The 72,089-nt window shown below is 44.1% G+C and overlaps 1 long non-coding RNA gene across 1 annotated transcript; it reads left to right on the top strand.

Annotated features, from left to right (window-relative positions):
- Positions 1-34,608: 34,608 nt before the first annotated feature.
- LOC115635293 lies at positions 34,609-54,935 on the top strand. Its single transcript, XR_003996556.1, has 3 exons — positions 34,609-34,784; positions 50,016-50,164; positions 54,301-54,935. It is a non-coding gene; the product is annotated as an uncharacterized LOC115635293 (long non-coding RNA).
- The last annotated feature ends 17,154 nt before the right edge of the window (positions 54,936-72,089 follow it).

Here is a 72,089-nt window from a genome sequence, read left to right as displayed (position 1 = left end):
TATTATTTTTACTTGCAGTACATTATTTAGCAACGAGATGTCTCTTTGTGCTGTAGAGTTCCAAGTAAAGTGTGCTCCCTAGTAAATAAGGGAGACACAGTTGGGACTTATGTCATGTGAAAACCTGTGCCTGTAGTTATCACTGTTTTCTTTAATAAATGCCTCCTCTTTAAGACAGAGTGTAATTTTGTTAGCATTGTTTTTGTTTTTTTTATTGACTGAAATAATTCAGTGAAAACACCAATTCTCAACATTTTTCAAAATCATCGAGTCTGAACTTTACACTAAAAAAAAGTGTCCTTGAAACATTTCCCCATGCTCTATCCAAGAATGCTAATTCTGTGTGCATGTGTTTGTGTGTGCGTGGGTATAGAAGGCTGACTCTTGGCATGCGTGTGTGTGGAATTATTTCCATGTTCTGGATTCCAGCCCACAGTTTGCAAGGAAGATCACCTTCCTGGCTCCTCACCCAATTGCTCTCAGAGCTGGGACAATGGATGGCTCATTCTGCCACACTGCCAATTAAGGCCAGCAAGCTTTCAACAGCCAAGTGCTGCTTTCCCTGGTCAGATCTGATTACACTCAGAGCTGGTCTACACTACGAGGGGAAATCGATCTTAGATACGCAACTTCAGCTACGTGAATAACAGCTGAAGTCGAATATCTAAGATTGGATTACTCACCCGTCCTCACGGGGCGGGATCGATGTCCGCGGCTCCCCCTGTCGATTCCGCAACTCTGTTGGGGTTGGTGGAGTTCCGGAATCGATATAAGAGCACTCAGGGATCGATATATCGCGTCTAGATGAGACGCGATATATCGATCCCCGAGCAATCGATTTTATCCCGCCGATACGGTGGGTAGTCTAGACATAGCCTCAGTGAAGCTCCTGTCTATGATTCTCTAATGGAATTCTGAAAGTAATTGTACAAAACCCAGATGGGCTTTTCACTGCAGTTTTAACACTCTCCCACTTCTAGATGACAGTGACATTAGCTGTGAAGATTTCAGCCTAATATGACTATATTACAGTGTTCTGAACCCTTCTTTGTCATTGTATAGATCTTTCTCAGGAGAAGAGGAAAGGAAAACGACGAAGGTGGAGGGACCTCATGATCTGGTCTCAGTGGAACTCTGTATTATGAACCTTTGGCCTTGGATATAGTGAGGCACCACTTAAATCTCACATAAGTCCTATTTTAAGGCTTAGATGTGGAACAGGTCTTAAGCCATCCTTCTACACAATGGTGAATTTTACCCAGAAATACCTATAACTTTAACAATAAAAAGGAGCTGACAATGCATGTCAGGAGAGAATATACTGTAACAGGTTTCTGGGTTTGAAGCAGCACATATACAAATTACATATAAAAAAATGTATAAAGAACACTTAGGGTTGCAAATCCAAGCATTTTAAAGTTAGAAAATACCTACATTAAGGATGTCAGTGCAATCTTAACTCTGCCCCTTTATGTAACTTCATTATGACACACGCTTTAAGGATATGATCACATCCTATTCCCCCTCCCCCCAAAAAGTGATATAGGAATACAGGTAACACAAACAAAGAAGATATGAGCTCATCCTTTACTTGGTTTTCTCTTCCTTGAGAGCATATTTATAACACGAGAACTATAAGATGACTGGGGTGGTAGTATAACATGATCTCATGAGCAGATCCCTTCAGAGGGATGTTTCAATGTCCATTGCCATGAAGACGCCAATAGTGGTGGGAAGATAAAAAGATAATATGAATTTCAGGTTATTTAAAATGTTTTACCACAGAGTTTGTCTTGATTTTCAGAATACATGAGCAAAGATTCAACTGCTGTTGTTCGCTTGGGAAATTCAGCTGTGGGGCATTTGTTAAAAGTAACGTGAATTCTAACCTTTTTATATTAATATAGCAGTGAGTGTGTGTGTGTGTGTGTGTTATGGGGGAAATGAGGTCACTTCTCTTTGAATGAGTCCCCAACTCTTATTCTCTAGATAACTCAAAAGAATGTATAAATTCTATGAAAGGGCCTTGAAAGACAGACGAGGTTATATTAATTCAGCCACCTTGCTTGCACAATGGACTCTTTGTCCAAACTCCAGCTTTGAACACGTTCAGTGTTACTTCCTTTCCCATTCCTTCATCTCAAGCCCAGGGCTACAACAACCTCAGCTCTGTTGAAGGACACAAAGAAGCTATACAGCATCTTCCTCCAGATGTGAGGTTGCCCAAAGCTCTCCTCCTTCTTTCTCTATCTCTGTCCCGCCTCCTCCCCCAGCCCTGTTTTGCTGTTGTCATTTCAATCACAGAAACGATTTTCTTCGGTCTGGTGATTCCTGTACTCAGATTTGTTAATTTCTTCACAGCATCACAAGATCTTCAGCATCCAGACGTATCAGTTTGAAGGCTTTCCCACCTCTGGGAAGGAACAAAGACCTGTTAATAATGCATAAAGAAGTTTCTGAAAAGTTGGCTGTGCTTGATCAGAGAGTAGCGTACAAACTCTCATATATTTATTATAATTTACAGTCGATTAACCAATTCAGTAGAAATGTTTAAATAAAAAATACAATAAAAATAGGAGAGAGGAATGATCAGGACTGAGGTGAGTGAGTGCAAAGTGAGAATTCACCAAAGTGAGCCAGCCACACCTCACTGGTGTTTGGAACACAAGAGATGGTACTCTAAGAACAACTACAAGTTTATCAAGGACATCTTTAATAACATTCTTTTTTAAAATGTTCTGCTTCTGTTGTGACATCCCTGGAGGCTTTGTCTGCAAGGATTGGGATGCTCTGGATCTAAAATCGGAAGACTCTATTGGTGCTGTTAAAGGGCCAGGTCCCAGCGCACAGTTCAGGATTCTACCTGCTTCTTCAGATTCACAAATAGAGAATTTGAGTTTGACAGAGTCAGCATCAACTGGGTGTACATTCTGTCCTGACTGCTCAGAGCCCAAACCGTTTGTGGCCATGGCCTAGTACTCTTCACAACACACCTTTCTCCACACACTTTCAGTCATGATCCAAAGACACAGATTGGACTGGATACCTCCTATTAAACCAATGGACTGTGAAGCAGAATGCAGGAACATGAGAACAGATAGGCATCAGTTGCTGTAACACAGTCAAAGTGAGTTTGATGGGGTTGAGATTAGAACAAGCAGCAGCTGCCTGCTAAAAACAGCTAAGTATGAAATTGAATTTTAAAAATGACCTGCCCAAGAGCTAACAAACTGCATCTTTGAGTGCAACTCAGCATCCTCTCACAGAGTTACAGGTTGGTAGGACTTAGTATGCAGTGGGAATTTCACACCATGGCAAAGATCAGCCAGCTTTCTAAATTATGACATTGAAAGTTCCCTCCAAAAAGGCCCATTTACCTCAATCTGGTTATGAGCCAGTTAGCCAATGGAGTCTCAGACAGTTATTCTTTGTTGGCAGCATTCTGTACCTGCTCCTCCTCCTCCTCCCTTGGCTCAAGACCTGTTTTTCTCTTTTCTTAGTGGTGCTCTTGTATTTTTCATACTGCAGCATTTTACATTCACTTTTCAAACAGGCACACTGGAGTAATGTACTTCCTATTGACTTTGGCCATTAAAGATAACCCAGTGTATATGTGATTGTGTGTTCAATTCATGTTAACACAAGCTCATAAACTTTATAAAATATGTTCAGGGGCAAAGGCTCTCTATGATTAGGGTATTTTTATATTGTATAATAATGTATAATGTGAAATTCTATTGATCTCCCCCAGCAGTTTATTTAACACATAAAGATCTCCCTCCCACACAACAGAAAAAGGAGAATATATATATATATACAGATTATATATCTATATATATATAGATATATAGATATACACAGAGAGAGAGAGAGAGATGAACAGAAATAGGAAGTAATGTTCACTGAGTTTCACAAAAAATGTCCTTTTTTGTTGAAATTCAATTTTTAATGCCAAAAATGTGAATAAATTGAATTGTTAATACTTTTTAGCAGGATCTATGTTGATCAAAAAGGGGATGAGATTTTTGTGAATTTGTTGTTATTATTGAAACGTACTATTTTTCATCAAAATTTGAAATTTTGCCAAAAAGTTTGTTGAAAATTTGAAGTTCTAAACATTTTGTCCAGCTGTAATATGAAAGTTACATCTTGATTTGAAAACAGTTATTTTGGCTGATGAAACTAATAATGGTAAATTGGCCAGTCATCTTGCAAAACTGAAAATATACTGATTGTATCAGTGATGTAAAGGCAAAAGAGTTTAGAAGCATGTCTTGTATGTCACAATACTTTGGTGGTTTTCCATGTTTATTAAGGGCTGTTTTTCTTTTTTCATTGTAATAATCCCATTCTGTGTTTTGTATTAAGATTGTGTTTTCTTTACCAATTTAACTGAGAGTTAAAGGTTTTAGGTGGGAGTGGAAGGCAGAAGGAAATCTTGACTCCATTGTGATCAATGGCAAAACCCTCATTAAATTGAAGAGGGCCAGGATTTCACCCACAACTATAAGTGTGTGTGTGTTTGGGTTTGTCCTACAACAGCAGTCTCTGGTGGACAACAAAATGATAGCAGCCTCCTAAACTAAAATAAGAGAGACTTTCTTAACATGAGGATCTGATTCTGTTTTCACTTAAACCAGAGAAAATTAGGAGTAAAGTTACTCTGGTGTAAAAGTGGTGGATAAAATATGCCCCCCCTACGCTTTTCTGCTACTCATTTTTTTTCCATTGCTGAATTTTGAAATTAACAAAAATATTGAAATGAAGTAAAACAAAATGATTCAGAAGCAATGACTAACTCTTCAAGAATCTTCTGCAAAAGCTAAGAAAATAGCTGTAATGAGTTAACACATGCAAGAAAATAACATTCAGGCGAAGAACAAGCTGCCTAAGAAACGTGCTGTCTTCTCTGGAGCTTTGTCCACACTACAAAGTCAGACTCCTTGCTGACACCAGGTGCAGCCAGACTGGCACTGAATGTGGTTTAGGCCCATGTGTAGCCAAGGACAAACTGTGTTCAGTGCTCAGCATTGTTTCAGTAAGGTTCTGATCAAGGTTACTTAAAGTTTGTCCTGCTTTATGCTTGCAGCTGACCCTTGCTCAGCATGGTTCGTGTGCCCCTGTTGGTGTCTGTTCTAGAGTAGACCCTGGCTTCAGAGTCTTTCTGCCAAAGACTTAGGGCCAGATCCTTAAAAGGGCTCTCCCTGTATTGGGTGCTGATCTCTTGGCAATCTTGGCCATAAGGAGTCACAAGAGGAGCTGCAGGGCGAGTACTCTTGAAAGCCTGACCCTCACTTCAGTGCCTGAATAGGAAGTTGAGCTCTTTTGATAGTGACCTCAATTGTGGATGCTAAGTGCATGAAGATCTGGACCAAAACTCTTTGAACATCAAGCCCACGCCCCCCAATGTGCTTAACTTGAAACACGTGCTGAAATCCTGTTGGAGTCAGGGATGGACTTAAGGAGATGTTTAAGTGATTTCCTGAGTGAGGGTCTACAGTTCAGCCCTAGAGTGCTCAGCGGGCAAAACTCCCTTCAAAGTTGACAGGAGATTTCCTCCTTCATAACAACTTGCTTGATCAGCTCTTCAGTGCAAAAAGCCTTCAGGAAAACGAATTAGGACTGAAATACATGAACGCGACTTAAATATTTAACCAGAATTTCAATTGGCCTTGATCCCTTGAACCACAGTAACCGCATACCATGAAGCTGAACATTTCCTTACCCCTGTGTGTGGGTAAGTGGTAATTTTCCATTCTCGACAAGGCTGAACCACAGCATTTGAAGCAAGTAATTATTTAAATCCTGCTGCATCTGGAAAGCTTAAAGCCAGAAGTTTGCTTCTGTAACTAAATGCTGCAAATCACGAAATGAAAGGCTGATCCATGCATGGCCATGTAAATATCTTCCACCACTTGACAATTCAATTATATTGGTGTTCCAAGTGCTGTTGATCTCTTCATGAACATATGTGCAAGAAAAGTAGACAAACCGTGGCCACTGGGAGCTGTGGGGGGAGGGGGACTGTGCCTGTGGACAGTCAACATAAACAAACTGTCTCCTGGCCCACCAGCTGATTACCCTGATGGGCTATGTGCCAAAGGTTGCCAACCCCTGTGATAGCCAATAGAAACAAAATAAAATCAGCCAGTGGAATGTTAGCTAATTAGATGATATAAACCATGAGGTAGCTTTGTTTCTGAACAAAGGTTACTAATTTTTTCTACTGTAATACTCCTGGGGGAATTCTGTGTCACTGCACACGCTCAGAATATATATCCCCCGCAGATTTCTTTGCTTCTCTGCAGAAAAAATGACTTTCTGATGGAGAAGCAAATGGAAGCCACAAGAGTGGTCACGCAACCCTCTCCTACAGTATGTTTTGGGTGCCCAGAACAGCCAGTAGAGGGGTAAATCACTGTGGGGCAGAGGGCCGGAATGGGGAAGACCTGGCTGGTGGCTTCTACCCTGTGCTGGGCTCAGCTGCTAGTCCCACCTGGACTGGAGGACCGGACTTCCTCTTCCCCTGCATGGCATCCGGGACCGTGTCAGATACCCCTCCAGATTTCTTCCCTAGCTGTAGGAAGCACTGAAAACTCGCCCCCCGCCTCTGGTCCCACATTTCCTGTACCCATTGCTCCTCAGCTGCAAGGGGAGGGATCCCTGTACAGTGAGCTGTTCCCCAATCCACGCAACCTCTGTGCATCCAGAACCTCTCATACTCAGACCCTCCCACCAAGTCTCCCTCCTCTGCATCCCACCCCAGCCAGCAGCAGCTGGATCCCCACTCCACTGAGCTCCACTCCTTCAACATCTGGACCTCCCACTGAGGCCCCCACACCCAGATCCCACTTCTGAGCTCTAACCCACTCAGACCCCTCTCTGCTGAGCCCCAACCACCTTCACCTGGATCCCCCTGCATAGTCCCTTTACCATTGTAATCAGAACCCTCCAACAAGCCCCTGTGCATCTAGATCCCCCCACCTAGATCCCCCACTGAGCCACCTGCACCTAGATTATCCAACACAGAACCCTCTTAACCCACACTTGCTTCCCTCCACACCTGGATCCTGCCTTGCTGAACTTGCCTGCCCATACCAGGTGCACCTGGCATGAAAGAAAAGGGCCCTGGGGTGTTCCTGGGCCAGGCATAGTCCTTTTACAGTGTCAGGGTTGGGTGCAGCCTCACCGCTGAGTCCATGATCTGCCACCTCTGTGCAGCCAGTGGCCTGTGCTCCCCAGTGCCAGGCTGGAGTCTCCACATTTATTTGACAAATAAAATTTGCAGAATTTTAAAGTACTGTGGGCAGAATTTTTAATTTTCTGGCACAGAATACCCTCAGGAGTAACAGTAAGGATAAGGCTAACTGGAGGCAGACCTAAAACCAACCTCCCAGATTCACACTGCTCCAAATTAGTTTGGATCCAGATCGAAAGAGGGCTGCTTCAGCCCATCTCCACTGCTATCAAAAGATAGCAGCCCTCTTGTACAGCAAAAGAGCCCTGAGCAGGGACTGAACAGCAGAGTTTTTTGCATGTTCATATCAAGGTGCCACATGGTGGCAGAGTTGTTCTGTGAAAACATTACTTCCCGAATGCAAGGAAAGCAGTGGCACTCAAAACTGAGGGTCTCCGACTGGCTTCCTGGATGTTAACCAAACACAATTTGCTGCGTCTACAGGCCAAGAGCGCATTGCACACACTAGGGGCTCCTCGCATCCCCCCATTCCTCGACACAAGCTCTCTAAGTTCCATGCCCCCTTCCCCCCGCTATTTCAGGGACTCCCTGCACCACCTCCCTCATGCCAGGGGCTCTGTGTTCTCCCCACTCCCCCTCATAATCTCATTCCACATCATTACAGGTGCAGTGTCCTCCTCCTTGTCCCCTCAATCACATGCCAGGGGGTCTGTGTGTTCCCCTATGATCCCCTCTCTCCAAAGGATTTTCCTCCACCCCTGCCATGGAGGGGCTCTATGCCCCCCATTCCTCCCCCCAACCCTCCCATTTCTTTTCTCTTTGTCTGGGAGAGATGTCATTCAGGGTGTAAACATTTTTAAACTGCATTGGACCAATGGGTAGAGCCAAGCCAGTATCATACTGGAAGCTGTTCATGGCTGCCATCAACCGGTTCTTTGATCTGTAGACAAATGAAGACATGGTTGAAGCTGCTAGGTCTGCTACCAAGAGGCCAGAGGCTCTGTGTGTCCACCAGGACAAAGACAGACTGAGAAATGCTGTTGAGTTCAGTGTAGACCCTCACTTTGCTCAACTAATCAATGCGCAACTGATTATAAAAAAAGTCATGACCTGAACTCAAAGTGTAACTTAATCAACTGCAATGGAGCTGGTGAGCAGAGGTGCTGAGCACCCACCATTCTAAAGGAAGGCGATGGGAGCTGCAGGTGCTTAGGATGTTGGTAAATCAAGATCCATGTAGGTAGGATGGTAGAGATGAGAGCGCCTCCCCTTGGCTCCTCCCAGCTCTGCCTCCTCCTTCGCTGGTGCAATGACAGCTCCCTTGGCTGCTTCAGTCTGCTTTGAGCCTTGCACAGTCAGGCTCTAATGGCCAAAGGAAAACAGAAGGGAGAGGTGGGGAAGAAAGGCCTAGCTGACCGACATTTGGTGCAGGACCAGAGGACTTTATGCCTCCTACAGTCCTGGAGCTGGCTGATAGTTTGGCCTCTTGAAAAAATTATTTATTTGTCTGTATCTGGATTTATAAAATGATAAATTGCTAGACAAAGACCCATCCCTGGTGCCCAGCCATTACGTACACACAGCCAGGCTTATCAACCTTAGACAACCTCATCTTCTAAAACAAGCCCAGCCATGCTAGCCCAATGGAGGCACCTCCAGCACACCTCTTCTGCCCAGGAGAAGGGAGTCTCAGCCGTTAGCGCCATCCTGGGATTTCCTGTCCCCAAGGGAATCCGTAGGTAGCCAGCCAGGAGCAGAGCCAGATTCTAGCCCCAAAACTCTACAATCTGAGACATACCCCTAGATTGGCAACCAGAACATCAGGTTACTTCCAAGAGGTTGCACTAGGGTTAGGAATGCAGGCCTGTGCAAATGCTGTGCGTGAAATCCAGACCCCAATGCAGGTAATGACAAAACCCAAGTCCTGAGAGGAGCCAGAATTTCAGCTTTCCTCATTGATTTGCCATTGTGAACATAAAGCAAAAGCCCTGATGCACCGAGATGAGACTACAACCCTCTGCCTGGAAAGCCTTTATTTTTCAAGTAGTCACCTCATCTCCTTGTCAAGGATCCCCCTCCAGCACCATCACCTGGTCTCCAGAAGCTCTCTGCTATGTCTGCCATAATTCACCTCCATGAGGATCAGACAAGATACTCTTTGGAGCTCAACTCCATAACAGGGCTGAGAGGTTGTGATTGTAAACAGGACTCTCCTTCTCCTCTCCAGGTTGTTCAGTCCCTCCCAGTCCTCACTACTCAGGCCAAACTTCTCTTTAGGTCCTACTCATTGGGAGGTTTGCCAGACCAAGGCCTAATGACTAGGCCTCAATGGCAAAGAGCTTCCAGCAGCTCTGCCAGGCCTGTGCCACATGCAGCCATTTCTCTACTGGGATGCTATTGAGAAAAATCACCCATCTGGTGCAAATTAATTAGTCACGAGTGTGATGTGATGTTTAGACAGTGCCAGGAAGAAGCCAGAGAAGAAAGGAAAGCGATGAAGCGTGAAGCCTCCCCCATTCTCTGAGCTCAGCTCCTCTGACACGTTCTTGGCCAAAGCAAAAACAAAACCATGCAAGAGGACAGACAAAAGGAGCATGCTGAAGAATAGCGCAGGAAACTGGAAAGAAATCGAGCGATAATTGAGATTCCCTTGCAGAGATATGGCAAGACACAGAAGCTTAGCCACAGCAAGAAAGCCTAAAGATTGGTCCAAGTAAATGATCTGACAAAGAAAAGCTGTCTGGTGCAGCAGCTTAATAGAGCTGGTGAAAGATTTCAGATTTAGAAGTCTAATAACCAGGCACCTCAAATCAGGGTTAGCACCTGAGTAACAACAGCCTGATTTTCAGGGGTTCTGAACATCCATTTCCTTCGGTAACTTATGTGGATGTTCAGCAGAACCTCTAAAAATCAGGCTGCATGTGCACAGGTGCCCAGCTATAAAGTAGATGCTTATAACCAGTTATCCATGTTTGCAAAATCTTGCCCTCACCCTTTTAATTCTACATGCTGGAAATTGAAGATAATACAAAACAAATATCTAGCTTTCACCTGGCAACTTTCATCAGTAGATCTCAAAGTTCTTTAAAGAGGTGGTCAGTAGCATTATTCCTACTTTAGTTGATGGGGAAATTAGACGCAGAGAGGATCGGGCATCTTAAATCTCACAAACTCTTGTTTGTTCGGTCAGTTTTTTATCTAGATGAATTTTTTCTTAATCCAACATTTCAAAATTTGAAGAAAAATGGAAAAAAAAGAAAAATGTGAATCTTCCTGTTTTTCAGCTAGATCTACTTTTTCTTTTTAGTTGCAGATGAATAAATATTTCCCTCTTCGCTGACTTACGTTACCCATCAGATACCCTCTTGGAATATTCTTATAACCTGTGAGCCCCTTCCCCTGACTCATATCAGCACAGATAAAAATAAGCATAACCCCCATAACCTATTACAAAGAAATTTGAAGTAACATTTTAAAAAACAAATTCCAGTCCCCGTTCATACTTAACATGCAATGTAGAGCTTGATTTTTTTAAAGTCACAGAGCCCAATAATTTCAAGGAAATGACATTGGGCTAGTATTTGTCACCCCTTATCATCCCTTCCTGAACTTTGTAAGTCCTTCATGGGAACAAGGAAGCATTATTTCCATCATACAGCAAATGATTCTTCCAGATACAGTACCCCGACCGACTCAGATCTGATCAAGTGGTTGAAATTTCTGAACAAGCAAGTGGAGTGTCTGTAAATCTTGCTATTGGCAGCAATGAAGAGAACTGACCACACGGTGGCAGGGCTCTATCACACATTGTCTGCTGGTTGTCAGCTGCAGGAGGCCACAATTCCATCCAGGAATGTTCATGGTTAAACCTTTCCTGAAAATTGCAAGGGCTTAAGTGCTCTCTAATTCACCTGAGTAACGAATTGCTGCAGGATCCTGTTGAAGCAAATGGCTTAGTAACTTTGCTGGTGATGCTGCTGGTAAGATACCTCAGTGAGTGAAATCTGTCCTTCCCAGGATAGGGCTTGGGTAATCAAGGTTCGTGCAATCAACACAGACACATTATCAAAAGTTGTCCTTGATTCTGGATCTCTGTGTTTTAGGGTGCTCACCCAAGAAATCTGGGGTCCAGTTTTCAGAGGTGCTGAACACTCCCATCTCCCACTGGCTTCGGTGAATTGCCGCCTGTCAGATCTGCCATCATTGGATTTACTTTCTCTCTCTCCTCAATTCATTTTGGCCGGCAAGCTCCCTAAAAGTAGCAATAGAAAATTTAAATATCCCGTTGTCTGGAGGACACCCCCACTTGGTCTGATTCACGCTGGTGAGTTTTGGGCTAGTTCTAAAGACAGTTGGAAGGACAAGGGATATCACAGAGGACATCCACATGTTCTAGAGAAGAAGGATGCAATTTTCCCCATCGCTCCTAGCGATGACACAGCATGCTGTCACGTCTGTTACCTAAAACTATATGCAAGAGAACATAGCTCATGTTAGTCTCTCTGCTGTGTAGTAGAGGGAGGGCATATAGATTAGCTGCAATATACCTGCTTTTGTGGAAAAGCCATGGAAATTTGGCCCCATTTATTTTCAGTGTTTGGGTGATTTGAAATTGTTATAAAAATTAAGATAGATGGATTTTATCTATATCGTCATTTTCTGTCACTGAGAGCTGCTTACCCTTCAGACAAAACTTAGAAAAAGAGCATTCAGTGTGAAAATGCTTCTTGCTTATCAGACATTTGCTGAATTTCTCCTTCTTTTTTATTGCAAAGGGCATTTGTTTGAAAATATGATTGTTTTAGGCAAATAGGGCCATATTTGCAGAGGAATTTGGGCTCCTAAAGATGTTAATAGATGCCTACTGGCATTTGCAAAAGAACCTAAGCAGATTAGGCAGATAGCTCCCACTGAAATCAACCTGGCCCCTACTGCTGTCATTTATTTCTCACATGATATCCTGACACATCACACCACAATAACACGCTATTAGGATGCAATATTTTCGATTGTGTTTTGTGTAGGTTCTTATACTGAGCTCATCACCATAGTATCTGAGGTCCATCAGGAGTGCATTAAGCAAAATGACTACACATCAGGCATGTGTTGTTTGTTCTCTCTCTTTTCCCTGGGGGGTGAAACGTGTGCATTGAAGTGTCTTGTTTTGATACAGTTTGGGATGTGTTTTTTTAATATACATGTTGCTGTGTATTTATGCTAGGGAAGGCAAAATCAAAGACATGCCATTTGCACTTGGAGTGGAAGGTGATGAAGTTTGTGATAGTCCTTAGTTCCTGGAGGGGTTCATTTCACAGTCGTGACTGGCCTCTGAAAGTTGCAAAATTAATTCTGACTCTGGCGTGGAAGAAGCAGTTGGTGTTGATGGTCACTTAAGGAAATAGAAATGATCTCAACTCAGCCCTGAGCAAAGCAAGTGCATCTTCTATTGAGATCTGTGGGGCTGGGTATTGGGGCTACGAGTCTGAATTGAGCTTCAGTGTTTATGTAAAACTGCAGAGTAATAAATAACGAGGCAATAGCAAAACACAAGAAGACTGATCTGTATCTTAGTAGAGGATCTTCACTTTTCTATGGGAAAATTTTAATGAAAAATTCATCATTTTTTCTCAATTAATATTTCAAATTTTTAAATGTACTGACTAGCTCTATAGATAATTGCAAAACAGGATGACTTGTCCATAAACATTTGTGAGTGAAAAATATATTCCATTTGTTTTTGATGAAATTGCCACAAAAACTTTTATTAGAAAATCAAAATTTGGGAAAATTTGTACCAACTCCATTTTTTACTTTGATGCAACATCAGCCTTTTAAACTGACAAGAAGATTAGACGTCAGGTGGACATGAACAGTCAAAATGAATGAGAACAGCACTTTAGCACTTAAGGTGAACTTTCATTCCTCAAAGCACTTTACAAACAAGTCTCTTAAGTCCCCTGTGTGGTAGGTCAGAATCATTAACCGTACTTAACAGAGGGCACCAGATGTTAATTGACTGTCACACAGTGGCAAGTTAGAACTCATAATGTCCAGATTCCCTATCCCACATTTAAAAGGCCATGTTTCTTCTCACTTAGTTTAGATCGGGGTCATCAATTATTTTTTGTCAAGTTCCAAATTTCTTGTTCAAGGTATAGTCAAGATCCCAACTTCAGAAAAAATAATAATAATTAAAAAACCCTGACCCAACAACAATAATGCTAATATTAAGTTATTAAAAATATTTTGGGGTCTGTTCAAAAGCATCTGACAGTTGTGATTTGGCATGCAGTCTGCTATTGACTACCCCTGCTCTAGGTCACGGCTTTATATGAAAACTGGCAGTTCAGAGTGGTGCAAAGGGGAAGTGTTAGAGACGTTTGCCCTGCAAAGGAAAACAAAGTGGTTATGAATAGTACTAGGAAGAGGTGTGTGTATAATGCACACTTCTATCAAGTCAGGGTCTCTGGGGAACCATTTGGAGGAAGGACTCTTTGCTTCCTCCTTCCACCAAAGGTAGCCAAGTTTCTCTTCTTCCCACCCATCACATCAGGATCTGTGAAGGCTTGTGTGGGGAACAGGTCTCAGTTCCTCCAAGAAGGTGACACATCCGTGAGACTGAAGCTGTGAGCCCCGATGGGACTGAGGCCTCAAGTTCTGGCATTCCCCACGGTCCACTGAAAAGCCTCTGGTGGTCCGGATTTGAACCACGGGGAACCTATTGACTACCCCAGTTAGATCTTTGTCTCTCAACCTTCTGTTGAACATCATCAGATGGATGCTCAATAGAGACGATGAGAAGATGAAGAGAGAGAAAATCCCACAGGGAATTACTTGTGGCTGCTACAAGACTATATAGAGCTTTGAATCATGCAGAATGCCATTCATTGAGGGGTGTGGGGGTGGGCATGTGGGTGAGTAAGATTGACAAGATAAATGATGGGTTTTCATATTTCTTCTTGAGATAGCATATTAGTAGCACTTTATGGGAAACGGATAATTTCCTCTTTCTCTATCTGGTAGACTGTGCACTACATTCAGGCAAAGATATAAACAATATTCCCATCACAAAATAATGGAATTGTAGGATTGGAAGGGACCTTGAGAGGTCACCTAGTGCAGTCTTCTACACTCATGGCAAGGCTAAGTATTATCTAGACCATTTCTGACAGGTGTTTGTCTAACCTGCTCTTAAAAATCTCCAATGATGAAGATTCCACAACATTCCTAGGCAATTTATTCCAGTGTTTAACCACCCTGACAATTAGGAATTTTTTGTAATCTCCAATTTAAACCACCCTTGCTGCAATTTAAGCCCATTGCTTCTTGTCCTATCCTCAGAGGTTAATGAGAACAATTTATCTCCCTCCTCCTTGTAACATTCTTTTATGTAATTGAAAACCGTTATCATGTCCCCTCTCAGTCCTCTCTTCTGCATCACTAAACAAACCCATTTTTTTCAATTTTCCCTCACAGGTCATGTTTTCTAGACCTTTAATTATTTTTGTTGCTCTTCTCTGGACTTCCTCCAATTTGTCCACATCTTTCCTGAAATGTGGCACCCAGAACTGGACACAATACTCCAGCTGAGCCGTAATCAGCGTGAAGCAGAGTGAAAGAATTATAGTACTTCTTGTGTCTTGCTTACAACACTCCTGCTAATACATCCTAGACTGTCTGCTTTTGTTTGTTTGTTTGTTTGTTTTTTTGCAACAGTGTTACACTGTTGACTCATATGTAACTTGTGATCCACTATGACTCTCAGATCCCTTTCTGTAGTACTCCATCCTAGGCAGTCATTTCCCATTTTGTACGGATGCATCTGATTGTTCCTTCCTAAGTGGAGTACTTTGTATTTGTCCCTATTGAATTTCATCCTATTTATTTCAGACCATTTCTCCAGTTTGTCCAGATCATTTTGAATTTTAATCCTATTCTCCGAAGTACTTGCAATGCCTTTAGATAAATCATTGATGAAGATATTGAACAGAACTGGAACCAGAACTGATCTGGCCGGACTCCACTTGATATGCCCTTCCAGCATGACTGTGAACCACTGATAACTACTCTCTGGGAACAGCTTTCCAACTATTTATGCACCTACCTTATAGTAGTTCCATCTAGGTTGCATTTCCCTAGTTTGTTTATGAGAAGGTCATGCAAGACAGTATCAAAAGCTTTACTAAAGTGAAGATATACCACATCTACTGCCTTTTCCCATCTACAAGCCTTGTTATCCCATCAAAGAAAGCTATCAGGTTGGTTTGACATGATTTGTTCTTGACAAATCCATGCTGACTGTTACTTATCACTGTATTATTTTCTAGGTGTTTGCAAATTGATTGCTTAATTATTTGCTCCATTATGTTTCCGGGTACACAAGTTAAGCAGTCTGGTCTGTAATTCCGTGGGTTGTCCTTATTTCCCTTTTTATAGATGGGCACTAGATTTGCCCTTTTCCAGTCCTCCGGAATGTCTCCTGTCTTCCATGACTTTTTGAAGATAATCGCTAATGGCTCAGATATCTCCTCAGTCAGCTCCTTGAGTATTCTAGGATGCATTTCATCAGGTCCTGGTGACTTGCAGCCATCTAACTTGTCTAAGTCATTTTTAATTTGTTCTTTCCCTATATTAGCCTCTGATGCTACTTCATTTTCACTGACAGTCACTGTATTAGACGGCCAATCACTACTATCCTTTTGGTAAAAATGGAAACAAAAGAGTCATTTAGTACGTCTGCCATTTCCACATTTTATGTTATCATCCCCCCCCCCATTTCCCTTCTGTCCTCAGTCTTCCTCTTGTGTCTAATGTATTTGTAGAATGTTTTCTTGTCACCCTTCATGTCTCTAGCTAGTTTAATCCCATTTTGTGCCTTGGCCTTTATAATTTTGTGCCTACATACCTGTGGGGTTTTTTATATCCCTCCTTTGTCATTTGACTTAGTTTCCACTTTTTGTAGTATTCTTTTTTGAGTTTTAGGTCACTGAGACCAGGATGGTCTCTTTCCATACTTCCTACCTTTCCTATGCAGTGGGATAGTTTGCTCTTGTGCCCTTAATAATGTCTCTATGAAAAACTGCCAACTCTCTTGAACTGTTTCTCCCTTAGACTTGCTTCCCATGGGATCTTATCTACCAATTCTTGGAGTTTGCTAAAGTCTGCCATCTTGAAATCCATTATTTTTATTGTGCTGTTTTCCCTCCTACCATTTCTTAGAATCATGAACTCGACCATTTCATGGTCACTTTCACCTAAGCTGCCTTCCACTTTCAAATTCTCAACCACTTCTTCCCTATTTATCAAAATCAAATCTAGACCCACCTCTCCCCTTGTAGATTTCTCCACCTTCTGAAATAAAATTCTAGAGCTGGTGCAGAAATGAATTTCAGATGGGATTTTGCTGGAGTGGCATATTTCTCTGGGCCTGACTTTCCAATGACATCAGTGGACTTTGGATCAGGCCATAAATTGCTGACTGGGTTATCACATTTTGCGAAATGTGCAGCCTTTTACATTGCTGGGGACATATTTCTGTGCTGATTGTAATTTTAAATAATTGTTGGGTCACCAAGACCTGAGGACAAGCGTTAAAAAAAAATGAAAATGCAAATCAATAAATACACAAAGGCTCAGCATTCTGAATGGAATTCAAGCTGTGAGGTGTGTGATCCTTGTCTGAGGATGTTCTCAGAGGTGATGGAAAAATACAGCATGAATTTTCCATTGGTGGAAATGGCATTTTAAGGAGTGAACTAATTATCTGATGCAAAACAAAACCTTCTCTCACTTAGGAACACTGAAGCTGATAAACTGTTGCCTTAGCAACATGAGGAAAGAAAATCACAGAAAACCCATTTCCGTCCTGTCTGATGGAGGAATCAATTCGTAATTATTCCAGTGTATGCTGGAAAGTTTTGCCACTTAAAACTAGCCACCTTGGCATCAGTTAATTCAGTCCCAGTGCAAAGACTTCAGGGAGCAGGGCAGAAATGCCAAACCCACGAGAAAAATGAAGAAATTGAGTGTGGCTTTGGCTTAATTGCCTGATGGCTAAGTTTTTAGAGAGTCAGGGGTGCACAGCGGGCCCACCACAGTCCCAGAATGCACGCCAGGGGGATCTAGTTATAGAGAGTATTGGGGTTCTTAGGGATTGGCTTGTTTTGGCCTTGTTTTGAAATGGGATTAGCTTGATTTTTGGCTTATTGTGAAAGTTGGAGAGCTTATTTACCGCATGAAAGTTGGCAACTGTGGAGCAGGGATTGGTATGGTTCATAATGGATAGGAGCCCATATCATAAGTCGATGAAGCATCGTACATAGTTAAGAACCCTCTGATAGGGAAAACCGTCTATGGTAACTGATTGGATTTGTTATTACAAATCATTTCCATTTCATCAGCTCTCATGATGTTGGGAAATCAGGGTTGTGAAGAGGTTAGTTTACATTTCTTTCTAGTGGGAGGAGAAGCACTAGGGAATGCAGGAGTGCTACTGCCATAAGAAGAGAAAGAAAAGAAAATTAGTTTAGTAACTGTAGTATGATTTCATAGGGCAGGTCTACACTATGGGATTAAGTTGACCTAAGTTACAGAACATACCATAGGTTGACTTATTGCGGTGTCTACACCCTGCTGGGTCGACAAGAGTAACTCTCCTGTCAACTTACCTTATGCTTCTGATTCTGGTGGAGTACCAGAGTTGACAGGAGAGTGATTGGCGGCAAATTTAGTGGGTCTTCACTAGACCTGCTAAATCGACCACCAGTGGATTGATTGCCACAGCATTGATCCACGGTAAGTGTAGACAAGCCCTAATAAATTAATGTATGCCTTGAGGTGCAGGGGTGCTTTAAGGGTACCCTCTTTCAGGCAGGACTAGTGTTTAAGTAATATTATTGAGGAAGCTGGGAGTCTCCTGTTTTAGTCAGATGTATTTATTTAACCGCTATATTCATCGCTCATTGAAACACCTGGTGCATCTCTGGAGACACCACAGTGCATCATGGGAGATATAGCCAAGCCATGAAGCCCAGCCCACAGAGAGAAATGAGAACAGGAGACACCTAAACTACAACTCCCATGAGGCACTGCAGCATCTCAGGGAAACAAAGCTGAACCAAACTGAAACTTTTCAACACTTCCGAATAGTAATTTTTCTGACCTTAGTGTTCAGTGAAAAATTTGGATACTGTTAGGAGTTGAGTGGAACTTGGTTATGGGTTCAGTTAAGGAGTGTGTGAACCTTCCTGGGAGCTTTTGACTGAGTACTGGTTTGGATAGGTGTGTTGAGGGGGTAGGGAATGTGTCATGAGGGGGCTGGGAAGGCAGAACTGAAATAGTTGAAAGGCAGAAAGAGAAAGAGAGAGAGACTAAAGGAGCATGTGAAATCTGACCCTGGAATTAACCTGAGGAGAGGCTTTTTTGGTCAGAGGTGTAGGCTGAAAAGGATGCTGTTGGTGCTGTGACCAAAAGGAGCTGTTTCCTCCTATTTGATTACATCTGTGTTCAGAAACACAGGACTTTGTACATTCTTTATAAACAAAAACCAGACTCCATCAAGTCCTATTTCCAGCTGGAACATCCAAAGGGCCCTGAAACTTTAACTAGCCACTCAGGTCAAAAAGGGGCAACAATATTTCCACTTTTCCTGATTTGGGATGAAAACAAATGTTAAAACATCAGAACTTCCCATGAGATGGAAATTCCAATTTTTGACCAACTCTCACTATTATTCACTTTTATAAGAAGTGGGAGAACAGTAGCAGAAGGTATTTAGCAGGATTCAAAACCTGTAGGCTGACAGGGACTGCCACATGATGGCTCCTTAAAACCGCCTGCTCCGATATTACAGGATGCCTTAAGCCTACTCACATCAACAGCTTGTACATCCTCATGGGTATTGCTCTTCCAGATACACCTCTACCCTGATATAACGCTGTCCTCGGGAGCCAAAAATTCTTACCGCATTATAGGTCAGACCACGTTATATCAAACTTGCTTTGAACCACTGGAGTGCACAGCCTCGCCCCCCCGGAGTGCTGCTTTACCGTGTTCTATCTGAATTCGTGTTATATCGGGTCGCGTTATAGTGGGGTAGAGGTATATATACCAGGAAGTTGTTAGTAGAGACCATATGGCAATACATAGACCAACGACATCTGTTATGTGATACAACACTGATGCGGAGCTGACCGAAGTCACAGCAAAGTTTTCTTGCCACCATTTAACCCCTAACAGACGAGGGTTCATGGTCTGGCAAGCAAGAGAAGAGAACAGCCTTGTAGCCTGTGCGTTCTGGCTCCCACCAGTTGAGCACCTACCACGCGGTGCACATCAGTCCTGGGTTATGTGGTGTTGCCTTAGGTGACTCTGCACTGGAGTTGGTCAGTCTAGAAAAACAATGCTCTAGTGGGGCCACATCACCAGCCCCAATATGTGTGACTACAACAGAGAGCCTCAAAATATGCAGCATTTGCCCAAGCTGCCACTTGCTTGAGTGTGACTGTTCCTCCCGTGACCTGGCAGAGAGCAATGATTTGGCATTCGCATGTGCTTGGATGTTGCAGGAAGTATGAGGACACGACCAGAAGAAAAATGAATATTTATCAGGGCTGACGAGATGGGTGAGGAAACTGGAACAAATTACCTGGGCCCGGCGGTCCAGAAGGGGGCCCAGGGCCCAGCTTCCCCAGCCTTGTTTGGCCAGTCCACTCTTGCTGGGGGGCCCAAAAAAATTTTTTTACTGGGGCCCGAACCCGCTCTCAGCAGCCCTGATATTTATACAGACTGTTTGTGAGCTTGTGTCCAATGGAACCTGTTATAATTCCACACAGAACATACTAGATCCCGGAGTTACATCCCAATTACTTTTCTGGGCAGTTGGGGAACTTTTCCAATTCATGTTGCAGCCCTGGGAAAGGCCCTTGCTAACAGCACTGTTGGTAAAAGATGGGCCAGATTCCCAGCTGCTGTAAAATAGCGCAACTCCACTGAAGTTAATGGCGCTACTCCAATTTAGGTCAGCTGAGGATCTGACCCACAAAATCGAATGCAGATAGCGTAGCTCAATGCAACAAAGAAGGCATGGTGGCCTAGTTTAGCAGGGGGATATGTACACTGTTTCTCCAAACCAAGGGCCAGCAAATGCTAGCTAAGGACAGGTACCTACCATATAAGGTATAACAGGGCAGAAAAAAATCACAGAAAGAAGTTTAAAAAATTCTCTCTTTTACATCCCTTGAGTGTTGTCCAAAGTTGAATACAATGTAGAACCTTAAAGGAGGAGCCTCCTTGTTCCAACAGGTGCCACTTTGATAGGGTGACCAGATGTCCCATTTTTAATGGGACAGTCCCGTTTTTTGGGACTTTTTCTTATATAGGTGCCTATTACTCCCCCTCCCCTTTTTTCAGAGTTGCTATCTGGTCACCCTACACTTTGAGAGATGTGCATCAGACCTCCATGGAAAGTGTTAATCCAACGAATTCTAAAGCAGACCTGCCCCCCACCCCCGTCCTTGATGTATCAGAGTTCCCTCTTTGTACAATAATCCTGTGGGCATTAAAGTCCATGATACCATCGCTTATTAGCAACCCTAGTATACACCGTTCCTTCTTCTCATGTCCTACAAAGCGGAAGAAACTACAAAGCTATGGCTGAACCTATTAAAGTAAGAATCTGCATGTGTGGATTTTCTCTGCCAGGCACCCACGCTTACTTAACATACGGGGGGAAAAAAACAGTCAAACAGAAACCTTACAAGACAGTATTAAGCCAGCCATGTGACATTGCCGACCCAAAAGCTTGCATCTAATCCCTGTCAAACTGAGTGACAAAAATCTTAATGTTACACCTAATTGGTAAATGGCGTTATTTTCTCCTGAGAGATTAAAGTGGTTGGTTTTTTTAAATTGAGACTGCTGTAAGAGTTGAATTAGCACAAGAGGGTTCTTCAGGTTTCTTGTCCCCATAAATTGGCCACAACTTTGAGCCTAATAAAATCAGCTTTCTTTGGTTATTGATGCTAAAGTTCCTCAGTAGTTCTGCAAATGGTGGAGTTCTGCCAGCCTTAGGAGTCAGCAGCAATCGACTCACATATACTAAGCCTTGCAAGAAGCAGAACTCTTAAGAGTGTCAACAAAATACGTCTTCGGCACAGCTGTCTGAGATCTGAGTCTATTCTGTTCTGGGAAGCCTCTCCTGGATAAATGAGAACTCAAGACTTCAATTCCTTCTCTCCTCAGTGCAGTCCAGGATTCTCCTGGCATTAAGAGGACCAAAACAGAAGAAACCTATGCCCTTTGCCTGAACAATTTGCAAGCAGGAAAAGGGACTAAATGCATCAGAGGAATATGAAGAAATTGCTTTGAAGCTGCAGGGGAGATGAGAGGATAAGCAGAATTAGAGAGTTTGCTCAGATTCAGTTGGAGTGGATCTCAGCAATGTCACAAGAGAGATCATCTCTAAAGACAGCAGCAGGGAAGTTGATAAACTCCAGTCAGAATTACCATTGGGATTAAGGGAGTATGACATTTTTCAGAATGATGATCTAGCTTGCTAATTCCACCAGTCCAAATTGGGCATAAATAATGAATACACAAGAAAGGAAACCATTGCTATTCTCTTTGTACTGCTAAAAAGGAGACAGTATTAAGAGATAATGGTATTCATAAATTTCACACAGATGCCATCAGGTTTTCCAAACACTGAAGTAGGTTGACGGTTGTAGGAGCAAGTGACCTCCTGGTCTCTTCTCTTTTTGAGAACAAGCTATTAGTATGAATGTGTAGATCCATTTAATTAGCTCTGACAAAGCTAGTGTGATAGCAATTAATTGCATTGAAGAGCCTCAGATGAAAGGGCTTCTCTGCTGAAATCCTCGCATAGCAGTGGTGAGCTATAAAAAGACAAAAAAATCTGGGTAGGCTGAAATGGAAGGATCTGTAGACCCAGCTGTCCCATGCAGTGGCTTGTTGTAAAGACCACATCCCATTCTGTCTGCTCTGCATTGTACTGGCTCATGCCTTTCCACTGGGAACCCTTGAAGCAGGGACTCTTAGCTGGTTGCCGTGTTTTACAATGTCATGCACACCTGTGCCACTGTTTTCATAAATGGATCATTGGAGGCGCCATGAATCTGTGGTTCCAAGTCCCACATGTTTCCAGGGTTCACTGTTTGACTTGGCTGGGGTCTCTTAAACCCACACCTACTTTTTTTTCTTTTTACTTCTTTAACTCAGCTTATTAAAAACTCCTGTCCAAACCACAGGCAACTAGTAAAAGCACAATGAAAGGAAATAGATCCTTTGCAAAGGTTTGCTCCACCAGAGCTATTTGCTAACTTAAAATATATAAAATGTAATAAACTTTTATCAAACCACCCCAGTCTCAGACAAGTCTGATAATACCAAGAAGGTCAATAAATCTGGCCATTTTCAGTCCAAATTGGTGAGTTCCAATTTTGCAGACCCTTTATGGAAAAAGCCATGCATGAGTCCCCCTCTCACTTTCCTTCCACTAGGCGGGCGTAGGGCAATGTTGAAGCAAATGTAGTATGTATATGAATTTAGTACTGATTTAGGATTAATACTCGGTTCAGCAGATGCAGCACCCAGCGGCAGTGCAAGCTTCACAATAATTCTTCGCCTATATACCTTAGTCTTCCTCAGGCCTGGGGAAGGTGTTTTAGTCTGCATGGCCATTCAGTCCCTAGGCTGTCTGCTGAAACTAGCTTCTAAACAGGAATGTTGGTGGCCATTGAGCATGTGGAAACATATCCACTAGGAACTGGACTTCAACAGCAAATTCATTTAACCGAGGCCACTGGAACAGTCAGTTTGTTACAAATCTTGGTGACTACTGGTCTGGGCGAGGTTTGGGTCTAGAAAAGACGGTTACTCACCTTTGTAACTGTTGTTCTTCGAGATGTGTTGCTCATATCCATTCCAGTTAGGTGTGCGCGCCGCACGTGCACGTTTGCCGGAAACTTTTTACCCTAGCAACTCCAGTGGGCCGGCAGGTCGCCCCCTAGAGTGGCGCCACTATGGCACTCGATATATACCCCTGCCGGCCCGCCCGCTCCTCAGTTCCTTCTTGCCGGCTACTCCGACAGTGGGGAAGGAGGGCGGGTGTGGAATGGATATGAGCAACACATCTCAAAGAACAACAGTTACAAAGGTGAGTAACCGTCTTTTCTTCTTCGAGTGATTGCTCATATCCATTCCAGTTAGGTGAATCCCAAGCCTTACCTAGGCGGTGGGGTCGGAGTGAGAAGTTGTGGCATGGAGCACTACAGAGCCAAAGGCCGTGTCATCTCTGGAGTGCTGGACCAGGGCGTAATGGGAAGCGAATGTGTGGACCGATGACCAGGTCGCCGCCCTACAAATGTCTTGGATCGGCATGCGGGCAAGGAAAGCCAGGGATGACGCCTGTGCCCTGGTAAAGTGTGCAGTCACACGGCCCGCAGGAATGTGGGCCAAGTCATAACAGGTTCTGATACAGGAGGTTACCCAGGAAGATATCCTCTGCGAGGAAATCGGTAGTCCCTTGACCCGGTCCACTACTGCCACGAAGAGCTGGGGGGACTTGCGGAACGGTTTGGTCCTGTCCTAGCGCCTGACGGACATCTACCGAGTGGAGTTGTTGCTCCCTGCGGGACGAATGGGGCTTTGGGAAAAAGACGGGGAGGAAGATCTCCTGGTTAATGTGAAAAGCTGAGACCACCTTGGGTAGAAAGGCAGGGTGTGGCCTCAGCTGCACCTTGTCTTTATGGAAGACCATATACGGGGGATCTACCGTGGGGGCCTGGAGTTCCGAAACCCATCTAGCTGAGGTGATGGCCACTAGGAAGGCGGTCTTCCAGGAGAGGTAGAGCAGGGAGCAAGTTGCTAGCGGCTCAAATGGAGGGCTCATGAGCCGAGTTAGAACCAGGTTGAGATCCCATGAAGGGGCAGAAGGGCGGATCTGTGGATAGAGACGTTCCAGCCCCTTCAGGAATCTCACCACCATAGGGTGGGAGAAGACAGAACGGCTTTCCCCTCCAGGATGAAACATGGAGATAGCCGCTAGGTGAACGCGAAGGGACGATATCGTCAGACCCTGGGCCTTGAGGGACCAGATGTAGTCCAGAATAGTGGCGATGGGAACCTCCATAGGGAGAAAACCCTTCTCCGAACACCAACAGGAGAAACGTTTCCACTTAGCTGAGTAAGTAGCCCTGGTGGAAGGCTTCCTACTGCCCAGGAGAACCTCCCGAACCGGGGTAGAGCAGCGTAACTCGGAGCCGGTCAACCATGCAGGAGCCATGCCGTAAGGTGCAGAGACTGAAGGTCCGGGTGACAGAGCCTGCCGTGGTCCTGTGTGATCAGGTCCAAATGAAGGGGCAGGGCAACTGGGTTGGCTATTGAGAGGTCCAGCAACATGGGGTACCAATGTTGCCTGGCCCACGCTGGAGCTATCAGAATCACGTGAGCTCCGTCCCTGCGCACCTTGAGGAGGACCTTGTGTACCAGCGGAAAGGGAGGGAACGCATAAAACAGATGGGTCGCCCATGGGATAAGGAAGGCATCCGCTATTGACCCGGGCTCCCGACCCTGAAAGGAGCAGAATGTCTGGCATTTCCTGTTCTCCCTGGACACGAAGAGGTCCATCCGGGGATGACCCTACCTCTGGAAGAGTGAGAGGGTGACATCCGGGCAGAGAGACCACTCGTATGAGCAGAAGGATCTGCTCAGTCGATCCGCTAGAGTATTTCGTACTCCCGGGAGATAGGAGGCCTAAAGGTGAATGGCATGGGCTATACAAAATTCCCAGAGCCGCATCGCCTCGTGACATAGGGGAGAGGACCTGGTGCCGCCCTGCTTGTTGATATAGAACATGGTCGTCGTGTTGTCGGTGAACATCGCGACACAACGACCTTGAAGGTGATGGACGAACGCTTGACAAGCAAGACGGACCGCTCTCAACTCCTGAATGTTGATGTGGAGGTCCAGCTCCCGAGGGGACCACAGGCCCTGAGTCCTCAGAGCCCCGCTGTGCGCCCCCCAGCCCAGATCTGAGGTGTCCGTCGTCAGGGATGCCGAGGGTTGGGGCGGATGGAACGGGAGCCCTGCACAGACTACGGACTGGTCCAGCCACCACCGGAGGGAGTCCAGTACCCCTTGGGGGATGGTGACAACTGTGTCCAACGAATGTCTGGCCGGCCGGTACTGCACGATGAGCCAAGATTGAAAAAGCCTCATGCGGAGTCGAGCATACGCTGTCACGAACGTACAGGCCGCCATATGGCCCAGGAGGGCCAGACATGTTCTTACAGAAGTCAGCGGGGCCGCCTGCAAGTGCAGAATGATGGCCGATAGCGACTGGAACCTGCGCAAGGGTAGCAAGGCCCTGGCCAGGGTAGAGTCCAGAACGGCCCCGATGAACTCTATCCTCTGCGTGGGGAGCAGAGTAGACTTGTCCATGTTGACCATGAGGCCTAGGGCAACAAAGAGGCTGCTGATCCTGCGGATGTGGTCGCGGACCTGCAGCTCCGATGTGCCCCGGACCAGCTAGTCATCGAGGTAGGGGAACACGTGAATGCGGCTGCGCTGAAGATATGCGACGATGACTGCCATGCATTTCGTGAACACCCTCGGGGCTGTAGAGAGGCCAAACGGGAGGGCCGCAAATTGATAATGTTGGTGGTCGACCACAAAGCGAAGGAAACGCCTGTGCTGTGGAAACATGGCGATATGGAAGTAAGTGTCCTGCATGTCGAGGGCGGCGTACCAGTCTCCAGGATCCAGCGATGGGATGATGGTCCCAAGGGATACCATGCGGAACTTCAACTTCACCATATACTTGTTGAGTTCTCGCAGGTCGAGGATAGGCCTGAAGCCCCCCTTGGACTTGGGGATCAGAAAGTAGCGGGAATAAAACCCCTTGCCCTTCTCGCTCTCTGGAACCTCCTCTATGGCTCCCTTGTCGAGGAGCGTCTGTACCTCTTGACGGAGGAATTGCTCGTGAGAGGGGTCCCTGAAGAGGGACGAGGTGGGGGTGGGGGGGCGATGAAAACTGCAGGCGGTAACCGGCCTCTACAGTGCGCAAGACCCAACGGTCCGATGTTATTTGGGTCCACGCCTGGAGGAAAAACGAAAGATGGTTGGAAAATTGCGGGGAAGGATCCGAAGGGGAAACTGGTACTGCGCCTTCGGGCGCACCTTCAAAATGAAGGCTTGGGTCCGGGTGGGGCCTTGGAGGAGCCCTGGTTTTGCCCCGCTTGGCCACCCGACTATCTGCGCCTACTGTTCCTGCCGCGGCACCTATTAAGGTCCTGCCGCGGAACTGAGGATACGGCCGACGTTGCTGCTGCTGGTTCTGCTGCCGGAAGGGCCTGCGCTGCGTTGCAGGCGTATGCATCCCCAAAGACCGTATGATGACTCGATTGTCTTTAAGGTTTTTTAGTCTGGGGTCTGTCTTATCAGAAAACAGGCCCTGGCCTTCGAAGGGGAGGTCCTGGATGGTATGCTGGAGCTCTGGCGGAAGGCCAGAGACCTGGAGCCAGGAAATGCGGCACATCGTAACCCCTGAGGCAAGCGTCCGAGCAGCCGAGTCCGCAGCATCTAAGGAGGCTTGCAGTGAGGTCCTTGCGACCTTTTTGCCCTCGTCAAGAATGGTGGTAAATTCCTGACGTGCATCCTGCAGTAACAGCTCTTTAAATTTGCCCGCCACTGCCCAGGAGTTAAAGGAGTAGCGGCTAAGGAGGGCCTGCTGGTTTGAGACCCTGAGCTGTAGTGCTCCCGCTGAATAGACCTTATGGCCTAGGAGGTCCATCCACCTCGCCTCCTTAGACTTGGGCGCTGGGGCCTCTTGACCATGGCGCTCCCTATCGTTCACCGACTGGACCACAAGGGAGCACGGTGTCGGGTGAACGTGCAAGTACTCATAGCCCTTGGCGGGGGCCATGTACTTTCTTTCCACGCCTCGAGCGGTTGGAGGGATGGAGGCCGGTGACTGCCAGATAGTGGTGGCATTGGTCTGAATAGTCCTGATGAAGGGTAGGGCCACTCTGGTGGGAGCGTCGGCGGAGAGAATGCTCACCACCGGGTCCTCGACCTCAGAGACCTCCTCTGCTTGTATGTCCAGGTTTTGCGCCACGCGCCTGAGGAGGTCCTGATGTGCCCTAAGGTCTAGAGGGGGAGGGCTGGAGAACGAGGTACCCGCCACCGCCTCATCAGGGGAAGACGACGAGGAGACCCCTGGCAGCAGAGCGTCCACGGGGGTTTCTGTCTGGGGCTGCACCTCTGGCTCTGTAGGGAGCTCTGAGTCCTGGTGGCTGGACCTGTCCTCGGCTTCCGGGGAGGGAGGGGGGCGAGACACCGTTGCCTCTGGTGGCCTGCGTTCCACCGCAGGGTGGGGAGTAATATGTTGTGGACCCTGGGTTTGGCGGTACGCCCAGGGGGTCCAAAACCCCCACTGCTGAGGCCCTCAGTCTTGAGGCGGAGGGTCCTGAAACAGGGCCGCATCTGTCCTGCCCCAGCGTATAGGCACTGTCCGCCTGAGAGGACACGGATGGCTCCCTCGAAGGCCATGGAGGCGCCAAGCTAGGCTGATAGACCTCTCTATGTGCCGACGCCGACGGTCTTCTTGATGCTGAGGATCGGTACCGTGAGTCGCACCGGTGCCGGGATCGGGACCGGGATTGGTGTGGTAGTCGGTGCCGGCATCCGGATCGGGATCTGCCTCGAGGTCGGTGCCGAGAGTGGGACCGCGATCTGCGTCCAGTGCGGTGCCGGGATGGCACTGGGGACCAGGACCTGCCACCGGCTCGGTGCCGGGAGGTCGACCGGGGAGCTGAGCGCCGAGGCGAACAGCTCCTAGAGTCTTGGTGCAGGTGGTAAGAGGAGCCAGACCGGGACCATGCAGATGTTGACCGGCGCCGTGAGTGCGACCGGTACCGCCGAGAACGGTGCCGGGACTGTGAGCGGCGCCAAGAGCGCGAGCGTTCACGTCTCCGGGGCGATCGGTGCCTGGACTCCGGAGACGGCGCTCTCAGCATTGGCTTGCCTCTGGAGGTCACCCGCACCGGGGGTACCTGGGTTTGAGGCTGGGATGGCTCAGTGAGCGCTATCAAGTCCCGTGCCGAGGCGAAGGTCTCCGGCGTAGATGGGACTAACAGCTCAACCTCCGATCTCAAGGGGGAGCTAGGAGGGGCCGGACTCGACGGACCTTCCGGGCCCAGAGTCGACAGCAGCCCTGCAGGCGGTGCCGCGGCCAAGGTAGGTGCCGGGCGCTCCCTTCGAGCCTGACGAGATGGTGTTGCAGACGTTGAGGGTCTTGGATCGGGTCCCGGTGCCGGGGATGGACGGTGCCGGGGAGTCTTGCCAGTGCCGGCGCGGTCCGGTGACAGAGTAGAGGTGGCTGGTTGCGCTGCCGGTACCGGAGTCAGTGCCGCTTCCATTAGGAGAGCGCGGAGTCTTTGATCTCTCTCCTTCTTTGTGCGAGGCTTAAAGGCCTTGCAGATACGACACTTCTCGGTGATGTGCGATTCCTCCAGGCACTTCAGGCACGCGTCATGGGGATCGCTAGTTGGCATCCGCTTCTTGCATGCCGAGCACTGCTTGAAGCCCAGCGAACCAGGCATGAGCCCGGTGCAGGGCGCCGGGAGGGGCAACGGCCCAACCCACGAATAAGTTCTGTAACTATATACAATAGACAACTAACTACTATACTACTTTAAACTGTTTTTGAAACTATTTACAACTACTAACAGTATACAAAGGAGAGCTAGGGATGTGGAGGACAACAAGCCGCACTCCACAGTTCCAGCAACCGACACGGCAGTAAGAAGGAACTGAGGAGCGGGCGGGCTGGCAGGGGTATACATCGAGTGCCATAGTGGTGCCACTCTAGGTCGCGACCTGCTGGCCCACTGGAGTTGCTAGGGTAAAAAGTTTCCGGCAAACACGCCTAACTGGAATGGATATGAGCAATCACTCAAAGAAGAAATGAAAGATACTCCAGATGCATTAACACCCCCTGAGCTATCCAGTACCTTGAGTAGATACTGAATTCCAAGCAGGAGTGGCACGCAGTTGGAAATACCTAGGAGTGCATAATTATGGCTCTTCATTTTCAGTGTGTATTGATTTCAGTTTTGAAAATGCTACTATTCATTTTTTATTGATTTTGACCCAAATTTTGGACAACTGAAATACATGAACATACTCATTATGTTAAGAAAATCCAGCATATTACATTAGGTAGATGTGTTTATATTAATAACAAATTAGTCTAAGTGTAAATGCAAGGATGTCTGTTAAAGTAAGGCAATGTAGTGGGAGATACACGACATGTGTACTGGTAACGTATAGTTCATTAAATAAACCATAGTATTAAACTACTTTGACTGTCAATATATTTACTTTTCTCTATTTGTTACTTTGTTTCTGTCCTGCCATCCCAATATTAAAGCTGAGATTTATCCAGAAAACACTGATTTTCATCTGTTTTTAATTTTTTATACTAAACATTGATAAATTCCTGGGAAATTTTAACAAAATAAAAACTGAAACTGAAGGGCCTTGTGCTCAACTAATAACCAGTCTTTATCTTGAACTTCAATGCAGCAATAATGGCAGCAACTGAAAATAAGAAATAAAGAGGTGTCTCTTTGACTGGACATGCACATTTGGCTACAAAGCCCAGAGACCAGTTAAGTTCTGTTCTACTACACCTTCCCTCTGTAAATTATTTGAATCTGTCACATTAAACAATTTTCCCTATAACAGCTTAAGAATGGAGAACATATTCAGGAGTCCAGTAAGTTTTATACTCCGAAAGATTAATCTGTTTTGTTTGTACCTGCAGTATAAAAACTTTCCCTTTTACTTTTGTGTTTATCAAATGGCTGCAAAGAAATAAATTGTTTTGAGAACCTGGATCTAGTAAATAAACCTCACATCTCACTCCCTATGTACTGAAACAATCTCTTAAATAGCACTTCACTTCCACAATTACATCCCTTGAATTGTTCAACATTTTCTTTATGCATCTCCTTTAATCAAACAGCTATTACCCCCAATGGAGTCCTTCCTTTTCTGAGAATCTGCTTGGAAAGGACATTAGAAAATCCTTATGATTATATAATCATGTCACATTTATTATCCTTGACAAAGACTAGGCTGAGATACCGCATTTGGTAAACACCGGCAGAAAGCTAACCTCTATAATGGTCCACATACTTGGGATTGCTACATTACAGTGTGCATCACAAATGCTTGTTTTAAGAAGGTCAATGAAGTTCTTATTAAAAAAAGAATTGTTTTCATAGAGCAAATATATCTGCCAGTTGTTCTGATTGCTTACTTCTTTCTGGTCCCTGTACTCATTCTAGAAATGCAATTGTTCTGCGGGACCAATGGGAATAGAGTAATTATAGTGTTTGTTTTCTGAGAGTTGTCAATGTCTATTTTGCCAACTGGCACAAATCCATATCCTTTCCATATGGAGCTGAACAATGTGATCCAACTAGCAAAACAGTATTCATTTCAGGCCGCCACAGAAATCCTACTTCCAGACTTACCAGTGATAGTGGCAAATGAAAAGTTTAGGTTGATAACATCTGTTCTGTGGTCAAATTATTAGAGATTCCTCTGGTCAGTTTCATAATAACTTCAATATAGTTTATATGTTGTAGAACTCATTTAACCTATAGCACTATATGCATTACATGAACTCCATAATACCTTCTGTCCATGAATAAGAATTTATTATCCCTGATCCTTGGGTCTGGTCAAACTGAGGTTGGTATAGGGCCAAATGGGTCTTCACAAAGGTAACAATATGCCAAATTTGTAGAGTTGGGGAAAAAAATTCTATGGAAGAATTTTTTTTGGTGAAAAATGCAGATTCAGAGACACCAAAACGTTTTACAAATTTGCGCTAATTTTAACAAATTGTTTTGGGGAGAAAATTCAGAAAAATGATTTCAGTTTGACATATTTTAAATTAAACTTTTGTTTTTTTCTATTTTAACTGACTCTGCATTTCAAAATTTCCTTTAATTTTATTTTTAAAAGGAAAGCAGTTTTAAAAAACTCTGAAACTGAAATAATTTTTTTTAATTTTTGATTTGCTGAAAATTTAGAAAGAAATTGTTTTAAGTTCAACCCAAAACTATTTCTGACACCCCACCAACTTTTTGGAATTGCTAGTGAACAAAAATACCTGTTCTTTTCCCAGCTCTACAAATTTGTGCTTCTATAATGCCTGGGCCTGCTGGTGGCCAGTTTGGCGTCTGGTGTAAGTTAGAGCAGCCTTATGGTTGCTTTAACATAGAGTGGCTGTTAACAGAGTCCAAAGGTCTAACTGGAGATTGTCAGAGAAGAGCAGCAATCCAGCCACACATGCTGCCTGTTCTGAAGCATACCATGCTGGGTGATGTCCCCATTTGGGATAGCTTTACAGTTTCCTTGCACTGAAGGAGCAGTGCAAAAGGGACTGAGTGGGAGACAGGATTTGATTTCTAATTTTTCTCTATGGAATATGCAGTCCTGTTCTTGATTTGTAGGGTTTATGTGGAAAGCGGGATGGGAGATGGGCAAGTTCTTGGTTCTCTTTAATTTAGCTGTCAAGCATTGTTCACTGTATGAAAAGTGGCTCATTCCTCCAAAGTGCTTGATGAATCAAGTTGCTGCAAGCTGCCATTTTATTGGAAATCTGACACCACAAAGGTATTCAAAGAAACATTTTTTTTTCTTGAGGATCTTAAGGTCAACAGTGCTATCAGCTGCTTCATTTTGTAAGTTGTCCGTCAATAATTCAGCTGGAGAGAATCCACTACTTACCAGGCAGCCTCTGAAACTAATTTCTGTGTCTGTAAGTGAGCAGGGGAGGGGTAGGATAGGTTAAGGAAAGGTGGAAAGTAGAGCTTCACCTCTTCCCCATCCCCCACTTATGCTCCTACACTGATCCACCAAACAAAACTCCTTTCAAAGATATTTTTTTCAACCTCTGATTTCAGCCCATTCACAAAATGACATCATAGAACAACAATGAACCACTGATAAAGATGACAGGTGGAACCAACACTATGAATATCTTGGGATATAAATGGGAATGGACAAATAAATACATTGATTCTTGTTGTCAGACGCCACCGTTGCGTTCTATTCAATGTTGATAACAGTCTACTGCATGCCTGTGTTCCTCCTGTGCGCTGCCCTGGCTCTGCGTAGGTTGCTGACACAGCAGACCCCAAGAAAACCCCCAATGACCACAAACTCCGTTAAGGTACGAAGGCACCCAGCCAGGTGTATTGCCAAATGAAACACAGTCTCTAGCTCCCTGGATCAGAAGTCTGCATCTCTGCTAGTACATATGTGCTCCTTGACGATGGACGGAGCTCAGTCAGTGGCAGACACTCCACTGCCCCCTGGGCTGGACAAAGACACCGCCCCGGGGATGCATTCTTATACACAGGTACAAACTAGTTACACATCACTCCTGCTGTATTGATGTACAACCCCCCTATGTAGCAAGGTGCCACCTCTCACCTTGTACATATTGGTTCAAACAAAACAACTCTATCCATCATATTACCCTTTTGCCCCTGTCTTTAGGATGGGTCAGCTTGTTCCTTGTTATGTGTGTGGAATGTGCAATTATAGGAGTGTTCTGATATCTCGAGTGGCCAGTACCTTTTAGGTATGTGTAGTTTTGCAACATCAGCCCTTTCTTTGCCAGCTTCTGTGAGCAGGGCCTGCCTCTGGCTCACAGCTTAACTTTGCTTTATGTTAACAAAGTCTTGACCTTTACTTTAGTTCAGGCCTTAGGCCTCATACTGGGCCTCTGATAAGAGTTTATGTTTCAGGGCCTCATATTACTACAATTCTTGTTCACATCCTTCTCTCTCTTCTGAGGGTGCCTGTCATTATAGCACAGGAGTGCCAACTGCATTAATTAAATGACACAGCACAGCTATGTGATTAGTTTCTCTGCTCCACCTTTGGTTAATGAGTGTGTATCTATATAACTGTGCAGGAAGAAACTACCTTGGAAAAGGAAGGCGTCATCAGGTCTTATTGCACATAAACTGGGCTGAACAGATCGTGGTCAGGAAGGAATTTCCCCCCGGCATCTTATGTTTTTTTGTTTCATTTGTCTCGGGGATACTCTGATAGGTTCAAGTGAGTAATCATCTTTGGGCTTCTCTTTCCTCTCATCATCTTCACTCTTTTCTTGTCAGTTGTCATTTTTCTGAAGTTCCTGAACTACCTTGAGTGTGATGGTGATGAATATGCCCTGGGGAACAACTATTTTATAAAGGGTTTGGGTTAACATGGAACCAAAAAGATCTGGCTTCTTCCCTATACACTGCCTTCTCCACTCTACAGAGATAACCCCAGCCTTAAAATGTGCAGAAACCAGGCAGGTTAAACCAAGACCAAAGGAGCGTAGCTGGCAGTCATAGGTATGTGAGGACAGGAGGAATTTTATTATATTTCTAGTTAATGAGATCACAATATTCAGAAAGCATGATTGTCATTGAACCTGTTGCAGCACTTAAGAAAAGATCCAGGAAAGCCTGTGCTTAGATAAGAGAACTAAATAATAAATGAAATAAGACGCCTTTTCTTTGCTTTCGTCAGCTATCAGTCCCCAGTAACATGAATCGGTTTATAAAGGGCTGACAGGGATTAGTTTTTAAACTGTGTAAGGTTTATTCTGAGCAAGGACATGAAGAAATGACCAAAGCTTAAATTAACAGTAGCCTTGCAAATATGTAATTAGTAGAGACGTATGCAATGTTCAGCAGAAGGCATGTGTGGTTCGTGAACAGCTCATGATGTGTGTACAGATCGGTTATCACAAGACAGATATAATAAATCAGTCACAGAGTGTGTGACATGATGCAGAATAGAAGGTGCATGCAGCAGTCTGTTTTAAAATGTGTATGTAAGCTGATTCATAATTTTGTGCTTTGGATGTGTGGTTACCCTGTACCCACCCCACTACATGTGAGTCTGATCAGCTCTATGTAGTTCTACTACTATATGCAGGGCCGGAAGTACCATTTAGGCGACCTAGGCAATGACCTAGGGTGCCAGAATTTTTGGGGGGGGGCTATTTTGTCGGGGGAGCGGCATGTGGGTCCAGTGGACCTACGGCAGTCATGCCGGCGGACGGTCCGCTGCTGGAAAGGCTCCGGTGGAGCTGCTGCAGTCATTTTGGGGGACAGTGCGCTGGTCTAAAGGCTCCGGCGGACCTACCACAGTCATGCCTGCGGTAGGTCCACCGGAGCCTTTAGACCAGCGGACCGCCCGCCGGCAATACTGCGGCAGCTCCACCGGAGCCTATCCAGCAGCGGACTGTCCGCCGGCATGACTGCGGTAGGTCCACTGGACCCGCGGGGGGCGGCGAAATGGCCGTCCGCCTAGGGCGTCAGAAACCCTGGCGCCGCTCCTGACTATATGCCAATACAGAAACCCAAGAGATAGGTTTGGAATTGAGCTGAGTTCTTTGGAACCAAGAGGTTAAGGTCTCAGAGGGATCCCAACAAGCTGAAAGTCAAGGTTCTGCTAAGGTCAGGAAACTGACAAGTGGCTGGTAAGTGTCTTTCCAGTCTATGTATTAGATATCCTGAACTGTGGGCCCTCAGTGACACTTTCCCACCTGCCAATGCTAATACAAATCTAGCAGCTGTCTCATGATATACATTGAACATGTGGTTTTCTGGCTTCCCAGCTCACAAATCATCATTATCTTGTGTATCCATTTGATAGTTTCCATAGTAAATGCAGCAGAATAGGTTGAAGAAAGTTGTGGGGTTCATTAATGATTGCGTGGCAACTTCCAGTTCAGGCAATTGAATTCTGTTTAATGTAAATGGCCTCTGCAGTTTTCTTTGCCTATAGCTTTTTGCCCGAATTTGCTGTCCTGCCACTTCTATGTAGCATTACCATGCAGTTAGATGTCGCTTTGCACCCCAAGAGTTGGCAGCATTTCACTGATGTATGAAGTCATCCTTATATATCTCCCTTACTTATCTCATAAAAGTATTGCAAGACTTAAACAATGGTAAGGCTCTCTGAGATTCACAGTGCAGCATCTTGGAAGGGCTGATGAAATCAGAGTCCCTTTAAAACAAAACAAATGTAAAAGCATAGAGAAAAACTCATTATTTGTCATTTATATTATGCATTTTGAGTCTGATTGTTCTATATAAATTTATAGTCAGTGACAGTCTGTTCCCAAAAAGTTGCCTCTGCCTGTATCTGCATCCTTATTGCATCCTCACGGTCTGATTTCTTTATTTAATCAGCAGAAAAAGTGTAGTTTATGCTATAAAAATAAATTAATGGAGATATCCTATCTCCTAGAACTGGAAGGGAACCTGAAAGGTCATGGAGTCCAGCCCTCTGCCTTCACTAGCAGTACCATGTACTAATTTTGCCCCAAATCCCAAGCTGGCCCCCTCAAGGATTGAACTCACAACATTGGGTTTAGTAGACTAATGCCCAAACCACTGAGCTACCCCCAGTACTACATTACTGCCAGTAATGCAGAAAAATTATACCTGCAGAAGAGAAAACAGCACCCAGTTTTACCATATCTACTGTCCCCTGATTATCAGTAAAATTCTGGCTCCAGAATCCTTTTTCCCTTTGCAAGTTTGGCTGGCATTGATGTCATGTCAGGCTGAGCTTATGGTGCTGAGAAGTTTTCAGTATCATTTAGCATGGGAGGCATTACCGGAAAACGAATAAGCAGGATTCAAGATGTTTTTCTGATCCCTGCCACAATTTAAGATGCCAGTGAAGAGACGGCATCATCCCCAGAGGAGAATGGAATTAACAAAGCTATCCAAAGGAAGAGAGAAATGTGCCAAATGGCAGATAATGAAGCCAATATAAAGAAATTTGTTTGAATAAAAAAGCAGTAAAAAATGCACTTAATTAGCTAATGCACTGAATTCTGATGCACATGTTTTCTGTGTCCCTTTATTCAAGCTTAAAATGAGGAAAATACTGGGAGTTTCTCAGGCAGAGTAAATTGGTGACTGCAGAGAAATGAAATCTAACATTAGACATATGGGGGACTGCAAAAATATCCTCTGGAATGGATTTTTCAAATTCAAGGCCAAATGGGAGTTTGGACTGAGTGAGAGCCGCAGGATGTGACCTTCTCATTTATTATGATTTATATGACAGCAGCCTCTAGAAGCAATAACTAAGAAGAGGGTCCCATTGTCCTCAGCACTGTATAAACACAGTGAGACAGTCCGCACCCCAAAGCATTTACAATCTACATAGACAAGACAGATAAAGAGAAAACACAGCAGGACCAGGAGTAGAATGCAGGTGTCCTGGCTCCCACACCACCATCCTATTCGCTAGACTGTGCAGCCTCTTAACTAGTCTGGGAATTTGGAAACTGTCATTGCTCTAGGTAGGCTGTTAAGAAGATGAGGCTGGGAGGCTAGCAATTTCCTTACAGCTGTGAGCTCATTAAATTGGAACATTTAATATCACTGACAGCAGTGAGTCAGGGCAGACTGGTCAGCTGCAAAGAATTAGAATCGCAAAGGTGTGATAATTTGCAGCATTAGAATGATTAAACCAACATGCTAACAGCATTATATGTCACCTGTGATGTACACTCCCGGGGGAGCTTCATGGAGCAGCATTGTAATTTATTAGCCTGTTGTTTTGGAACACCTGAGGTCACTCACACTTGAATTCTATCTGTGTCAGGTAGGTACTTATATTGTCCCCGTCACCATAGTACCTGAGTGCTTCTCATTCTCACCTGTGCAAGGTAGGGCAGTGCTATTAGTCCAGTTTTACAGAGGGGGAGCTGAGGCACAGGGAGAGACCAAAGGTCACGCAGGGAGTCTGCAGTAAAACAGGGAATTGAACTCAGGTCTTCCAACTCTTTGGGTAGTGCTCTAACCACTGGACAATCCTTCCTCTCTTGAAGACACTTGTCCTACTTCCAGATTATGGACCCCTTGAGAGCCATCCCTTGCTACTCAGAAGCAGCCCAAGTCTGGAAGCGATTGTGTGTACAGAGACAAATGGGCTGGAAATATCTCATAAGTTGAGATCGCTGGTTTCATTCATGAACATAATTTTAAAATGACATGTTATTAACTTGTCATTGCACTCTGCATCCCAAGTAACGAGTATGTCACACATGCCCAGATGGGCACCTCAGTCACTGATGCATCACTTCTTCACTTTGGGAGTGATTTTCATTTACACTTAGGCCACTTTACATGACTCTGGTGATTAGAATGTGAATATGAGGCCCTCAGCAGTCCATCCTATTTTAAAACTAGGTCAAACAGCTAGCTCATAATAAGCAAATACTTTGATCAGAAGAACATTGCATTCCCTTTTCAGGTTGAATTTGGGAAGCTGCAGTTTACAGAAATAGCTATAAGTCCATAATAGCTGGCTTGGCTCTGGGCACCGCTTTTATGTTGGTGCAATCCTCCTAAAGCATCTTACTGTTATTGATAATCACAGCTTATTGCTTGCATATTTGAAGGGACTTTGATTCTTTAAAGATTCTGAGCTTCACATAGATCATGTGATGAGTGTAAAAAAATGCAGGTTTCCAATGCCCACGTAAATCTGAGTTTAAGATGAAGACTCCTGCTGGCCAAGTTTATCACCCTGAGCTTGAACTGAACACAAGCCAAATATGTCTGAGGTCTTAAGGAAAAATATGAACATTAGAGGTATGAAAAATTATCAGTGTTCATATAAAAGTTTTCATGGTTTCATTTTGGACACATTCACGTCTCTGTATTGTGTTTTAATGCAAAAACATAAGAAGTGCCGGACATTCCATTTTCAAAGCCACTTATTATTTAAGATGAGTCTGTTTTCTCTCAATAATAGCCTTATTTTTGCAGAGAGACCTACCTCCTGGGTTTGACTGGAAATTGATGAAAAGCCTTCAAATAGCAAAGGCAAGATCATTTCTGCAGTATCAAGACAGTTTTTTTTTTTGTTTTTTTTTTTTTACTACTCCCTCCCAAAAGGAGGAAAGTTCATAGTTTCCAGACCAAAAGAGATTTGGATAAACAATCAGATTTTTGGACCTTCTATGTCCTAGCCTGTACCTCAAACCTATAAAGGGCCTCCCATTATTAGTGGAAGAATCAGAAAAAAAAAAAAAAAAGAACTTCCTGGAAAGTTATATGTATTTCTGCTTTGAATACCATGCAATGCACCTTTTATCATTTTTTACAATGATGTAACAGGACACTGATCAGAGGAAGAAGAGCCCTCCTCCTCTCCAATATGCTCCCCCAGTTCAGGCACTTTTGTGTTAGTTTAAATATGAAAAAAGAAAAAGTAATGTAAAGGATTCTTCCCCTTCTAAACCAAATGCAAGTACAATTAGGCTTCCTTCAGCCAAAGTCCAGGCATGAGGCATGGCAGCCTTCAGCTAAAACCAAAGAAAATGTTGGAAATATGGCTCATTTCACCCAAGCTCCAGAGTCAGTAAGACTTCCACTCCCCTCTCTGCCCAACCCACCTTCCTAAAGAACTTCTTCCTAATTTTCACTTCTAGAGTCAATTCTAGCATCTCACTCCTCAACTTTCTTATAGAGTGTGAGAGGTAAGGGGGATGGTAAATTAATTCATTCCTTACAGCTGGTCCAACCCTGTTATTTCCCCACACCCTGCATTCAGGGGAGGCATCTGTGGTCCATGCTCCATACAGAGGGAGGAGGTTTACCTTTTCCCTGCCAATCTTAGCCCCTCCCTCCCCCCCGGGGTACACTGTCTGACCTGAGTGAAGAAGGGAAAAGTTGATTTTAGCAATAAAATTGCTTTTTCCAGTTACTGAAATTTAGGTGGTTAGGGTTTTTTTTTCTCCATTTCACATATATATGCTGTAATATTTCACGTTCAGTATGTATGTGTGCTATAATCCCTTATTGATAGCTTCCTAGGTACGTACACACACGCACACATATATATATAAAAGCTGCTTTACTGTGCAGAAACTGCTCAGTGTAGACAAGCCCTAATACAGATTCTATCCGAGTTGAAGTTGATCAGAGGAGTAAAGAGAAAGAAACTTGATAGGGCTAAAAGCAGCCTGTATCACAGACAGTCTGGCAGACCTGGTTGGAACAATTTTTCATCAAAATGAAATTTCTGTGAGTTCTGCTGTTTGGAAGCCAACAGGCTTCATGGAGACATGTCATTTTCCACACAACTTTCAATTGGAAGGTTTTTGGGTCAAGGGCACAAAGAGAAATTCGATTGCCATGTGGGAGACCCAAGTTCAAGCCACTGATTTGGAGTGAACTGGTCTGAAAAACACAGCTCTAAATCAGGCAGAGGAGGGACTTGAACCTGGATCCCCGTCTCCTAGGCCAGGGCCTTAACTGTACATATTAAAGTTTAGAGAGGCTCCCTCATTAGGGACATACTATTATGAAAACAGGAATTTTTAGATGTGCCTTAGAAGCAGAGGGGGTTGAGAACAGAGGAAATCTATGGACAACAGTTCACCATGGAGGCTGTCTAGATTTTTTTAATGGAAATTTTATTCCTTCCTCATTCACTGGTTTGTTGTTTAATGAACTCCAAAATCAACTAGCAGGCTACAGAGTGGGATATGCACCCCTCTGTCTCTGCCATAATTCCATTTTTGGTCTAGTTTTCATCCAATGCCACACAAAAACCACATTTTGAACCTCAAAAGTTGCTGCAAAACAGACTTGTTGCCCTCTGCTGAGCTGTAGCGGCAAGCCCCAAGTGGTTGCACATAGTTTACTTCATTGCATATTTCAATGGAGAAGTGAAATTTTCTAGAGCAGAATGTTTCACTTTTTATCAATTTGAAATGTTTTTGCCACTTACATTTCTCTGTAAATTATTCCCGCATGATTAAATAACAATGCTTTGTTAATTCATGCTGATTTTTGCATTGGAATCCTTAACGGCTTGCCAACTACAGAACCAGTTTCTCCTCTCTTGGTTTTCACACCTCAACTGCTAGAACAGGACCTCATCCTCCCTGATTGAACTGACCTCGTTATCTCTATCTTGCTTGCTAGCATATATATACCTGCCCCTGGAAATTTCCACTACATGCATCTGAAGAAGTGGGTATTCACCCATGAAAGCTCATGCTCCAAAACGTCTGTTAGTCTATAAGGTGCCACAGGATTCTTTGCTGCTATCCACATGGTTCCCCAAATGTGTCTTTATATTTCAATGAAATGAACCACCAAGAAGGCAAAAGAAATGAAGACAAGTGAGATTGCTCTTAATATTTTCTTGGACTGTCTTTGAATTTTAATCTCCACTAACTGAGCATTGGTGGCTGAAAACATTTACAACAGTGCTTTGATTTAAAAGAAGGGTGTCATGTATTTGAACATCAGAATAAATAACTCACCAGTTTGCAAGAGGAAAATTAAAGAAAACAGTAACTCTTATTTCTGCAGAAAAGAAAACAAAGCTACAAAAAAGTGCTCTGTTTTCCTGGCACTTCATTTGCAGTCAACTAAATCATATTGGGCAGACCCTTAGCTAGTGTAAATTGCCACAGCTATGTTGATTTCAATACAGCAATGGCAGTTTGCCCAGTAAGGTCCAGAGTACTACATAGTCACGCTGATGCTATTGATGATGTAGTTGTACAAACAAAAGCCCTGATCCTGAACACATTTAAACACATACGTGTACTCCTGCTGGTAGTAAATATTGATTACCCATTGAAATCAATGAGACTGCTCATGTGAGTAAAATTACACATGAGCTTCACTGTTTGCAGGATTGGGACCAAGGAAGTTAAGAAGAATCATGTTCCCTAAAGGGGAAAATAGAGGGAAACCAGAAAGTTTCACTGATAGAACATGGCATAATTGGGCATAATTTCAAGACAATTGGGTCGCAGTTGACACATAATTAACAATTCTGCTGGTGTTGCACAACCCAGAAAAGACTCCAGTTTGGTCTCTCACAGTGCTGCTGTTCCTATGAGATTGACAAGAATAAAATATTATTTCTGTGGCTAATCTACGCAGATGCAACTCTAAATGCACAAAGAGAGCAGATCTTCTGAAAAGATGGCTTCAGAGGTGAATATCAGAGTACATTCATCACTTCTAGTGACTAGCTAAGAATAGTTACATTATATTTTATTTATCTGTTACTAGGCCTGCTGGAAAATTTTCCCTTGAGACTTCCCACCTTGTTGAGACAATTGTAAGCTGCTCACAGATAATTCACAAACAGAAACAGAGGCCAAATTCATTGAATAAAATCATTCACTGTATATTATTCGCTCTGCTCTAAAAGCAGGTTGGAAGCAGCTCTGAATATGTAGGATCCCTGTAATTAATACCATGGTAGCGCCTGGAGGCCTCCATCATGATCAGGACCTCATTGTGCTTGGAGCTGTACAAAACATATCGAGATCGCGCTTTGAGCAGGGACTTACATTCTAAATGGACATGACAGACAAAGGGCCAGTGGCAAAGCCAGGTCCAGACTGGTCCATAACAACCACAAGACACCAACCTAGTCCAGGATTAACTTAGCCTGGGGGCATCCCAACTAACACTGACATTCCCATTTTCCACACTATGCCAGCAACTAGGATGGTGTACAATGCCCAAGGTCCAAGTCCCTGTACTGATTGCACTTCACTCTGGGATCACCCATTCTCTAACATGATCTTCCCTGGGCTACATATTCAGATTTTTGCAGACAAGCCATGTCAGTGGCACAGCACAAGATGCCCTACTCTGAGGATTTGGCCCTGAATTTGTCAAGAATGCACAACTGGCTGGGTCTCCAATACTTCGTTAAAAATTTCAGTTAAATATATTGACTAGGGATGTCATGCCATCAAAGGTGGGATCATGATACATTAACAGGACCTGAGGGGAAAGGATTCAGGCGGATTTGCAGCAGTCTCTCAGTACACTTCTCAGTGCAAGGGCAGCCAATTGCAGAAAGTTCCTGCTTCCACCAGACTATAAACTGAAATTGAATTAAATCAGCAGAGTACAGACTTTCTGCAGTACCTTAATTTACTTCCTTAGTGAGTACAAGAGACATGTGATTAGTCAGTTTCTTTTGTATCTATGGCTGCCTTAATTTTGATGTAAGAAGAAAAAGCAGCCACTGCTGTTGATAGAATGTGTTTACTTGTAGCACAGTGATGTTTCCTGTCCCTTCCTTTTAATAGTTGCCACACAATTATTCTCCTTCTTTTCCCAAAGTAATTCTCCCAGAATAGATAAACATCTTTCCTTTGTTGCAACGAGCCACTTTTGTTATTTGCAGAGGGCTGATTGAAACTCCATTTCCTGATGACACCAGTCTGAACTCCACTAGTAACAAATTTACAATGGAAATGGGCTTGATTGAGCTTCTTCGTGGTGAAAAATAGAACATGGCTGATGATGATAGTAATTACTGAAGCTGAGTCCTGGACTGATGTTTTCTCAGTTAGAACAATTTTGCTTGAGTAAAAGATTGACATTTATCAATGTGAAGTGCACTTGATAAAGTTGGTCATTTTCATTTGCATCTCTAGTGACATATTTTATACAAACTACTTGAAACATTTAATTGAAGAGATGACATACTTCCTTTCCTCACTGGGCCTCTGCCTTATTCAGTGCGCAAGATGGATGTGCTCTAGGGAGTGTTCATGGCTGTACAGTGAAGGAGGCTGTTGTCGGTAAGACCCCTGCCTCAGGTTATTGCAGAAGGTGTTAGAACCTGCTCACAGGAAGGTTCATTTGGTTTCCATAGGCCACTGTGGAACATCAGAGGACACAAGCCTTTGTTGATTGCCTCCCCCTCCTTCCCAGTCGCTCCACTGGCTCCCCCCACAAAGAGGAGACATGGACTCGTCCCATCAGCTTGAATTCTGGGGGAAGGGAATAAAAATCCTAGACAAAAACCCCCAAACCTATCTTTATGCTGCTTGGACTCTGAGGGCTAAGGCTTACTAAGCATATATCCCCAGTGCTTGGCCTGGGTGAGCCCTTAAGGACAGCTGCAGTTTGCTTATTATAGACGTGTCTACCACAGAGACTGGCAACCCTTGGAATGCGGCCCAACAGGGAAATTTGCTGGGTGGCCGGGCCAGTTTGTTTACCTGCAGCATCCGCAGGTTCGGCAGACTGCAGCTCCCACTGGCCATGGTTCTCTGTCCCAGGCCAATGGAAGCTGCTGGAAGTGGCAGCCAGCACATCCTTCAGCCCATGCTGCTTCCCGCCGCCCCCAATGGCCTGGAGCGGCAAACCGCAGCCAGTGGGAGCTGCAATCGGCCGAACCTACCGGTAAACAAACCAGCCCAGCCCATCAGTGGATTTCCCTGGCGGGCCACGTGCCAAGGGTTGCTGACCCTGGTCTACCATCTCTTGGAACCTAAGGCCTGGGCTACACTGGGGGTGGGAGGTGTGTTTTGAACTAAGATACACAACTTTAGCTACACTGTTCGCGTAGCTGAAGTCAAAGTATCTTGCTTCGACTTACCTGGCTGTCCTCATGGTGGCGAGTCGACTGCCGCGGCTCCTCTGTTGACTCCACCTGCCGAGGTGGAGTACAGGCGTCAAAATTCGGGGATCAATTTATTACATCTGGATGAGATGCGATAAATTGATCCTCGATGATGAATTCAAACTGGAACAGGTTCAGAGACGGGCTACAAGGATGATCCGAGGAATGGAAAAACTGCCTTATGAAAGGAAACTCAAAGAGCTTGGCTTGTTTAGCCTGGCCAAAAGAAGGCTGCGGGGGGATATGCTTGCTCTATATAAATATATCAGGGGGGTTAACGTTAGGGAGGGAGAGGAATTATTTAAGTTTAGTACTAATGTAGGCACAAGGACGAATGGGTATAAATTGGATATTAGGAAGTTTAGACTTGAAATTAGACGAAGGTTTCTAACCATTAGGGGAGTGAAGTTCTGGAACAGCCTTCCGAGGGAAGTAGTGGGGGCAAAAGACTTTTCTAGCTTTAAGACAAAGCTTGATAAGTATATGGAGGGGATGTTATGATAGGATCGTTAATTTGGGCAATTGATCTTGGATTACCACCAGATAGGTCTGCTCAATGGTCTGCGGGGAGATGTTGGATGGGATGGGAACTGAGTTACTGCAGAGAATTCCTTCTTGGGTGCTGGCTGGTGAGTCTTGCCCACATGCTCAGGGTTTAGCTGATCGCCATATTTGGGGTCGGGAAAGAATTTTCCTCCAGGGCGGATTGGCAGGGGCCCTGGAGGTTTTTCGCCTTCCCCTGCAGCGTGGGGCACGGGTCGCTTGCTGGTGGATTCTCTGCAGCTTGAGGTCTTCAAACCAATTTTGAGGATTTCAATAACTCGGTCCTGGGTTAGGGGTTGTTATAAAATTGGATGGGTGGGGTTCTGTGGCCTGCCTTGTGCAGGAGGTCAGACTAGATGATCATATTGGTCCCTTCTGACCTATGAGTCTATGAGTCTATGAAACATTGAACACTACCTGCCGATCCAGCAGGTAGTATAGACATACCCTAAGACTGTAATTCATTTGTGTGTGTGCTTACCTGCTTTAACCTGGTAAATAATTCTTATTTCTTTTTCTTAGTTAATAAATCTTTAGTTGGTTTATTATAGGATTAGCTACAAGCATTGTCTTTGGTGTGAGCTCCGGGGTTTAACTGAGCTGGAGTAAGTAACTGGTTCTTTTAGGACTGGGAGTAACCTGACTATTGTTGTGATTTTTGGTGTAGGAGACCTATCTATCATAAAGGCAGGCTCACCTAGGTGGCAAGATAGACCAGAATCCCCCAGGACTCCATTTTAAGGCAGTTATAGTGCATGAGGAGTTCACACTTGATGTTTGGCTGGTGGAATCTAAGTATAGAATTCAAACTCGGTTTGGGGTTTGGGCCCTGATTTGTAACAGTCTGCCCTGAGTTTGGCACTCATGCTCTTGAACCACTCCAGACAGCTTGATAAAATGTATTGTGTGTGTGTGTGTGTGTGTGTGTGTGTAATTATATAACAAAAATGCAACAACAGAGTGGGGTTAGGTGGGCATGAGCCCATATCCTAAGTTGTTTTTTTTAAGTGAATCTCCTAAATTGCCTCATTCTCAGATCACTCCTACTCACTGTTGTGCTGGCTTCCCTTGCATTTAGTCACCCACATGCCAACAGAATTCATATGGGTGACGCTTTCTCCCATTTGTGAAAATGGGAGATTGGAGGCAGTGCTGAAATAAAATAGCCTAGAAATGTAAAAACTGCCATCTAAAGCCTTATGATTCAGGACATGAGCCAGCCACAAACTGTCTGGGGTTAGGGAAAGACTTCGGCAGGTTATTCCATGATTGGTCTTAATGGAGACTCCTTCACCTTCCTTTGAACCATACTCCCAAAGGAAGAACAAATAGGAAAGTTTGAGTTTCTTCTCTCTTATGTGGGTTAATCATTCTAAGGATCAGCTGGAATCCTGACCATTGACCTGAAGATCTAGCCTTTTTTGACCACTCTTGCTGGAACTGCAATGCCTTAAGGTTTTTTATGGGCATCAATAAAGTGAATATTTGCAATGTCTTAGCTCCATAGGCTAAAATACATAGGGCAATACATGTTGTTATTTTCAAGTTTCCAAGAGTATATTTACTGTAAAATAGTGCAACCATTTAAAGAATAAACAAGAAATTGCAATCCATAAAAAGTTCCTGACAGTCTTCTTAAATTGGCCCACCTACTTCTCAATTTAATCCAAAATTATAGCTGCTCTTGTCAGTCTCTGAAATATTTCACAACATTTGCAATATTCACACCTTTTGCTTTGTGCCTGTCCACTACGGCATTTTTTCCATCTCCATGTAAGCTTATAATCACCTGCCAACCTCTACACAGAGAGACTGGAATATTCACAATGTTTAGTGCTTTTAAGCTGCTCTGTACCAAAGTCTATAAATGGCACAGGCGTTGCCTTTTCCAATTTGCTCTAACAAAGCCCATATTCAGTGTTGGTGAAAAACTCATCCCCAGCCACCTCTTTGTGAGATTTGGCTCTAGCACTTCAAATTTTCTCCCCAGACTAGGCTGGTCCTACAGCTGCTCTTTCCAGACTGCTTAGCCCACATCTTCAATCTTCTCCCTCCAGAGGGATCCTCCCAGCTCCAGTTGGGTTAGTGATCAACCTGTCTGAATGACTCAGAAGAACCAAGTGGACCCTTTTCTCATTTGGATCAACATCTGCTGTCAGGCAAATATTCCCATTCTGTTATAAGAAAGAAAAGACAGGCTTTAAAATATGGCAGAGATCTAAATGGAGCTAAACAGTGACTTGTTTACTGTCTTTTCCACATCTGGAATGTTTCCTAGGCTTGCTTCTGTTATCTGAGCTGGTGAAACAAGACAGACAAGTTAGATACTGACTTATATTGACTTAGAAAAATATAAATAGGTATATTCAAAGTGTCAGCTAGCCTCAAGCAAGCCTCCAATTTTCTTGCCCACTTTAGCAACAAAAGTGACTATACTACATGACCTATGAGGGAAGATTGAAAAAATTGAGTTTGTTTAGTCTGGAAAAGAGAAGACTGAGAGGTCTTGATAACAGTTTTCAAATATGTAAAAGGTTGCTACAAGGAGGAGAGAGAGAAAAAAAATTGTTCTTAGCCTCTGAGGATAGGACAAGAAGCAATGGGCTTAAATTGCAGCAAGGGCGGTTTAGGTTGGACATTAGGAAAAAACTTCCTAACTGGCAGGGTAGTTAAGCACTGGAATAAATTGCTTATGGAGGTTGTGGAATATACATCATTGGAGATTTAAGAGTGAGTTAGACAAACACCTGTCAGGAATGGTCTAGATCAGTGCTTCTCAAAGCCAGTCAGCTGCTTGTTCAGGGAAAGCTCATGGCAGTCCAGATCGGTTTGTTTACCTGCTGCATCCACAGGTTCGGCCGATCATGGCTCCCACTGGCCATGGTTCGCTACTCCAGGAAGGGTGGCCAGCACATTCCTCGGCTCACACCACTTCCTGCAGCCTCCATTGGCCTGGACCACAGGCAGTGGGAGCTGCGATCAGCCAAACCTGTGGATGTGGCAGGTAAACAAACCAGCCTGACCTGCCAGAGGCTTTCCCTGAACAAGCAGTGGCCCAACTTTGAGAAGCACTTGTCTAGATAATACTTAGTCCTGCCATGAGTGCAGGGGACAGGACTAGATGACCTCTTGAAGTCCCATCCAGTCCTAGGATTCTAAATAGATTGCAGGCTCTTTGGGGCTGAGACCGCCTATTTGGTCTGTGTTCGCACAGCACCTAGCACAATCCTTGACTGGGGCTTCTAAGAGTTAACACAATATAAATAATAATTAATAAATACTGTACTTGCTATTTTGGGTAAGCAGTAAGGTGCTATAAAGGTACCAGTTTAATAGCATTTTAAATGAAAGTTCTCCATCTTAATACATGGAGCAGGCACAGTATAGACAATAGCCGTTGATGTTTCCTGCCAATCTTGATTATGAACAGAGGTTAAAAGACTTCTATCTAAATAAAGAAGCAGAGAAGCATTTTAAGGTATATTTATGAAAAATGCCTAAATGCAACACCAGGGAGTGACAGTTAAAAAGGGTTTTCAGCACATTGTGGATATTGGCTGCCATTGCCATCAGTAATGTGATAAGATTTGTGCCTGATTGACCTGCTCAATGTGGTAAGAATGAGAAACCGTGTTTACCCAGGTTCAAAGTATTCAGCGAGATAATGATGTTCTCTGAAATAAATGATTGGCAAAGGAATCCAATTGCTTTCCAGCCATTAAGACTTTGGGTTTTGGATCACATTACACTGGGGAATCCAATCAGACCATTGATTTGCCAGTGAAGGGAATTAGCATTATCCACCATGAGTGTTAATTAAAACTAAAGGGATAATTTCTTTAAGGCTGCCTAAAGTTTAATACTTAATTGACAACACTGCACTGCCAAGTGAGACATTGCTGAAAATTGTGTCCAATTCAGAGTTTTATAATACTTAAGTATAATCAGAAACTGACTCAGAACTGAATCACACACCAGACTTAGGAGAAAGTTGGCTGCAGATCCAAATCTAAACTCTAGTTCTGGATCTTCTCTAGTATAAAACCCTGACTGTCTATTCTTTACTATATAGTTTCCTTGATAACTGATATTGGGTCTGATTATCATCTCTCAGGCTGGCTTTAAGCCAGTGTGATAATCATGTAATAATTATACCTCGCTTTTATCCAGAGCTTTCCCAGTGATTTACAAAGGAAGTAAGTATCAATTTTTCTATTTTACAGATTTGGAAACTGAGGCACAGAGCAGCAAAGTGATTTGACCAAGGTCATCCTGCCGACCAGCCTTTGAGGCTGAAATAGAACTCAGGTCTCCTAAACCAGAGCTCTATCCACTAGATAACACTGCCTCCCCAACTTAACTGCCTTCATTGTAGGTAATGTAGACCTGAGTTCTATTCCCAGCTCTGCAACTGACCTGCTGGGTGCCCTTGGACAAAGGCACTTGCTTGCTCTGAGCCTCAGTTTCCCCATCAGTAAAATGGAAATATTGATGTTTATTTCCTTTGTAAATCACTTTGAGATCTATGGATGACAAATGCTATCTAAGAGCTAGGTATTATTATTAATCCTGATTGGTGAGAAGCTTACAACCCTAATCATAAGAACATAGGAATGGCCACACTGGGTCAGAACAAAGTTCCAAAGGAAGCAGTTCTGCAGAACTAGGAAGCACTTCTGCAGAAAAGGATCTAGAGGTTACAGTGGACGAGAAGCTGGATATGAGTCAGTGTGCCCTTGTTGCCAAGAAGGTTAATGGCATTTTGGGCTGTATAAGTAGGAGCACTGCCAGTAGATCAAGGGATGTGATCATTCCCCTCTATTTAACATTGGTGAGGCCTCATCTGGAGTACTGTGTCCAGCTTTGGGCCCCACACTACAAGAAGGATGTGGAAAAATTGGAAAGAGTCCAGCAGAGGGCAACAAAAATTATTAGGGAGCTGGAGCACATGACTTATGAGGAGAGGCTGAGGGAACTGGGATTGTTTAGTCTGCAAAAGAGAAGAATGAGGTGGGATTTGATAGCTCCTTTCAACTACCTGAAAGGGGATTCCAAAGAGGGATGGATCTAGACTGTTCTTAGTGGTACTTGATGACAGAACAAGGAGTACTGGTCTCAAGTTGCAGTGTGGGAGGTTTAGGTTGGATATTAGGAAAAACTTTTTATGAGTTACCTAGAGAGGTGGTGGAATCTCCTTCCTTAAAAATCTCTAAGGTCAGGCTTGACAAAGCCCTGGCTGGGATGATTTAGTTGGGGATTGGTCCTGCTTTGAGCAGGGGGTTGGACTAGATGACCTCCTGAGGTCCCTTCCAATCCTGATATTCTATGATTCCATCCAGCCCAGTATCCTGTCTTCTGACAGTGGCCAGTGCCAGGTGCTTCAAAGGGAATGACTAGAAAAGATAATCAAGTTATCCATCCCATCACCCATTCCCAGCTTCTGGAAAACAGAGGCTAGGGAACATACCTGCCCATCTTGGATAATAGTCTAACAGCTCTGCACATGGAACTGCCACTGAAGCCAACAAGAGTTTATCACACAGGATCAAGCCATAAGACTAACTCATTCAACAGCTTTTCGAGGTGGAGTGTTTTAACTCTGGGTTTAGCAATAAGAGTCCATCAGTGCCTGCTTTTCCTTGGATATAAAGATGTGGGGAAAACTCAAATTCCAAAGCTTTTTGTTTGGGTTTCTGCTAAACAGCCAGTATTTCAAAAGCTGATCTGAATTTTTTAGGTCTACAGAACGGGACTGGAAATCTCAAAAGAAGAGGCTTCCTTACAAGATTCCAGCTCTGACCCAAGAGGACACAGACTCTCTCAGGACTCCAGACTGGCTGGTGGCTGCTTTTGTTCCAGTCTGGAAACAAGAAAGGAAAGAAAACTGTATATAAACTTCTCAGAATCTTCATGTAAAAAGGTTTGATTCAAGTTCTAAAAATAGGTGACACTCTGTGGTGTTCCTGATCATGTTCACTCAATTCACATAACTAATTATTTGCTAGTCATACACTGTGATAAAGTGATGGTAAAGCTTCATTCTGGAAGCAGCCTGTGGTCTCGACACCCCATGAGCCCATACCTGTCACATCATTAGGAGGTATCAGGCATTGGGAATGCAATGTGCACTTACAGCTGACCAAACCTTATTTCGCCGCACAGTGCGAAGAATCACAGCACTATGCATCTACCGCCTGTTAATCTGTATAATGACAAACTGAACAGGATGTCTCAGGGGCTGCCATCTATACACAGACGTCATTAATGGCTCCAGCTTCCGTGAAAATGCCCCTGCTTTGGCCTGCCAGATTCTTTCCAATTCAGTAGTGCTTGGGAAAAAGAATTCTGTGTCTAATAATAAAGTGAAATAATTTTCTGGATGAGAAAATGAGAGAATGACAAAAAAATGTTAGCAGCAATGGGTGCAGACTATATGAAGGGCTAAGAGGGTATTAAAGATACTAAATTCACTTTCCCCAGACTACTGTCTGAGTCTTGGGGTATGTCTACACATCTACAATTTTGCAGCGCTGGTTGTTACAGCTGTATTAGTACAGCTGTATAGGGCCAGCGCTGCAGAGTGGCCACACTTGCAGCAACCAGCGCTGCAAGTGGTGTTAGATGTGGCCACACTGCAGCGCTGTTGGGTGGCTTCAAGGGGGGTTCGGGGAACGCGAGAGCAAACCGGGGAAGGAGACCAGCTTCCCCGCGGTTTGCTCTCACGTTCCCCGACCCCCCCTGCAAACTGCAGGGAAGGAGACCTGCTTGCACAGGGGTTCGGGGAACGCGAGAGCAAACCGGGGAAGGAGACCTGCTTGATTACTAGAGAGGCTTCCTCAGGTATGCTGGGATACCTGCTTATTCCACGGAGGTCAAGAAAAGCGCTGGTAAGTGTCTACACTTACCCAGCGCTGGATCCTCTACACCCGAGACAAAACGGGAGTACGGCCAGCGCTGCAAACAGGGAGTTGCAGTGCTGGTGATGCCCTGCAGATGTGTACACCTCCTAAATTGCAGCGCTGTAACCCCCTCACCAGCGCTGCAACTTTGTGATGTAGACAAGCCCTTGTTGGATTTTCCCCAACTCACACTGAACTTTTTAATGCAAAGCATTTTGATGATGAATGTTGTTTTACATATTTTCTCTCTGATGAAATAAGAGGCAATGCTCTGTGTATACCCACAGCAAGCCAGGCCTACAGTGAGACAGCCATTTGTAGGTATCTTTAGTATCCCCTGTTGCAGGGGAAGGCGGCACATGAGCTGATTTTCAGTGGCACTCACACTGCCCGGGTCCTGGCCACTGGTCTGGGGGGGGCAGGCTCTGCATTTTAATTTAATTTTAAATTAAGCTTCTTATCATTTTAGAAACCTTATCTACTTTTCATACCACAACAGTTTAGTTATATATTATAGAAAGACATCTTCTAAAACGTTAAAATGTATTACTGGCACACGAAACCTTAAATTAGAGTGAATAAACGAAGACTTGGCACACCACTTCTGAAAGGTTGCCAATCCCTGCGCTATTGGATGACGTGGGCCTCCTCCAGAAGTCATGCATGTTCAGGCTGATGTATGCAAACATTTTATGGCCACACATGAGCCATGTGCATGCAAAACAAATGCAGATACATACAGAGCACAACACACATATTTTGATCTATATACATGCTACACCATGCACGTACACAGGATGGATGTGTGATGCATGTATGCATGCCCACTAGCTGACCAGGTAATTTCACAGTACCCTTCACTCACTACAGAGAAGGAATGGGTCACCACAGTTTTGCTTACCAATATTCCTACTTGGTCAATTTTTATTAATAGACTGTACTAGAGACTAACAACAAAGAATTACACAAGCAGGTTTAACATTTAATTAATGGGCCATCCATCATTCCTTGGAAGAGTTTTACTTGCTGTCTAAGAAAAAACTACGATTTGTATATTACATCAGCAGTGTTTAACTAAGGGTCAGTTCCACCAGGAATTTATCACATATTCATTTAATAATTTATCACAATTTAAGACAAAATGTAGAAGATCACAGGGACATGGAGGGAAAGATCAGAGAGATTGTGGAATATAAAACATACAAAAACAAGATCGTGGGCTAATTGAGTGGCTGCTTCATTTAAAAACAAAGATTTATTTAAAATATACCATGGGAAGGCAATTACAGGAGATGGTTTTGCCCCATGTAACATCTGGTACAATATTTCCTTGTTTGCTAAGGCTAGCGAGAGAACCAAGCTGAGACATTCACAGGCAGAGTTTGTACTGAACTGGAACTTTCCCAGCATTCAGGCTGTTCAGAACCCAAGTACTGATTTGGGTGAGTGTTAGAAATCCAGGAGATGCAAATCTGAATTTTCCCAAAGTACAAAAGGTGTGTGGTTTTAGGGGTGGGGGCTGAGATTTGGGGAGATTTCCTCCACGTTCTGAAGCTTTTTAACATTGTTAGTGGGGAAAAGTAGAAAGGTAGAAGTCTTCTGTTCCTCGCAGTCCTCTGATGCCAATTTTTAATCCACTGTTTTGGTGTCCAGTCTACTTCCTTCTTAACAAAACATATATATCCCATTCAACCCCAAATACTTAAATTTGGTATCATAAGCCATGCACAACTTCTACCTATGTTTTACATTCTCATTATAAATACCATAAACACTCTCAGAGGCTCTCATAAAACAGAGGTGTTATCTTCAGGACATAAGGCTCTTGAACCTCGAAGACTAAAATGAAATATTTACGTCACTTAAAAAAACATTGTTGCATATTCCCACAGGTCTCACACAGACGAATTCAACCACCACCTGTTTGAACTTGAATGCCAGGTCATCAGTTTGATTACTCACCACTTAGAGCGCCACCATTACCTTAATGTTTTCAGTCAGACCCTCAGCTCCCTGCAATCCAGAAACCAAAGTTTTCTGATGTGTCATTTATTAAGAACACTGTAGCCTGAATCACATCCTTCCACTTACTTAATACCCTTCTGTGTCATTCCTTAAAGAAGTCTGACTTGAGTAAATCAAATCCATATCTCCTGATGGTGTGAACCCCAGAGCCTGCCTGTCCATCTCCTGGCTGAATCATAGCAGCGTGATGCTGACTCTCCCTGACATTTCTCTCTGGAAAACATTATTGCTAACTTCATGTTTGGTGCCATTTCCATCAGTCCAAAGCCAGAGATCTTTCCTCAGGTAAACTGTCATTGACTACTTCTTAAAGGGAAGTTCGGTGTGGTGTTCAGGAATCACTCTGGGCCCAAGCTGGTTCAAAACACATCCTCTGTATGCAATTCCAATACCTCGGCAGGGCCCTCTCCCAGGTCTTTCTCTCTGGGAAGCTGCAGCAATTCAAGTTACAGTTTCCAATACCAAAATGGGATCAAGACCTCTCATTCACTAAGGACTATAGGATTTGGTCCAATCAGAATAAATTGAAGGTTACATGTTGCCAAAACTATTCCAGATATTTCAATTTCACAACTTCACTGTTTCCGGCTTCCAATTCCCAACACGTATGTAGGTCGTTGGTTCACCGCTGGGTGATGAGTGTTGTTGGAGCAGAGAGCTCTAAGACATGTGCTTCTCATAGATGGAAAGAAAGAATAAAGTCTGACGCAGAAGTCTCTCACTTCTTTATTGCAACATATAGGTGCCCATCATAGACCAGAACCCCAGTGTGCTAGGTGCTGTACAAACAGAACAAAAAGATGATCCCTGCCCAGGCATCTTGCAATACAAATGTAAGACAAGAGATGTCAGATGGGGGAGTATGAGAAAATAATGAGATCGTTATGTAACAAGTGGGCATTAGAGGTTGGTATCATGGACTGACTGGAGGTGAGCATTGACAGCTCTGTAGCAAATGAGAAATGATTGGTGAGTGGGGATTGGCCATGAGGGCCTTGAAACTGAAGACAAGCACTTCTTTTTTCTGTATTCTCTTATTCAGTACATATGCCTCATTGCAGTAAACATCTTGATATTTACTGTTTCCTTACCCAACAGGTCACAAGGAGAAGCAATCACTTGCAAGATACTCTCCAAATTCTTATTTCTGGGAGTGGTCAGCTGCATCTAGATCTAACCAGAATGGAATCTTAAACCTGGAAGAGGATTATCTAACCCAAAGACATGAGGCCAGATCCTCATTGGCTGTTGTTCCATTTGTGGAGTGAAGAAAAGGGACAGGTGTCACATTATGAGAGCTGGGGATTCCCCTTGTGCAGCAAAATCCTGAGGTGGCACAAAAAGCCAGCGTAGCCAGCTCTATCCCACTTCTTTGAGAATTTGAAATTAGAAGGCAGCTTGGGTGAAAGTGATCATGAAATGATGAGTTCATGATTTTAAGCTAAAGGAATGGCAGGAGATAATGGAGTTCAAGAAGGCAGACTTTAGCAAACTCAGGGAGTTGGTAGGTAAAATTCCATGGGAAGCAAGTCTAAGAGGAAAACAGTTCAAGAGAGTTGGCAGTTTTTCAGAGACATTATTAAAGGCACAGGAACTATCTCACTGCTTAGGAAAGACAAGAAGCATGGCAAGAGACCACACTGGCTTAATCAGGAGATATTCAATGATCTGAAACTCAATAAAGAGTCCTACAAAAAGTGGAAACTAGATCAAATCACAAAGGATGAATATAGACAAACAACACACGTATGTAGGGACAAAATTAGAAAGGCCAAGGCACAAAGCGAGATTAAACTAGCTAGAGACATAAGTAACTTTAGAAAGATTTTTGATACTGACTCGCATGAACTTCTCATGAAAAACTAGGGAAATACAACCTAGATGGAGCTACTATAGGGTGGGTGCATAAGTGATTGGAAAACCATTCCAAGAGAGTAGTTATCAGTGGTTCACAGTCAATGCAGAAGGGCATATCAAGTGGGATCCAGCAGGGATCAGTTCTGGGGACAGTTCTGTTCAATATCTTCATCAATGATTTAGATAATGGCATAGGGAGTACACCAGGATTTCTCAAACAGGGGTCGCCACTTGTATAGGGAAAGTCCTGGTGGGCTGGGCCGGTGTGTTTACTTGTCCCGTCTGTAGGTCCGGCCGATTGCAGCTCCCACTGGCCACGAATCGCTGCTCTGGGCCAATAGGAGCTGCTGGAAGCAGTGGTCAGTAAGTCCCTTGGCCTGCACCACTTCCAGCAGCTCCCATTGGCTTAGAGCAGCGATCTGTGGCCAGTGGGAGCTGCGATTGGCTGGACCTGTGGACGGGGCAGGTAAACAAACCAGCTCAGCCCACCGGGAGCTTTCCCTACACAAGCGGCGACCCTTAGTTTGAGAAACCTGGAGTACACGTATAAACTTTGTGGATGATACCAAGCTGGGAGGGATTGCTAGTGCTTTGGAGGATAAGATTAAAATTCAAAATGATCTGGACAAACTGGAGAAATGGTCTGAAGTAAATAGACTGAAATTCCATAAAGGACAACTACAAAGTACTCCACTTAGGGAGGAACAATCAGATGCACTCATACAAAATGGGAAATGAGTGCCTAGGAAGGAGTACTGCAGAAAGGGATCTGGGGTCATAGTGGATCACAAGCTAACTATGAGTCCAAAGTGTAATGCTGTTGCAAAAAAAGCAAACATCGTTCTGGGATGTATTCGCAGGAATGTTGTAAGCAAGACTCAACTCTCTGCTGATTAGGCCTCAGCTGGAGTATTGTGTCCAGTTCTGGGCACCACATTTCAGGAAATATTTGGACAAACTGGAGAAAATCCAGAGAAGAGGAACAAAAATAGTTAAAGGTCTAGAAGACATGACCTATCAGGAAAGATTGAAAGAATTGGGTTTGTTTAGTCTGGAGAAGATAAGACTGAGACGGGACATGATAACAGTTTTTGAATACATAAAAGGTTGTTTCAAGGAGGAGAGAGGTAAACTGTTCTCTTTAACCTATGAGAACAGGACAAGTAACAATGGGCTTAAATTGCAGCAAGGGCGGTTTAGATTGCCAATTAGGAAAAACTTCCTGTCAGGGTGGTTAAACACTGGAATAAATTGCCCAGGGAGGTTGTGGAACCTCCATCATTGGAGATTTTTAAGAGCAGGTTAGACAGACACCTGTCCGGGATTGTCTAGATCATTGGTCTGGAGTGGCGAATCGCGGCCAGTGGGAGCCCCGATTACCTGCCGCATCCGCAGGTTCGGCCAAACAAACTGGCCCGGCCCACCAGGGGCTTTCCCTGTAAAAGCAGCGGACCAGCTTTGAGAACCCCTGGTCTAGATAATAGTTAGTCCTGCCATGAGTGCAGGGGACTGGACTACATGATCTGTCAAGATCCCTTTCAGTCCTATGATTCTGATTCCTCCTGCTCCATACGAAGCATAGGGGGCCTGCCAGTGGTGGGAGGGGGTGTGGCTGAAGCCTGAATTGCTCAGGCAAATTTAGGCTGCCACTAGCTAGAGCATCCTTCAGTTTCCCCACCTACTCTTTCCATATCTGCTGGGAGGGGCTCAGATATCAGAGGCTCTGGACCATCATGCCGATAAGGGGGAAAGAAAGTGGAAATGCTCACCAAATAACCATAATTTGGGTAGTATTATTGGTTAAAAAGAGAAGGATTACATCAGTCTGGACATCAGACACAATTAACTCTGCACACCAGACCAAGAAGAAACATAGTAATTGACAGAGAGACCATTGCGTTTTAATTCCCTTCCCCTTTGAAAAATGAGTGTTGATGCTAATGAAAGGTAGCACTGTTCTTCATCACTGCAGCCCTCTGTTTCCCTCAGGAAAACACCACCATCGGCAGAAGCCCTGGAGCTGGTTATTTCATTTTTTTTTTCCATTGAGGGCTCTCAGCTTGATGCACAGACTTGCAGAACTAGACAGCTGGAATGATACCACTGGAAATTAGGGGCTCCAGATTTACACCAGGGTCATTCAGGGGTTGTTTGCATGCAGAGTTGTACCAGTTTAACTCAAGGTTTGACTGTAAAGATATTGTTAAATCAGTGTGAAAAGCTGTGTGGACACCTTATTTCACTTGAAATCTGGTTTATTTTGGCTTAGTTGAAATTGATTAAGAACTAAACCAAAATAAGCCACTCAAGCCAAAGGTCAATTCTACGTTAGAAACTACTGCCAATAGAGCAATCTGAGGTATGGGAGTGATTTTTAGGCAACATTTCATGCTGGCAAAAGTGCTAGTGTAGACAGTTATCATAAACCTAGTCCCAGATTTGGACCTTAGCATCCAAAATATGGGGGTTAGCATGAAAACTCCAAGTTTAGTTACCAGCTTGGACCTGGTAAAGCTGCCACCACCCAAAAAATTAGAGTGTTTTGGGGCACTCTGGTCCCCCCAAAAACCTTCACTGGGGACCCCAAGACCCAAATCCCTTGAGTCTCACAACAAAGGGAAATAAACCTTTTCCTTTCCCCCCTCCAGGTTCCTGGAGAGACACACAGAAGCAAGCTCCGTGAATCTAAACAGAAGGATTCCACCCTCCCCATTCCCAGCCTTGGAAAACAGAAGTACCAAGAGCTAATCTCTCCCCCCCTCACCCAGAGGGAATGCAAAGTCAGGCTAGTAAATCTAACACACACAGATTTCCCCCTGACTTCTTCCTCCCACCAATTCCCTGGTGAGCACAGACTTAATTCCCTGGAGTTCCCCACTAAAGAAAAACTCCAACAGGTCTTAAAAAGAAAGCTTTATATAAAAAGAAAGAAAAATACATAAAAATGGTCTCTCTGTATTAAGGTGACAAATACAGGGTCAATTGCTTAAAAGAAATATGAATAAACAGCCTTATTCAAAAAGAATACAATTCAAAACACTCCAGCAACTACATACATGTAAATACAAAAAAAAACCCTATCTTTGTACTCACAACTTGGAAACAGAAGATTAGAAAGCAGGAAATAGAAAAATCCTTCCCATAGCCGAGAGGGACAGGCAGAAGACCCAAGAACAAAGGACTCACACACAAACTTCCCTCCACCCAGATCTGAAAAAGTCTGGTTTCCTGATTGGTCCTCTGGTCAGGTATTTCAGGTACTTCTTTCCAGGTGTAAGAGACATTGACCCTTAGCTATCTGTTTATGACAACAGTTTTAACAGCTTTTGCCAATAGAGCACATTTCATTCAGTGAACTGGTGTAATCTAATGTCAAAGGCACTTTTGCTTGTATTAGCTGCATCTACATTAGAAGATGTTGTCAGTATAGCTATACAGGCTCATCTTTTCAATGTAGACCAAGCCTAAGTGTGTCCATACAGGAGCTTTGAACCAATTTAACCAGTTTAATAAACTGGTGCAAGATTGTATGTAGAGAAGTCCTGCGAGTAGATCTGGCCCTTTGTTTTCCTGAGATGTGCATTTTATTTAGTGTCACTCTGACAGCACATAGCATCTCAGAGCCTTGTTAGGAAGCTGGATTTGGACCTGGTTATTAAACCAGGTTGGCTAGGAAATCAACATGAAGGCCAATTATTTCTTCTTCTGGCTCATTATCCGCTCTCAGGTTTGCACCTGGCTGTGATGGCTGCTGCACGTTCCATTGGTTCATGCAGAACATTCCTCACAATCTAGTAATTGATTAGTTGCTTTTTACTCATTTTAACACATCCACCTTCTCGACGTTATTTTGTCAACATGTAGGATCCTGCAATTGCTCAGATAATTGCTGTGGGAGCACTTGTTTCTTACTTGGCATTGTTTCCCCCATGTTAGGCTCCCGAGCACAATACACCAAGGAGCGTAAAACAGTCATAAAACCAGGTGGGAAATGATGCATCACTTCTGACACAGCTTTCCCGCTCTGCCCATGTTACCAACTCCAGTAAGTCACTCTCCCCCAGAGGCCCAGAAATACCCATTTTAATTAGGTTCTTTCAAATTCCTGCTTCAGTTTCTGGGTTGTGAAAAGGGGTTGCAGCCACATCAGCAGATTGAACATCGTGCTGAGCAAAGCGAGGGCAGCTTTCTCCAGAGTTCTCCTTCCGCTAGGCACCCATCATCCCAAGCTTGGAGATGTCCTGCTTTGAGAACCAAACAAAGATCATAAAGGGGTCTGGTGCTTTCAAATGTGGTGCCTGCGCTCTGATGGTGGTGTCTGGGTTTCCATCAACCCCGTTTAAATGCAGCCACTCTACTCTGCTCGGCTCTTATCATTTGATACTGCTGCCCATCACCATAGTACTAAGCACCAGTCACATAAAATCAACAGCAAAATGCCTAGTGACTGGCCTGGTCCTCTGGTCTCCAAACCTGGGTGGTTTTGGGTTCATTATTTGTAAGCAGCAACCAAGGAAGGGGGTAATGTCTCCCAATTCCTTTATTCCCACCCCACCACTCCAGATCAATTTATTTTCATTTTTGAGGAAAAAAGTCATTTTCCCCAGGCCGCAAATGCTCCTTGTGAATAATGTCATTTTCTCAAAACCCCAAATTCCCGTCAAGAAAGAGTTTTGGTGAAAAACTGTCAGCCAGTTCTAGTGATTTTAAAAAAGCGGTTCATTTGTTGGGAAGGATATGGATGGGACTGAATCCAGTTTTTATCCTCACCCAAAATTACTAAGCCCCTATGATTTGTTCTATAAAATAAAAATAAAATAAGCTCCCGTTACAGAAAATTCTTGACCCTCTAGATCTGAACAATTTCTTGATTTTTACTTTAACCTTTGCGTTACCCAACCCCTACTCACTCCTAATCTTCCTGATACTTCTTGGGCTCAATACATTGGTAACTGGGTAAAATGCTCTGGCCTGGTATGCAGGAAGTCAGACTAGCTGATATAATAGTCACTTCTTGCTTTCCAGTCTATGAATTAATCTATGACTACTCACTCCTGCCCCGCACTTAGCCCCTGCTGCCAGCACGCTCCATGAGCCCTGTCGTGTCCCCCCGTCTCCCACTCTATGGAAATGGGGTGTCTCAACTTGCTGATCTACTTAAAAAGGCAATGTTGTTATCCTATACGATCCCAAGGGAGGGATTATGTTTTACAATACGTTTACACAGTGCCTAGCTGATCTGGGCCTTGATTTCAGTCTCAAGGTGCTACTGTAATACCAATAATAGGCACAATAATAAATAGCTGTGACATTATCGTACATGGCTGCCTGCATACTTATTACAACAAGCAAGAAACTCTAGTTCAAATTCAGATCAGCCTCCTCTGTCATCAGAGAGATGAGATAAAACCCACACCTTTGATTTTCTTTAGCTGAACAAACTCTTGACGTGTTAGGAGATTTTAATTAGATTTTTCTTCACAGTAATTGCCGATCCTATGATAACATAGCTGGAAATGAAAAGATCAGACCAAGACTCAATATCCTCCTCCAGGAGAAATCTGTAACCCCAGCTTTACCCTTGTGGTGTGCCATGCAGAGTGGTGTTTGGACAGAGGGGTTTAAATGCAATGACTCATTCATGTTGTCTTGCATTGGGACAGGGTATGTGGATGAAAGGGGCAAATAATTGAAAAAAAAAATAAAGAAAGAGCATTACAGCAACAGGATGGTTAATTGAATCCTTCCTAAGGTCATTTTACTGGGGCACCTGCTTGTGAGCAGAGGATGGGACACATAGGCAGAGGTTGAGTGTAAGTTTTAAGGGCTGCAGCAGGTTGCCATATATTGATGCCACTCCTAGCAGCAGCAGCCGCCCATGTCAAACGCTCCTAGACTCTGCAAAGCTCTGCACACACAACACGTGTGCAGGTGCAGAGGAGGCTGATCCTCTAGGCTGGATTGTTCCTTGCAACTCACAGAATAGAGCAGAGGTGCTAAAAGGCCTGGTGATGTTTTCCCAGGAGGGAACCAGAGGACATGAATCCTGCCTGCACTGAGGCCCTTTTGTGGGTGACAGTACATGGTTGGGTCTGCATACTGGCCCTGATTCACAAAGTCCTTAAGCTCTTGCTTTAGGTTAAGCACATTCTTAAGGGCTTTGATGAATCAAGGCCTCAGTAACCAAAGCAGTACCAACACAAAGAAGCCTCTTCCCAAACTGTCCCCTGATTTCTATTCAGCTGCTTCAGTGATTTAACTCAAACAAGCAAAGCCCAGAGACAAGACTTTACTTACACAAACCTGAGCATCTAGTCTTCTTGTAAGCAGGCTGTTCTCACAGTTTTAGTCCATAGAGAAACATCTAGTATATGCCATCAAGTGCCAGCAATGCTCCTCTGCCATTTACATTGGCCAAACTGGACAGTCTCCACGCAAAAGAATAAATGGACACAAATCAGACATCAAGAATTAAAACATTAAAACCAGTCGGAGAACACTTCAACCTCCCTGGTCACTCAATTACAGACCTAAAAGTCGCAATTATTCAACAAAAAAACTTCAAAAACAGACTCCAGTGAGAAACTGCAGAACTGGAATTAATTTGCAAAATGGACACCATTAAATTAGGTTTGAATAAAGACTGGGAGTGGATGAGTCATTACACAAACTAAAAACTATTTTCCCATATTAATTTTCTCCCTACTGTTATTCACATCTTCTTGTCAACTGTTTGAAATGGGCCATCCTGATTACTACTACAAAAGTTTTTTTTTCCTCCTGCTGATAATAACCCACCTTAACTGATTAGTCTCGTTATAGTTGGTATGGCAACACCCATTTTTTCATGTTCTCTCTGCGTGTGTATATATATGTGTATACACACACATCTTACTATTGTATTTTCCACTGCATGCATCCGATGAAGTGTGTTTTAGCCCTCAAAAGCTTATGCCCAAATAAATTTGTTAGTCTCTAAGGCGCCACAAGGACTTCTCATTCTTTTTTGCTGATACAGATTAACAAGGCTACCCCTCTGAAATCTAGTCTTATGTGTCTCTCATATGTGAGTGACTGTCAGCTATTTGTCTTGCTGATTTGGAGCTAATGAGACTCACCTGATCTGATTGAGTCAGCAGGTAATTCTGCACTTCCAAAACAAGTTCCTAAAGACCTGTCAAAATGGCATTAATGAGCTGCCAGTGCCTCTTATGCTTCAGCCATCCTAGGTGCAAAATTAAAGCAGGGACATCAAGTCAAATGTTTGCATCCTTAAAACGGGAAATTAATTTTCAACTATCCTCATTCCAAGCTACAATCTTGGGCCTCTAGTTTTGCACAGGCACCTGAGTACAGATGTGTTGTGTTCTTGAAATTTGGCGTTTGCTGTCCTGCGGCAGAAGACAGTGGTATATCAGAATGTACAATCAGATTCTCATTCTGTAGCTCTCAGCATAGAAATACCTTGAAAATTCAAAGTACAAAGCTGGAAGCAGGTGCAATAAGTAACAGTACCAAGATGGGAAAGCAGGACAAAAATTCACAGGAAAGATCTAAGATGTAGACTCGGGGAGAGAAACAGTCTAAGGAGATGATGGTCTTTGATATCATTCTATTGTGTGACATACAATACCCCTGACTGTACACCAATTAAGGTATAATTCCAGCATGAAGCTCTAGTTACTCTGGCTTTTATTATTTATGCTGTCATTAGGATCCTTTGATAGAATTACAGCCTGATTATGTGCACTTGGAGAGTACATTATACCTTAATAATAATAAATAATAATAATATAGTAACTGCCTATATAAATATTTGAGATAATACTTTTCTCACTGCAATACTTAGTGGTGACTTAGACACATGACTTGCAAGATTAATGGCTCTGAATCATTTATGGAGATTATTCTTGTAATTATAATAATTACAATTCAGTACAAGGAACTACGTTGAGTGAACTTTTAAGGTGTAAATGAGCACTCAGAAGTGAGGAAAATCCAGCGTTAAGGCACACCCACCCAGTCTCAACCCTGTCCCTTCCAGTACATGCATATTGATAATCTATCATTAAATGATCACATATTTTTCAACTGGTAGAATACAATTGCTTGGTGACATTTCCATCAAATCTTTATACTTCCGGTAATTGAACTGTCATTGTGATGGAATGACACTATCTTGTAATAGCCCAAATTAACTTTACTGAATTAAATTAACCCTAATTCAATCAGGGTTAACACCTTTGGGGTACATTGTAGTAGAAATGCAAATATTTATGTATTATTGTGAGACTGTAGGGATCTTCTGTAGCAGGAAGAGAAGATTAATGCAATCTCTGGTAGGTAGGAGGAAGTTCAAAGGTCTTTATGGAACAATATATGTGAAATGGATTTCCTAGGAAGTAGCTTGAATTTAGGAGAGTGCAGAGTCTCCTCTCCAAAGCTAACCTTGTGAAGATATGCCGTGGGGAGAGAGATCTATTGTGTACTAATTACTGGCTTCTGCAAACTCCAGATCAACTCCGCCTGATCTGTATAAAAGTGTGAACTAAACTTGTCATGAGGGTGCTTTGTAGCTGCAGCTGTGATGAATTGGGGGAGGGTTTGAAGGCTTGGTCCTACCAGAATCAACCTTTGGATCGGTGGGTTCCTGGTGAATTTATTAGTATGGGAGTAGATTCTTTGATTGTTTTTAGTATGTTTTCTCTGTAGTGCTTTTTGCTTTAAGAATAAAGTCAGCTTGCTTAGAAAGATCTGTATGGCACTTAGACCTGTTGACAATCATTCTGTTATCCGGGTCTGAAGAGAAAGCAAGCAGGTGTCTTTGGGCAACCTATCTGTGCTGGGAAATATGCAATGAGGGCAGGGAACTATGCAGCCTGGAAATAGCCGGGTCAGCGGGGAGAGAGATGCAGGACTCTCTCCAGGAAGGAATCAGCTAGGGAGCTGGGAGTGGGTGCCATTGCTGAACCACTGAGGTGAATTACTGTTGCAGCTACCCTGAACTATGACAGGGTTCCAGCCCTCATTTTTCAAATAAATTTTTTGGTTGCATTTACAAAATTGGAGCTTGCACTTTTTGTGCCTAGAATTGAATTTGTGGGCCCAAAGCCGAGGATTTGCATCTCCAACTTCTCAACCCCAGGCACCTCATCTCTGGTTGTTTGAGGTGGAAAGGCTCAGTTCTGTGCCTGTGGGGCAGATTTTGTACCTCGTCAACCCCTTTGATTCAAGGTGTGGGGGGTGAGGTTCACCCCGCCTCCCTGCATCTACATTGGTCTTACTATCGCCCCAGTAGTCAGGGCTGTATGGCCCAATGGCCAGAGTCCCTCTAAATCCACTTCCTCTAGTAGGATAGTGCAGCCTAGTGGCCACAGTCTCTATAGTGTGACCCTAAAGCAGCGGGGCCCAATGGCCAGAGTCTCTCTACACTTTCTTCCCCTGGTGGGGTAGCATGGCCTAGCAGCCAGAGTCCCTATAGTGTGCTCCTAAAGTAGCATGGCCTAATGGCCAGAGTCTCTCTAAATTCTTTTCCCCTTGGGGGATAGCATGGTCCAGTGGCCAGAGTCCCTCTATCTCCTTTGGGATGACAGAGGGAGGAGTGAACTGTGTTGTCACAAAGAAGGGGGGGGCTAGAGACCCCAGTAGGGGAGCCCAGGGCCCACCCGCCTTCACCAGGCTCCAACCCAGGGCCCTGTCAGTGACGTCATGGTTCACCATGGGTCAGCAGAGAATCCTACCGCAACTCGCTTCCCTCAGAGTGGTGGGAGATACCACTCCCTTCCCTTCCCTGGATCACTTCCTACCAGTTCTCCAAACCTAGCAGGTCCTGTGGCATCAATGTCTTCAGGTTGCTCCTCATCAGCACCTGGTGCTCCCTGGGGTTCCCACAGCAGCCAGTCTTGGGGCCCGCTTCTTGGCTCCTCAGCTCCCTCCTGTAAGGATTGCAATTGCTCCTGAGCTGGAGCTTCCTCTGGGCATCCTCCTTCCCCAGCCGCCAGCCCTGACTGAGCGGTTCTGCAGGCTTTTATGCTTGACTCCTGGTTGGAGCATGCCCAGCAGAGCCTCAGGGGTGAGGCATCCTCTGCCAGAGGGAAGGGTTAACTCTCTCAGTCCCAGTGCGGGGCCAGTCTGCCCTGTCACAGCCTGCAATTCATTTTGCAGGCATGACAGTTGGGGGAGGGGCACGTTGTGAGTGCCAACTTCGGCCTGGAGAAGATATCCTGTGAAGTCACCCACCACTGCACAAGGAGGATGCGGCTAATGCATCTCACCAATGTACATTTCATGGGACAATAATTCCTTTTCCTCATGAAAATTAGCAAGACAAAGTTGACCCTAGGGTCCATCTAATTTCCCAGAGTATGGAAGGCCCAGCCAAGCCTACCTCAGCCTCACGCTAAATCTGTTCATAATTTTATCACAAAACCCACCAGAGTGTTTGTAAAAACAACTGGCTTTGACGCGGAGAGAGTTTGCCACTTTCAGGAACAGGTAGACCACATATCCAGCGCAGGTGTGGGGAGAGCAACTTATCCCAGCCGCCAGGAGAAATGGAGCCCATCAGTTTGTTAAAGGCACTGGTCTTGGAGCTGAGCAGGGAGAAAACTGAAAATCTAGATATGCAAAGGAAAACCACAGCCCTCAGGAATAAAGAGCAAACCCCCCCAAAGTGGCAAACATGACTCACTCTCCAGCATGAGATACCCCTGGCATTTATTTCTCCTTCTCTCCTCTAATCTCGACATTGCCTGAAATGAAATAACTGCTCTCATAGACTCATAGACTCTAGGACTGGAAGGGACCTCGAGAGGTCATCGAGTCCAGTCCCCTGCCCTCACGGCAGGACCAAATACTGTCTAGACCATCCCTAATAGACATTTATCTAACCTACTCTTAAATATCTCCAGAGATGGAGATTCCACAACTTCCCTAGGCAATCTATTCCAGTGTTTAACTACCCTGACAGTTAGGAACTTTTTCCTAAAGTCCAACCTAAATCTCCCTTGCTGCAGTTTAAGCCCATTGCTTCTTGTTCTATCATTGGAGGCTAAGGTGAACAAGTTTTCTCCTTCCTCCTGATGACACCCTTTTAGATACCTGAAAACTGCTATCATGTCCCCTCTCAGTCTGTCCAGCTGGTGGCTTCCACCACCTATTAAACAGTAATAACCTTTTGTCCACAGGCTTTTCCTTTGCCCCGGATGCTGGTTGTCTCATTTCCCAAAGTGGAAAGTTATTAACTAGAAATGCAATACCCCAGCTCATCAGCACATCACTTGCCTCCATCTCCAAACTCACCTGTCCTATCTGCCTCCTCCTGTTCAGCATAAATAAGTTCATTGAGCCTGCAGCTGTGACAGTTCTTTGCAGCTAGATCAATGGAAAAATTCTGTCAGCCTAGTGCTGTCTACATGGGGACTTAGCTTATCTACCCTGCTTAGGGATGTGGGTTTTTCACCCTTGAGCTATGTAGTTATTCTGATATAGTCTGCAGTGTAGACCATGCTAGATTAGGTTAGAGAGGAAGAGACATTAGATCTGATCAGATTAAATTAGATTTAATCCTCAAAACATTTAGGGAGGGGGGTTTCTTGGATAATCATCCAACCTTTTCCTATTGTGTTCATAGTGTAAAGACACAGATAAGTTAGATAAAAAAATAAAATAGTCTTGCTGGAAAGATGGACTGTAATATGACTTTATTTCTTATAATTCAGAACCCTACCACAAAAGTACCAAAATCAGAGAGAGACAAAGCAGGCTGCCCCTTAAAACAGTGAGGCAAAACTCACCTCACCTTGCTCTAAGATGGCTCTCTCAAGATTAACTGCCAAGGAGACCGCTCACACCCTTCCCTACAGAGTGCACTGGCCTGCAAGCAGAACCAGGAAACTCTTTAGGATTTAAAGTGACAGCTTGTAAGTTTTGCACAGTTTTCAATACACCAGACTCTGAACAGTTCAAGACACCAAAAGTGAGCTACCAGTCTTAAACATGCAAGTGTCGACTTTCTGGGCTGATATTTGCTGGGGATGGAACTACCCTAAAGAAAGCATCTTTTCCAATAATAAGAGGCAAATTGTCCTGCAGCCAAATTGCACAATATGAAAATGATCCCAAATCCTCCAAGGGCTTCATATTAAAAAATTAAACAGTTAGTGGTGTTTTCACAAGATGCCAAAGAATTAAGAGGATATTGTGGGCAATGGAGAGGACAAAACACCACTGGTAAACTCTGAGAGAGACAAGGCGTGGGAGGGAATATTTTTTATTGGACCAACTTCTCTTGGTGAGAGGGGCAAGGTTTCCAGCTGCACAGAGCTCTTCTTCAGGTTTGGGGAAGGTACTCAGAGTGTCACAGCTAAATACAAAGTGGAACAGATTGTTAAGCATAAGGAGTTAAAATGTGTTAGAAAGGTCATCTAGTCTAACCCCCCACCAAGATGCAGGATTAGTTGTGTCTAAACCATCCAAGACAGATGGCTCCAGCCTCCTTTTGAAAACCTCCAGTGAATGAGCTTAGAATCATAGATTATTAGGGTTGGAAGGGACCTCAAGAGATCATCTCGTCCAACCCCCTGCTCAAAGCAGGACTAATCCCCAAATGGCCCCCTCAAGGACTGAATTCACAACCTTGGGTTAGCAGGCCAATGCTCAAACCACTGAGCTATCCCTCCCCCCTCCCCCCCAACCTCTCTAGGCATCTGTTCCATTGTCCTACTGCTCTTACAGTCAGGAAGTTTTTTCCAAGATTTAGTCTAAATTGTGCTCTGTTGTAGTTTGAATCATCACCTCTTGTCCTGCCTTCTGTGGCAAGAGAGAACAATTTTTCTCCATCTTTTTTATGACAATATTTTCAAGTATTTTAAGACTGCTCTTGTGTCTCCCCTTAATCTCCTCTTTTCCAAACTAAACATACCTACTTCCTTCAGCCTTTGCTCATATGACTTCCATTCCATCCGTCTGATCATCTTTGTTATAGAATCTTAAATAGCAGGGTTGGGAGGGACCTCAGGAGGTCATCTAGTCCAACCCCCTGCTCAAAGCAGGATCAATCCCCAACTAAATCATCCCAGCCAGGGCTTTGTCAAGCCTGACCTTAAAAATCTCTAAGGAAGGAGATTCCACCACCTCCCTATGTAACCCAGTCCAGACCACCCTCCTAGTGAAACAGTTTTTCCTAATATCCAACCTAAACCTCCCCCACTGCAACTTGAGACCATTACTCCTTGTTCTGTCATCTGCTACCACTGAGAACAGTTTAGATCCATTCTCTTTGGAACCCCCTTTCAGGTAGCTGAAAGCAGCTATCAAATCCCAGCTCATTCTTCCCATCTGTAGACTAAACAATCCCAGTTCCCTCAGCCTCTCCTCATAAGTCATGTGCTCCAGCCCTCTAATCATTTTGTTGCCCTCCACTGGACTCTTTCCAATTTTTCCACATCCTTCTTGTAGAGTGGGGCCCAAAACTGGACACAGTACTCCAGATGAGGGCTCAACAGTGTCGAATAGAGGGGAATGATCGCGTCCCTCAATCTGCTGGCAATGCCCCTACTTATACAGCCCTCTGGATCCTTTCCAGTTTCTCTACATCCTTTCCATATATTGGTGACCAAAACTGGAGACAGTTCTCCAGCTGAGCCCTAACCAGCAACAAGTAGAATGGTACTATCACCTCCCATTACTTGCATGCAATGCCTCTGTTAATGCAACCTAAACTTGCATTTGCTTTTTGCAACAGCAGCATCACATTGCTGACTCTGTTGAGGCTGCGATCCACCACAACTCCCAAATCCTTCTCAGCAGTGCTGCTGCCAGGCCAGTTATCCCCTACTCTGCATTTGTGCATTTGGTTTTACTTCCTTAAGTGTAGCACCTTACATTTGCCTTCCTTGAACTTCAGTTTGTTGTCTATAGCCCAGTTCTCCAATTTATCAAGATCCCTCTGAATTTTAGCTCTTTCCTTCAAAGTGCTGGCAACTCCCCGCCCCAGCTTTGTGTCATCTGCAAATGTGATCAGTGTGCTTTGTATTCCTACATCCAGGTCATTAATAAAGATGTTAAACAACACCAGACCTAGAACAGATACCCCTGGTGCCCCATTTGACTCCTCCCTCCAATCCGACATCATCCCATTAATAAGCAACAAAGAGTCCTGTGGCACCTTATAGACTAACAGAAGTATTGGAGCATGAACTTTTGTGGGTGAATACCCACTTCGTCACCCAGAAAGCTCATGCTCCAATACATAGACTCATAGACTCATAGACTCTAGGACTGGAAGGGACCTCGAGAGGTCATCGAGTCCAATCCCCTGCCCTCATGGCAGGACCAAATACTGTCTAGACCATCCCTAATAGACATTTATCTAACCTACTCTTAAATATCTCCAGAGATGGAGATTCCACAACTTCCCTAGGCAATCTATTCCAGTGTTTAACTACCCTGACAGTTAGGAACTTTTTCCTAATGTCCAACCTAAATCTCCCTTGCTGCAGTTTAAGCCCATTGCTTCTTGTTCTATCATCGAAGGCTAAGGTGAACAAGTTTTCTCCCTCTTCCTGATGACACCCTTTTAGATACCTGAAAACTGCTAGCATGTCCCCTCTCAGGCTTCTCTTTTCCAAACTAAACAAACTCAGTTCCTTCAGCCTTCCTTCATAGGTCATGTTCTCAAGACCTTTAATCATTCTTGTTGCTCTTCTCTGGAACCTCTCCAATTTCTCCACATCTTTTTTGAAATGCTGTGCCCAGAACTGGACACAATACTCCAGTTGAGGCCTAAGCAGCGCAGAGTAAAGCGGAAGAATGACTTCTCGTGTCTTGTTTATAACACACCTATTAATGCATCCCAGAATCACGTTTGCTTTTTTTGGAACAGTATCACACTGTTGACTCATATTAAGCTTGTGGTCCATTATGACCCCTAGATCTCTTTCTGTCATACTCCTTCCTAGACAGTCTCTTCCCATTCTGTATGTGTGAAACTGATTGTTCCTTCCTAAGTGGAGCACTTTGCATTTATCTTTATTGAACTTCATCCTGTTTACCTCAGACCATTTCTCCAATTTGTCCAGATCATTTTGAATTTTGACCCTGTCCTCCAAAGCAGTTGCAATCCCTCCCGGTTTGGTATCGTCCGCAAACTTAATAAGCGTACTTTCTATGCCAACATCTAAATCGTTGATGAAGATATTGAACAGAGCCGGTCCCAAAACAGACCCCTGCGGAACCCCACTTGTTATACCTTTCCAGCAGGATTGGGAGCCATTAATAACTACTCTCTGAGTACGGTTATCTAGCCAGTTATGCGCCCACCTTATAGTAGCCCCATCTAAATTGTACTTTCCTAGTTTATCTATAAGAATATCATGCGAGACTGTATCAAATGCCTTACTAAAGTCTAGGTATATCACATCCACCGCTTCTTTCTTATCCACAAGGCTCGTTATCCTATCAAAGAATGCTATCAGATTAGTTTGACACGATTTGTTCTTTACAAATCCATGCTGGCTATTCCCTATCACCTTACCACCTTCCAAGTGTTTGCAGATGATTTCTTTAATTACCTGCTCCATTATCTTCCCTGGCACAGAAGTTAAACTAACTGGTCTGTAGTTTCCTGGGTTGTTTTTATTTCCTTTTTTATAGATGGGCACTATATTTGCCCCCTTCCAGTCTTCTGGAATCTCCCCTGTCTCCCATGATTTCCCAAAGATAATAGCTAGAGGCTCAGATACCTCCTCTATTAACTCCTTGAGTATTCTAGGATGCATTTCATCAGGCCCTGGTGACTTGCAGGCATCTAATTTTTCTAAGTGATTTTTTACTTGCTCTTTTTTTATTTTATCTTCTAAACCTACCCTCTTCCCGTAAGCATTCACTATACTAGACATTCCTTCAGACTTCTCAGTGAAGACCGAAACAAAGAAGTCATTAAGCATCTCTGCCATTTCCAAGTCTCCCGTTACTGTTTCCCCCTCCTCACTGAGCAGTGGGCCTACTCTGTCCTTGGTCTTCCTCTTGCTTCTAATGTATTGATAAAAAGTCTTCTTGTTTCCCTTTATTCCCATAGCTAGTCTGAGCTCATTTTATGCCTTTGCCTCTCTAATCTTGCCTCTGCATTCCTGTGTTATTTGCCTATATTCGTCCTTTGTAATCTGACCTAGTTTCCATTTTTTATATGATGCCTTTTTATTTTGTAGGTCACGCAAGATCTCGTGGTTAAGCCAAGGTGGTCTTTTGCCACATTTTCTATCTTTCCTAACCATCGGAATAGCTTGCTTTTGGGCCCTTAATAGCGTCCCTTTGAAAAACTGCCAACTCTCCTCAGTTGTTTTTCCCCTCAGTCTTGATTCCCATGGGACCTTACCTATCAGCTCTCTGAGCTTACCAAAATCCGCCTTCCTGAAATCCATTGTCTCTATTCTGCTGTACTCCCTTCTACTCTTCCTTAGAATTGCAAACTCTATGATTTCATGATCACTTTCACCCAAGCTTCCTTCTACTTTCAAATTCTCAACGAGTTCCTCCCTATTTGTTAAAATCAAGTCTAGAACAGCTTCCCCCCTAGTAGCTTTTTCAACTTTCTGAAATAAAAAGTTGTCTGCAATGCAGTCCAGGAACTTATTGGAGAGTCTGTGCCCCGCGGTGTTATTTTCCCAACATATATCTGGATAGTTGAAGTCCCCCATCACCACCAAATCTTGGGCTTTGGATGATTTTGTTAGTTGTTTGAAAAAAGCCTCATCCACCTCTTCCACCTGATTAGGTGGCCTGTAGTAGACTCCCAGCACGACATCACCCATGTTTTTTACCCCTTTTAGCCTAACCCAGAGACTCTCCACACTTCCATCTGTTAGTCTAAGGTGCCATAGGACTCTTTCTTGCTTTTTACAGATCCAGACTAACACGGCTACCCCTCTGATCCTTGATTCCTTTAATAGTTACTCTTTGCCTGCAATTATTTAACCAATTAGATGTCCACATAATGGTAGCTCTGCCAAGCCTGCATTTCTCCAGCTTAC

This window comes from Gopherus evgoodei, chromosome 14 (assembly GCF_007399415.2).
Source record: "Gopherus evgoodei ecotype Sinaloan lineage chromosome 14, rGopEvg1_v1.p, whole genome shotgun sequence".
NCBI classification, from domain to species: Eukaryota; Metazoa; Chordata; order Testudines; family Testudinidae; genus Gopherus; species Gopherus evgoodei.
Note: the sequence above shows the minus strand (reverse complement) of the source record. Positions and strands in the feature narration are given on the sequence as shown.